Raw genomic sequence first — 71,120 nt, forward strand, 5'->3', positions numbered from 1 at the left:
AGTCGATTAAGTGTCCGACTTCAGCTCAGGTCATGAAGTAAAAAAGCAGTCTAATACTGTTTTTTCTTTTCTATTACAAAAGAAGACAAATACACCTTGAATTGAAGTGCTTCTAACTCCACAGTCTATTAGGGGAGGAACTCAGTTTCCCAATTCAGTGATATATCCTCCTCTGGCTGAGAAAAATGCCATGGACAAAATGTGGTTTGAAAAAAGTATTCAATTTTTTTTTATTACATTTCTTACAAGCAATAATTATCTCATGCCATTTACACTAAGTAACAAACTGGAATAGCAAAGCACTACAGAAATGAATATTGGAGAAGCCCTTGGGTGGTGCTAACCAAGACCTGGTCCTAATCAGTACTGGCCATAGTTGTTTCCACAGGAAGAAGCTTGCTCTCTGTGAATTCCAGTGGGAAAGCATGACTTAATGGGAATACCTTCCAATTGCCTATTCTATTAGATACTTTACACTTTCCGGAAAGCCAAATTTCTTTCTACCACAAGGAAAAGTGAAAATGATGCCTTGCATAATGCCTTACATTCATTCATTCATTCATTCATTCATTCATTTCCCTAGTAATGTGGGAATCAGGAATCTTGTCTTATTGGTGCAGGAACTGAGGCTCCAAAGGTATAAAGGCGATCTCTTAGTAATTACACGGGAAGCAAGTTGACCAGCGCTTTTCTTACCAAGAGGCAACGAAGAGGCATCGCTACCCAGTTAGCATGCCCTTTAGCCAGAAGGCTTTTCGGTTTTAAGAAAAATCAGAGCCTGACCAGGCAGCGCACAGTATTTAGATGAAAACAGGTGACAGTGTCTACAACATTTAATTATGGATCTACAAGCAAAAACTCCATCTTCTGGTGGCACCTACCGCGCAAAGGGCCAAAGAGGCTGCGATTACTAAGGCTGGTATTGAGCAAAGGACCCGGGTCAGCAGAACGCTCAGAGGGGACAGATTATGTTTGTGTGCGGGGTCGGGAAGAAGAGGCAACCGCAGCCACACTTGAGCAGTGCAGGGACACCGCTCCGCGCTCGGCTCTCGATTGCTAGCGCCTGGCGCGGCGGGCGGTGCAGCGGCTGCAGGGGCTCTGCGCTCGAGCGGTCGAGCCTGACCCGCAGCCTCCGAGTCGCGTTCGGTTGCGGCCCTGGGGCCCGGGGCGGGTAGGCGGAGGCCGCGGCGGCCGGCGCGGGGATGTCGAGGAGCTCGAAGGTGGTGCTGGGCCTGTCGGTGGTGCTGACGGCGGCCACCGTGGCCGGCGTGCATCTGAAGCAGCGGCAGGACCGGCAGGTCGGTGTCACGTGACCTCCTCTTCCGGGGCCCGCGAGGGCGACCTAAGGCCCAGTGGCCTCTCTCCGCGTGGTTCTCCGTTGCCCGTCGTCTCTCCCTCTTTCGTCGGCTCCGCGGCGGCGCGATCCTGCGTCCCACCCATTCCTCGATCACCCCGGTCACGCAACTGCGGCTCCCACGCCGTCCGCCCGGCCCGGGCGCGGCAGGCCCCGCGGCCGCGTGCACCGGGAGGCCCCGGCGACCCCGTCCTGTCGGCGCGGGGGAGCCCCTGCCCTCCGCGCCGCAGCCTCCTGGCTCCAGCTAAGGCAGGCCTGCAGGGTGGTGGGCGGCCCGGTTCCCAGGTCACCTCCAGCCTACAGTGACACGGACTTTTCAGCGTGTCGCTTGGGCCGCTGCAAAGTAGAGGCGGGAAAGGGTTTTCGTGGGGGTGCACTCAGCAAGTTGTCGGCCTCTCCCCAACCCCAGGCCCAAGGTTGAGGCTCAACCCTAATGTATCTCATTTCCAGTGTTAATGAGATTTTATCCTAGGATTAAGGAGGCTGCCCCGAATCCACTTTCTCTGCCTTTAGCCAAGGTAATTTAGTGGATGCTTTTCGTTTGTTTGTTTGTTTGTTTCTTTTAAGAAACAGTATGCTGTGGAAACAAGATTCTGGGAATTAGAGATACCAGCCTCCAATTTTTCTTTTTTCTGTACCTGTATTTCTAGAAATATCTGTAACTTACTGATCGGTTGACCGACCGCCCGTTCCGTGTGTGTCAGTTCATATTGTTTTTCCTCTAGTTGGCAAATGTTTAGTGATTGGTCTGTGTGTGCCAGGCACCACACTAGGCGCTTTGGGAAACAAAAGATAGGAAGGACAGGCGTTCCTGAGTTTGTAACTGCTTCACACCGGTGCTGAAAGTTGAGAACAGGCAACTAGGTCAGTGCGTTAGGGTTGGGCTTAGTTTTGCCAAGGGTGGAAGTAATGAACTGGATGAATCAATAGTAAATGGCCTTTTGTCGTACTGGGCTGTGCAGTGTGTTTGGTACACAGAGATGAAGCAGAAGAGGTCTTGTCCTTGTTCACAGTCTGGAAATCGGGAAGGTGTGATGGTATAAGAATTTGGAGGAGGGGCTATTGGGATGAGTAATGAGGACATAGAAGAGGTTAGAGATTGGGGAACAAAGTATGGGTTCTGAGGGCGGAGCTTTTGGAATAGAGGCAGGCAAGTTTCTCTTCTAAGAAGTGAAAGGAAAAGAGGGTGATCAAAAGAAATTTGAGGTGGAGTAGAGGATGGTCAGATGTAGTTCTGAGGTCAGTGGAGGCAGAGATTTTCAGACTATGGGATAGGGATGGATGAGAGCTTGGTTCTGAACTAACTCAGCATCTCTCATTTTTACAATGTCACCTACTCCAGACCTCTTAAATCAGAATCTCTTGGATATGGGGAATCTTGATCACGTATGTGTTAAAAGCCACCCAGGGGATTCTAACATGCAGCTGGGGTTGAGTATCTCTGTACTAGAGGGTAGAAAAACAAAGATTTAGGTATTTGGAAATTAGATGAAGAAAAGATTGACCGGAATAACCTGTGTTTATTTTGCATCCAGTCATTCAGTGGACTTTTTTTTTTACACTAGGAAGAAGACAAATGATTGACACATTGGGTATGTTGGAAGGTTCAAGGAAGCAAGAAATAAAATAATGACGGTTGTTTTCTAGCATTTCTTGACTGTTTACCACATGCCAGGCACTGACATTAATCCTCACTGGAACCCAGCAAAACGAGTTGTACTACATGAGTAATGGTGAAGAGGTCTTGGTGGTTAGTAAGAGAGGTGATTAGTAAGGTAGCTAAGTGCAAGTCGCACGCAGTTGGCATACACTGCAACTTGAAGGAAGGTAGCACTACAGTGATGGCAGGAAAGCAAGTTCCTAAGCCATATGCTGAAGTCTGAGGAAGGAAGATCAGGTATGGAAGATCCCAGAGGCAGGTATGGAAAGAATGATTCCAGTGGATGGTGTGGGCTTTGGGGGTGGGGTGGGGCGTGTGCATGGGTGTGTCATGGTACAGGAAGTACAGGACCCAAAGGACTGGGGAGGGAGGACCCAAATGTCTCTGGAGATCTGGCTAAGGAGCAAGGTCCAAAAAAGATGGTTTTCAATTGTGTTATCTGTTCTAGGACTCTTAAACTTCCCAGTTCCCCCCATAATAGTGAGTGAAACTCTAGGCCTGGAGGAGATCTGGCAAGTAGGTACTTGGCGAGTTCCTTTAAATAGGCATAATAGGGACACCTCAGTAGCTCAGTCGGTTGAGCATCTGACTCTTGATCTCAGCTCAGGTCTTGATCTCAGGGTTGTGAGTTTAAGTGCATTGTTGGGCTCTGTGCTGGGCATAGTGCCCGCTTAAAAATAATAACGATGATAGTAGTAAAATAAAATAGACCTAATGATTACCAACAAACAAAAAAACCCCAGGCCCTGGGCCCCACCCCCATTAATTCTACCTCACAAGGTTGCCGTTAAAAAAAAATTAGTATTTGGGGACCTAAAAACTAGAAAATGGCAGTTATTAGTAATGACTGGACTTAGGCTTTAAAAAGTCTCATCTTAGGTGCCAAGTCCATGTTCTGGAATTTTTGACCTGTCTTTAGTGCTTCTCAAAGTAACTACCACCTTTCTTTTTTCCTCCGGTAGTAGCATTGCATTTTTCCCGTCTCTCTCAGTCATGTAATTGATTAGTAATTCTGTACAATTTTTACTTCTTCTTATGCACTAGAAGAAGCTAAGATCTTTATTTTCTTGCATCCTGATAGTTTGTTTAAATTTCAGGAATCTTTTTTTTCTTTGATATTTATTATTCAGCTAGGATCATTGCTAATAGGAAAGTAGTTTGTAAAGTTACTGTAGTAATTCTCACCAGATCTTTTAAAGCATTGTGTATCAATTAAACTTTTAAAATTCACCTCAGGAACAGTTTTTTTTTAATTTCCCGTGAAGCTTCTATACTGAATGTTCAGGAATTTCTTAAAATATGGTTCAGTCATGTTAAGTAATAACACTGGTGGAGCACACAACCAAATTAATCTGATAGCTTGTTACATTGTACATTTATGCAGAAAGTTGAAATAGTAATTAGGTATTTGGAGTCTCAAAGTTTTCAGTGTCTTTTGGTAGTACTGTTACTCAGATCGAATGGCACAAGGAAGGGAACCACCTGTTTGGGTGTTACTGAAATCTGTTTCTTGCGTTTTTAGAGGCTTCACGATGGAGTGATCAGAGACATTGAGAGGCAGAATCGGAAAAAAGAAAACATTCGTCTCTTGGGAGAACAGATTATTTTGACTGAGCAACTTGAAGCAGAAAGAGAGAAGATGTTATTGGCAAAAGGATCTCAAAAAACATGACTTGAAATGGATGCCAAATATTGATGGGACAGTGTTGAGTGTGGGTGTGAGTGTGGATGGAGAATAGCTTTGTGAGGTGTTCACCTTTTTTCGGTCACTGTCCTTTCAAACTTGACCAAAGACAAGGACAGTGGATCACATATTCTAAATGATTGCTTAAAAGTCCCTTCTACCTGAGTAAAGAAGCGGGCAGACACTCTCATGAAGAGTTTCTGTCTGTCTGTGTGATCCTGGAAGAAGCCCCTTGAAGCCTGGTGTCCAGAGCTTAGGATTGTTCGTGAAAAGCACTTGAGAGCCTGGGAGAGGAAGGGATGGATAGTAACATCCACCTGAGTAGCTTGATAAGCCGGCATGATGATGAAGCCACGAGAACATCTACCTCAGAAGGGCTGGAGGAGGGAGAGGTGGAGGGGGAGACTCTCCTGATCGTTGAATCGGAGGACCAGGCATCAGTGGACTTATCTCATGATCAGAGTGGGGATTCCCTCAACAGTGACGAAGGAGATGTGTCCTGGATGGAGGAGCAGCTGTCCTACTTCTGTGACAAGTGCCAAAAATGGATACCGGCCAGTAAGGAGCTTCTCAATTCCTTTGATTTGTCAGTTCCAATGTGAAGGTTTGTTTTTCTCACCTGTGAACGAAACATGAATGTACAATGGACCTAAATAAAAAGATAATTATTATATTTATGATTAGTTTAGTTGGTTAATGACAGATTTATATAAAACGTAGACACATTTGTGCTAATAAAAATTACTGTCAACCTCTCACATTGTTAAGTTAACATTTTGGACGGCAACCCAATAAAAGAAAGTTGGAAATCCTGTGTTATTTAAAGAATTAGCCACATTGTTTAACAAGATCACGTTGTGGATTTAGGGCCCAATACTAGGCCCAGTATAGAATGAAAGTTCAAGTTACTCTATTAATGTTTAACTTCCGTGGAAAACTGCTGTTGTATGCTGAAGTAAGTCAGAATTAGCAGATTAAAAATATTTTATGCTTTTTTTCTGGGACCATTCTTGTTTTCTGCTTGCTGGCCTCCTAGATCTGCTGGTGACAAATATATATACACATGCTGCCCCGATACCCCACTCTTTCAACTAATCTTTTCATCTGCCAGTGTCCTGGCTCTCAAGGAGAGCTTTGGCAGCCATCACGAGTCTTACCAAAATTGGATTTTCCCATCCGGCAGAGACTAGGAAAGACATCGGTACCAGAGGAATTCTTTGTGTAATACTTTGTAACTAGGTCAGAGAAATTTCAGCTGAAACGGGTCAGTTTCTGGTATGTGGAAGTGTTTTTAAGATGGATTTAACTATTCAGATTAACAGTTACTATTAATAAATTAATAGTAACAGTTTCATAGGAAACAGTCTAGAACTTTCTATGCATTAGCTAGAGTTTGCTTCTGAGCTCTTGCTGCTTAGTGATTTAGCTCCCTGCCTGAGAAATCTCTGGCGTTCCACCTTGTCCTCTAAGGATACATTTTAAACTGTCCATCACGATAGGGTCCCTGCTAACTTCCTCAGCGTCTCTCCTCAGTATCCTGTCCCCACACAACCAGAACTTTGCAGTTAGGGTGAGCTTTTAATTCTCCACAAAAAAATTCTTATACCAAGGTCTCTGCACATTTTAATTTCCTCTCTGGAATATGTGTCTCTGTAGCCTCCGTGGGCTCCCGCCATTCACATAGGCACCCCTCTTCCCCTGGCCAATTCTAGTCATCCTTCAGGTCCCCTGTCAATGCCACTCTTTCTAGCTCTCCCATCTTCCTAGTATGGGTTGGGCCTCCCTTTTATGTACCCTCGCATTGCCCTGTGGCACACACCACGTTCCATTCCGGTGGTTGTCCCGTCTCCCAGAGCATTGGCATCACCTGGGGAACATTAGAAAATGGAGAGACCCAGACCCCCCCTTTTAGAGATTGATTCATTCTGTGTGAGTAGGCCCAGGCATCTTTTAAAAAAACAAAACCACTCCATGGGTGATTCCGATGTACAGTGAGGATGGAGAACCGTTGTGCTATTATGATTACCTATTTCCTTGTATGTCACCCTAAGAACTTATAAAATGCAGACAGCAGACTATCTTGGGCGCTGTGTTCCGGTTCCTAGGCCAGTGCCTGGCACGCAGTGGGAACTCAGATATTTCTTGAAAGTGTGTGTGGAGACCCATAGGAGTCAGGAATGTTAACAGTTGGAAAATCCAGTGAGAGCAATGACAACGTGATTTTCCAGCATCTTTCTCCTAAAAGCTAGGAAGCATACACTTAACAGGCATACACTTTTCTTCTGTGCTTTTCTTCTGTTTTCCCTATTCCCGTCCTGCTTTCATGGGTTAGCTGAAAAGGAGGAAGAACACATGGGAAGCGTGGAAAATCTGGTTGATACACTGATAAATGCTGCTCTAGATAAACCTATGATGTGCTTTTTTGTTTTTCTCCTAGGTCAGCTGAGGGAACAGCTCAGTTACCTTAAGGGTGATAATTTTTTTAGATTCACTTGTTCCGATTGCTCAGAAGATGGCAAGGAGCAGTATGAAAGGCTGAAACTGACATGGCAGCAAGTGAGTAAAAAGCTCTTCCCCTAGAATTTGCAGGGTCAATCCCCCAAGGAATTCATTGGAATGAATATTCAGAGAACAGGGAGCTTACACATAGGCTTTTGAGCTGTTTTGAGGGTCGCTCCGTACTTCACAATGAAAATGATAAATATAGGGCGAAAGGAGTTCTTTGTGAAAATACTCCCTGCTAATGTGGTGAATTAGGTTTGAGATTCTCGAAAACCTCACACACACAATTTCACATGGATATGATGCCAGACTCTGATTTTAATTGAATTCCCAATGAGGTTCATATTTTTCTGGCAGCCGTTTTCAGCACAATGTAAAGGTGACCACGTTGGAAATAGTTTGGGAAAGTATAACGTGGCTCATTGCAGAAGCCAACGTGATCTGGCTTTTCCGCGTTTGAACACGGATATGTTTGAATATTGTTGGGGGGATGAATAGCTACGTCCACCTTTTAGCCGTCTCTGGTACCAGCCCCCTCCTCCGAGCCAACTGTAGCCTGAACAATAGCTTTTTACTGATCGCCAGCTTGTCTTAATTTTTTTGGTTTGTTTTTATGTTACTAACTAGGTCTATTGCAAGGTACCAATGGCCATAGTCTGTATTCTAAAAATGAACGAATTACACATTACTTTGAGTTTTTATGTTTATTCATTTAACAAATATTGAGTGCCCATGATGAACCAGGTGTCATTCTAGGCCTGGAGACTGCTGTGATGAGGAAGACAGCTAGGCAGCTGACATTTTAGACATTTTAGACAATAAGCAGACAAATAAACAAGTTAATTACCCATAGCACTTTTTTGCTATGAAAGAAAGAAACAGGGTAAATGAGAAAGAGTTTGGATGAAATGATCTGAGCCACTAAGGTATTCCTTATAAACTGCAGTTGCTTTAGCAGCTTGGACTATTAATTATCAGTGCTTTACTAGGAGATGTGCTAATGAAATCTGTCAGTGGTGAATTTAGGGAGCCTTTTTTGACTTGGCTGAGAGTGTGCAAGTAGAAAATGAAGGGACGTTTGTACTGAGGATATAGTCTTATGCGTATTGTAATTGGGATGTTTTTCTCAACGTGTACCTGGGATATTGTGTCTAGGCAAGGTCAGATTAATATAATAGATTATTCTCATGTGTACACCCATCAGCAGATTTGCATTTGATCTGTAAGCGTCTCAAAAAGCTGTAAAGTGGAAGAAGAGCAAATATACGTAATTTATTGGCAAGAATATGAGTTTTTGCGGAGGTTCTTTTGAAGAGAACAACTGGCTTTTGGTTATATTGCTCAGAAGATACAATATTGGCTCAGTTTGCACATTTAATTAGGCTGACATCACTTGAAAATTATGTTTTCACTTCCAGAAGATGGATTGATGGTAGATAATACCTTGGTACAATGAAGTGATAGATCAGACACGTCTGGTTCTTGGTAAACTACTGACCAGTATTTCTAGTTGCCTCTAAGAAACCCAGCCTCAGGGTGCCTGGGTGGCTCAGTCGGTTGAGTGTCTGACTCTTGATTTTGGCTCAGGTCTTGATCCCAGGGTCATGGGATTGAGCACTGCGTCGGGCTTCTCACTGAATGCAGAGCCTGCTTAAGATTCTCTCTCTCTCTCTCTCTCTCTCTCTCTCTCTCTCTCTCTCTCTCTTTCTCTCTCTCTTTCTCTCTTTCTCTCTTTCTCTCTTTCTCTCTCTTTCTCTCTCCCTCTCCCTCTCCCCCCTTTCCTCACTTGTACCTGCTGTCTCCCTCTCTCTCAAATAAATAAAATGAAAATAATTTAAAAAAAAATTAAAAATAAAAACTCCAGCATCTCAAGAAAGAGCTAAATCAGATGGTGTTTTATAGATTCTATTGATGTCACCAAATACTATATTGGAATGTGAGGTTTCTGTCTTTTTAAATCTTAAACTTTATATTTGTTGATTTACCAAAGTAATAAGTAGAAATGCCTGTTTCACCACAAAATACCAACAGGACAGAGGGTCTGGTCTCCTGACCTTTCTTCCATGCTCTTTTTTGTGTTCTCTTCTCGTAGTGACTTGCGAACAGCAGTTTGAAATGCGGGAGAAACCATCATATGTTTGGGAAGGATAGGGTAGTGGTTATAGTCTCATCCTGGATGCTTATTCTTACATGGCAGGTGTAGCACGTACCGTGATCTGTGCTCATTATTTTTCTAGGTGTTTTTCAGCAGGTACTTGTGAAGTGCCTACTGTGGCTGAGCCAGCCCCAAGCTGGGCCCTGGGGATACTCTCACTGATAAGCTCTTGTGAGAGTGAAAAACTGAACTGGGATTCATTTTTTTTTAAGATTCCAGATTCCAGGGGAGGGGGAAAACCATGTCCTTCATAGATTTTGCAGTTTGCTTAATAAATATTAAGTGTTACAGAAAAAGTTATTTTCAAGTAAATGTGTGAATTTTAGCTTTTTAAAGTGGTGAAATAATTCAGACATACAAAAAAAGTACCAGAAATAAAGTAGCAGACAGTGTCTCTACTGCCGAGATTAACAGTGAATACGTGTGTCTGAAGTACTTGAGGGGTCTGGGAGTAGGCAAAAGAAGCTGATTTCAGACTTTCCTTAAAGTATTTCTTGAACAATAGCTTTTAAAATTGAGGTAAAATATACGTAACATGAAAGTTTACTATTTTAACCACCTTTAAGCATATAATTCAGCGGCATTCGGTACATTCACATTGTTTTGCAACCATCATCACTGTCCATCTCCAAACATATTTATCTTCCCAAACTGAAACTCCATATCCGTTGAATAGTAAGTCCTGATGGACAATAAGTTTTTAAGGAAGCTGTTGGTTAGTTGATGTAAACCTGTTGCAACAGTGAGTGAAAGGACTTGACAAATCCGTCGATGGGATTAATTGTTTGGTGGGGTTTCTGCAGGTTTCACAAGTGTAAGGAGCGGGGAGCTTGGTTAGTGGAAGTGTCGGTATTACTGGGCCCTTTGAGTTGGAGGTTTTCCCTTGGACCATTGAGGGTCTCGCGCTGTGAGCACGGGGGTTGGGGAGTCTGAACTGCAGTTTACTAGCCTCCTTACACTTTCAGGATGTTCCTTCTGGAAAGAATAATTAAGTTAGATTCCTTACATAGATTCTCTGTCCCTTTTTCAATTTCAGTGGCCCCAAATCAATCATTATTTTCATTAGGTTGAAAATGTAGTTTCAAATAGCTTGTATTGTTTTGTTCATTTACATGAAATTACATCATGACAAAATTGCATGTATATAGATGCAAGTAGAAATGCCTCAAAGGATAGTCATTGAACATGTTAAAAGTGATTGTTTCTTGATGGCAGATCTAGAGTGATTTTTACTTCCTTCTTTGCTTTTCTATTATGGAAGTCTTTTACAGTGAGCACATGTTACTTATATTTCTGGAAAACACTTCCCAATTCCGGGCTATGAATTAATCACCTGTAGACGAGCAAGGCTGGACCAGATGAGGAGTTTCCACTTGGAGCTCTGAGAGTAATGCTAATTTCATCAGAAGAAAGGTTTCCGCAGCTAAAAATGGCTAAACACCGAGTAGATGGTGACCAACATTTTCAGCTTTGAAATTCTGAGAGTCTTTGTTTTTGCTCTCTAAAAAACTTAGGAAAGTATATAGATAGGCAGGGGTGACTTTCAAAATAAAGGTTAGCACCATCATTCAGAAAATGTGGGCTGCAGCAGATACCTGGATGCCTGACAGCCAGTAGTTGTCATTATATCTAGTGCCATGTTGTATAAGATGGAAGGACATGGAGCGGGGTTGGGGGGGGGGGCAGCGGGACAGGTTGCTTGCATAGGACAGTCGTTGTTTATCATATCAGTTCAGCCACACATTAGCCCTGCATGTGCAACGTGTAAGGAACAACGGCAGATACTTAAGTGGATTAGTGATATTCATCTAATGGAAGCAAAACAGAAAATAAAACTCTATACTGAGAGTATTCCAAGATATCACCCTTTCCCCCTCTGTTCCCCACCATTCCTACTCAGAATAGAAAACAAACTTTTTCCCCCGAAGGTTAACATCCCTAATCGTGCTTGCCTCCCAGCCCTTGTTGCGTTTGTGTTCCAGGTCGTCATGCTGGCAATGTATAACTTGTCTCTGGAAGGAAGTGGACGGCAAGGTTATTTCCGATGGAAAGAAGATATCTGTGCTTTTATTGAGAAACATTGGACCTTTTTACTGGGGAATAGGTAACGTGATTTTTGGAAATCTTATACTTGCACAAAGAGGTGAAGAACAAAGTACATGAGATTTGAGATAGCCTAATGCAGCCCTTTAGGAATTAGAGTACCTGTGGCAATTACAAAGAATTTTTTAATTCAGAAGATGTTACTTTTTTAAGTTAAAACACGTGTTTGTGGAAAACCAAAGTGGAAGTATGTACTGTTTTTTGGATTTTTTTTAAATGTTGATTTGTTTTGAGAGTGAGCGCAAGCAGGAGGGGCAGAGACAGAGAATCCTAAGTAGGCTCCGTGCTGCCAGCACAGAGACCAGTGTGGGACTCGATCTCGCGAACCATGAGATCATGACCTGAGCCAAAATCAAGAGTCGGATGCTTAACCGACTGAGCCACTCAGGCACCCCGGAAGTATATACTATTAAAAAATGTAGGTTTCCGGACTTTTCTAGTCCTACCTTAGAGGACACTCTTGGTTTCTACTGAGCATGAAGAGATTTGAAGAGATTCTTAGAATGTTAAAAAATAGAGAGCTTAATTCCATGAGGCTGTTTAATAGTTGGATGAGTAACTAATTTGAGGATATAGGATCATTTTGTCCTTTTGAAATCAGTGTCTGATAGAAGGTCAGAGGAAGGAAGATAATGGCAATGGCTGACTTCACCTCTTTAAATTGCTCTTCATTAATAGACTCTTATCAGTATTTGTTTTTATGAACTGGAAAGTAAATACTGGTGATACGTTTTGGTATTATAGTGCTTAGCAAAGTCTAGGCACGTTAATACGCATATGGCTTGTTCATTCATTCCTCTGCATGATAACGCATTGATTTTACTGCTGAGCACGCCTCATTGGTGGCTGCTTTGGCTCATCACACTCAGATATGCCAGGGCACAGATCTTCAACGTTTATTTATTTTTGGGACAGAGAGAGACAGAGCATGAACGGGGGAGGGGCAGAGAGAGAGGGAGACACAGAATCGGAAACAGGCTCCAGGCTCTGAGCCATCAGCCCAGAGCCTGACGCGGGACTCGAACTCACGGACCACGAGATCGTGACCTGGCTGAAGTCGGACGCTTAACCGACTGCGCCACCCAGGCACCCCTACCAGGGCACAGATCTTAAAACCACATGCTTTAACTAAAGATCCATGCAGATCAACAAGATTTTTATTGCCGTTAGGGATTAGTGAGTTTCCAACTGCATTTGCAAATTGTATGAGATTCTGATTGTTAGTTGCCATCTTAAGTCCTGTGTGAGGCTCATATGTCTTGCTTAATTGGGTCAGGGTAGACGTGATACAGGCTCTGATCACATCAGGTCAGAACAGGAAGTTTGTACCTGTCCTTTCTCTGAATGCACTGCGGCCTCTGTTTCCTCGGGCGCCGAGAAGACACAGCTCTGCCAGCATCACTCGGAGCTCAGGGAGGGCAGTCGAAAGGAGAGGCGGCTTTCTGAAGGCTCGCTGTGAGGAGAAAATAGAAGAGATTCAGTACACTTTTACAAAAGGAGTTATTTTTGTTCTTGAGTTATTTAGTAGTACTAAGAAAAGAATTGACAGTATAACTGGTTCTTTTCTTAAAGAAAGGGAATCTGTTGTCTTAGTTTAATGATTTAGCACTATTTATGGAACTTAATATACCCCATTTATAAAGCACAAGAAAGGGAAAAAAACTGATAAAATTAGATCTTGGAATGTTTTCCTGATCTCTCAGTGCCATTCTGCTTAGTGGATTGTCTTCTAGAAGAAATTGGATTTAAATTGCCTGTTTTTAAGGATTTTGCTATATTTTAACATAAGTTGTTCAGTTGTTTCATTTGTTCATTTGTAGAGTATGTTTGGAGAGGAATCAGCCAAGGCTTTTTTTTTTTTCCTTTTTAATCCTTTACTGAAAGGCATTAATTACTCTCCAGTTTCTGTGTGGTTTTACCATTAAACTAGTGGTTTTTGGCCATGTTAGTGAATCACTAGAATTACCATTTACTTATTTGAATCAAGCCCCCCCCCTTTTTGTAAATACATTCATTTTGAAAAGAAACTTCACACCACTATGATAAGTGGAAAATTCGTATCATTTGCCATACATAGAATGAAACTATAAAAATAGGTGTGCTAAAAATAACAGAATGTTATTGAATTATAGCTGGATCTCATGGCCCATAAAGGCAATCAAAGCCCTCTTTCTTGATCAGAAAGGGAAGCAGTGTGTGCTTTAAGTTAGAACTTAAAGCAACCAACTTTCTTCTTGATCTAACCAGAAGGAATGAGAGATCATTAAAAATTACTCTGTGATTCCTTGTCGATTAGTTCCCTACGTCAACGTTGTCCTTTGCTTTTGGAACTCTGCTATAAGCGTCGGTGATTGGAAAAGCCACCGAAACCCCTTGCCCAAGGCAGTCAGCACGTGCTCAGACGGCTCTGTGTGTGAACATCCACAGAATCACTATGCCCCAGGGAAGCGGCCTGCAGAGAACATGTACAGTTAGACTTTTTTCATAGCTATTGAAGATTTTAATTCTGTTATCCATAGAACATTCTTTAAATTCCTAACAAGATAAGCATTTCTCATTTGCCATATGACCTAAGAGAATAGTGTGCTGTGTAATGAAGTGCGGGATTTGAATACATTTTCTTTTAGATGTTTACAGGTTTTTCATTCGTGTCTTTAATGTTTTCTTAAAGTTTAAATATGTAAAGGCTTACTTAAATGGCTTTATGTTATCTATTATGGAAATAAGTGTAAAAGTATTCAAAAGCCGGGGTGCCTGGGTGACTCATTTGGTGGAGCATCCGACTTCCACTCAGGGCATGATCTTGCAGTTTGTGAGTTTAAGCCCCACGTCAGGCTCTGTGCTGACATCTCGGAGCCTGGAGCCTGCTTCAGATTCTGTGTCGCCCGAGTCGCCCTCTCTCTCTGCCCCTCCCCCACTCACACTGTCTCTCTCTCAAAAAATGAATAAACATGTTTAAAAAAAAGTATTTAAAAGCTTTAATTAATTGCTGCAGTTTAATTGCCTTTGTATGTGTGATCATTTAATCTGCTTTTATAATCCTGACCTTGAATTTTTCCAGGATTAAAAAACATTTTTTATTAATTTTTTTTTTTAATTCCAGATTGTCTAGGTGGCTCGGTTGGTTAAGTGTCCAACTTCGGCTCAGATCATGATCTCACTGCTTGTGAGTCCCGCGTTGGGCTATGTGCTGTCAGCCCAGAGCCTGGAGCCTGCTTCAGATTCTGTCTCCATCTCTCTGTGCCCCTCCCCTGCTCACACACTGTCTCTCTCTCAAATATAATATACATTAAAAATTTGTTTTTAATTCAATATTTAAAAAAATTTTTTTTAAATTTTTTTAAATTTATTTTTGAGACAGAGAGAGACAGGGCATGAGCAGGGGAGGGGCAGAGAGAGAGCAAGACACAGAACCAGAAGCAGGCTCCAGGCTCTGAGCTGTCAGCACGCAGGGCTTGAACTCACGGAGTGTGAGATCATGACCTGAGCTGAAGTTGGATGCTTAACCGACTGAGCCACCCAGGTGCCCCTTTAATTTAATTTAATATTTTTTCATTCCAGTGTAGTTAACATACAGTGTTCTATTAATTTCAGGTATGGAGTATATAGGAGGTATAACTTTGAATAATGAAGAATACTTTGAATACTTTTTTCTATTACTGTACTTCATTGATTTCTAAGATGCACACTTTTTTTTTTAAGTTTATTTATTTATTTTAAGAGAGACAGAGACAGTGCAAATGGGAGAGGGGCAGAGGGAGAAGGAGACAGAGAATCCCAAGCAGGCTCTGCACTATCAGTGACGCGGAGCTCAAACCCATGAAACCGTGAGATCATGACCTGAGCCAAAACCAAGAATTGAACGCCTAACCAACTGAGCCACCCAGGCACCCCAAGATGCACATGTTTTAAAATTTTTGCATCTCTTTAAAAAAATTTTTTTTTTAAATTTCACATTTCTGACATCCGGATACATCTTATAAGGGATAGTATGTCATAACTGATGGCTAGTTTTCTTCTTTTGTTGTACATAAAATGGTATATCTTAAAGTCAGTGGGTCTTACATATGATGAAATATGATAAAGCACATTCATAGTATTTAAAATTTTTTATTTTATTATTTTTTTAATGTTTATTTTTTGAGAGGGAGAGAGACCAAGCATGAGCAGGGGAGGGGCAGAGAGAGAGGGAGACACAGCATCCGAAGCAGGCTCCAGGCTCTGAGCTGTCAGCACAGAGCCCGATGCGGGACTCAAACTCACAGGCTGTGAGATCATGACCTGAGCTGAAGTCAGACGCCCAACCAACTGAGCCACCCAGGAGCCCTCTTAGCACTTCTTGATTCTATACTTTTTTGTTTCTTATTGTGTATCTCCTTTATCAGGAATCAACTCAGTGAAGGCAGTGATTTTGACTTATTTTCCTCCCATTGTTCTATCCCCAGCTTCTTTTTTAAAAAATGTTTATATATTTTTGAGGGGGAGGAAGGGGCAGAGAGAGAGGGAGACACAGAATCTGAAGCAGGCTCCAGGCTTGGAGCTGTCAGCACAGAGGCCAACGTGGGGCTCGAACTCACAAGCCACGAGATCGAGACATGAGCTGAAGTCGGACACTAAACCAACTGAGCCACCCAGGCGCTCCTAAAATTTTTTAAACGGTATGACAAAGATTCCAGGAGGATGGCAGAGTAGGAAGCACCAGAAGTCTGTTCCCACCTAGACAACAAACAGTTGAAATGGCAGAATCTGTCTGATGTAACTATTTTGGATCTCTGGATCTATATTGAAGGCTTGTAACTTCCAAGAGGAGACTTGGAAGGTAAATGGCAGTTGAATTTGGTCAAATTCAGCTGTTAGTAACATTTACCCATTCCACACCCTTCAACCCTGTGTCAGGCAGCAACGCACTTGTTCCCCAAGCAGCTCACATGCAGCTTGTGGGAGCCAGGGTAGACAAAAAGGACCCTGTCCTCTAAATGTCAGGAATCTGTGCTCTGATTGCTGATTGCTGCTTCTCGTCACAGAAATGCAGATGAAGAGGTGGGTCGCACCTCCCCTGAATGGTTGCAAACCCTTCTCCCTCTGGTTGAAATGACTTGAAGGAGATTTAAAGGGCTGGCACTCCCCCCCCCCCACCATTTTATTTTTCTCTTTGTCCCCTTTGTGGAGCCAGACTTTAAAGATAAGACAATCAAAAGTAACCACATATACAGAGGAAATTAGGAAGTCACCATGCATGCCCAGGGAAAGGCACAGTCTCAGAAATGACCCGGGAAGACCTTAAGTTTATACCTCAGGTTGATCTTTGATACACAGACACCCTACAACAATAAAAACAACAACAACAACAACAGACACAAAAACCCGTAAATCTCAGAGGAGGAAGAGAATCTGATTTCCAGAGTTACTACATTATTAAATTCAAATATCCAATTTCAACAAAAAATTACAAGGAATACAAAGAAACAGGAAAATATGGCCAATTCAAAGGAAAAAACAATAAAACAACAGAAACTGTCCCTGAAAAAGACCTACTGGCGGATCTATAAGACAGACTTTACAACTGTCTTAAAGATGTCCTAAGAACTGATGTGGAGAAAGTCAAGAAAATGTTGTATAAACAAAATAGACGTGTCAGCAAAGAGATAAAAAACCTAAAAAGAAACCAAAAAGAAATTCTGCAGCTGAAAAATACAGTAGCTGAAATGAAAAATTCCCTTGGAGGGATTGAGAAGCAGCTTTGAGTGGGCAGAAGAAAGAGTAAGTGAGCCTGAGAGTAGGACAGTGGGAGTTTCTGGGTCTGAACAACAGAAAGAAGAAAGATGGAAGAGGGGCACCTGAGTAGCTCAGTTGTTTGAGTGGCTGACTTTGCCTCAGGTCACGATGTCACTACTCGAGGGTTTGAGCCCCATGTTGGGCTCTGTGCTGACAGCTCACAGATTCAGCCTGCTTCAGATTCTGTCTCTGTCTCTGCCCCTCCCCTGCTCAAGCTCTCTTTCTCAAATGTAAATAAACATTTAAAAAAATTTTTTTAAAAAGAAAAGTGGGCAGAGCCTGAGGACCTGGGGAGGCACCTTCAGCTGGTGTATGAAAGCAAGTGGAACCCCTCCCCTCCCATATCCTTTGGGCAAGAGGAGGGAGGCTTGGGTAGTTTAGAAAAAGATACAAATGTGGGAGAGGTGCTCTGGGACCAAAACACTGGGGAGGAAACTGAGGTGTTTTTGCCCCCATCTCAGAAAATGCTCATGCCTATTAAAGTTTATATTTGTGGGTTTTTTTTTCTTTGTTTTCTAGCAGATCTTTGTCCCTAAGAATGCTTTTTTCTTTTTGCCTCTTGAGCAGTATTTTCCAACTGTTAAGGCTGGCCTTCTTACGAAAGACTGTGTTATAGGATTTCTGGTACTTGTTTTTTAGAACAGTTGCCTTTAAAAGAATTTTCAACAGGAATCTGAATAGTTAGCATTTTACGTATCATTAAAAACTTTCAAGAGCACCTGGGTGGCTCAATTGGTTAAGCATCCAACTCTTGATGATAACTCAGGTCTTGATCTTGGGGCTGTGAGTTCAAGCCCTGCCTTGGGCTCAGTGCTGGTGTGAAGGCTTTTTATTATATACTTTTTTTTTTTTTTGGCCAAAGTTGGTTATTCCCCCAAAGTTCAACTCTATTTATGAAACACACTGTATAGTTTTATTTCACTTTAGTATTTGTACAGGCAAATAGGAGCAGACTGAGAGGTGCATCTGACTTCTGGGGTAAAATGAACTGTTTACCAGGGCCAATGATTCTCTTGCTTGCTTTCTTGAGAGCTGGTTTTAATTCACATATAAAAGCAACTTCATTTGGGGCACCTGGGTGGCTCAGTCGGTTGAGCATCTGACTCTTGGTTTCGGCTCAGGTCATGATCCCAGCGTCATGGGACCGAGCCCCATGTTGGGCTCTGAGCTGAGTGTGGAACCTGCTTGAGATATTACCTCTCTCTCTCTCCCCCTCTTTCTCTCCTCTCTGCACTGTCAGTGCAGAGCCCAACGTGGGGCTTGATCTCACAAACCCTGAGATCATGACCTGAGCTGAAATCAAGAGTCTGACACTTAACCAACTGAGCCCCCAGGCACCCAAGTGATAAGTGTTTTATGAGCTTTGTTTGAATTATTTTGTTTAATCCCCATAGCAACCTTTTGAGTTAAGTTGTTATCCTAATTTTAAAAAAGAGGAAACTGAGGCAGCCAGAAGGTGGTAGAGCCAGGATTTGAAGCCAGACAGGCTCCAGAGCCTCTCCCTTGACTCTTATGCTCTGTTCCTTCAAAGATTGGAGGTTCCATGGCATAACACAGGCTTGGAGTCCTAGAGTATCTGGAGAGTGTATTTTCCACATAATGCCAAAATTGAAAAGCCAATAATTTTTAAATTCTTGGACTCTCCAGGAAGAAGACTTCGACCTGGTGGAGCACAGTAGCAGGTTGCCTCAGTGTGGGAAGCCCCATGTTCTTCCGTTCAGGGGCTCAAGAGTTCGGAGAACCAGGATGGTGGAAGCTCGTTCACAACAAGCCACCAACAATGAAGCCTGAAGGAGAGAAGCTGTCTGCCTCTACCCTGAAAGTAAAAGGTACTCTTGTGAGAACACTATAGCACGTGCTGGCCAGGCCGGAGCCAAGCAAGCATGAGTTTATAAGACCTCCTGCTTGTAAGGCATAGGCCAGCTGCCTCTCTGGAGCTACTCTGCTTGGCAGGTGTATGACACATTTTGTGTATGCTGTAAATAAATACCATACAAAAAATATTTTAGCATTTCCTAATCAAGTTACCAGTTCTGGAAATGTCCTTTGGTATCTGCAAGGTTCTCTATTTTCTTTTTTCTTTAATGTTTATTTAAAAAACTTTTTTTTAATATTTATTTTTGAGAGAGAGAGAGACAGGGTGCGAGTGGGGGGTGGCCAGAGAGAGAGAGGGAGACACAGAATCCGAAGCAGGCTCTACGATCTGAGCTGTCAGCACAGAGCCCAACGCGGGGCTTGAACCCAGGAGCCTTGAGATCATGACCTGAACCAAAGTCGATGCTCCACTGACTGAGTCACCCAGGTGGCCCAAAAATGTTTATTTATTTTGAAAAGAGAGAGAGAGAGAGCGAGAGCGAGTGCACACGTTCAAGGAGGAGGGGCAGAGAAGGGGTAGGAGGAGGGGCAGAGAAGAAGGGCTGGACAGAGCATCTAAAGCGGACCTTGCACTATCAGAGTCAGATGCTTAATTGACTGGGTCACCCAGGTGCCCCAGGCTTCTCTATTTTCAATCTCATTTTGTTTTTACAGCTTTTTATGTGGAAATTTGTAAACACCCACCAATATGAAGAGAGTGGTGTAATGAGTCCCTATGTACCTTTCTCTTCACTTCAGCAGTTCATTGCTGGCCATCTCAGTTTAATTTGGCCACTGGGTGCTTTCCCCCAACCCTCCACCCATTCCACGCCTTGGATTATTCAGAAGCAAATCCCATCATCAACATCTCGTTCTTAAACATCTCAGTACTATCTTTAGGAGATAAGGATTCTTTTTCGTGGCCTAACCTGATGCCATTCTCCCACTTAAAGAAAACTCCTTACAATCACATATTGGTCTGGGGTTTTTTTAATCTAAAAAATTTTAGTGAGCTTTAAATTTTTAAAAATATATTTGAGAAAAAAATCAAATAGTGTTGAAAAGTATAAAGCCTGACAGTGTCCTCCTCCCCTACACCTGCCTGCAGTTTCACTCCCCAGAGTAACCACTGCTGTGTCCTGTGAATGCTTTTAGCATTTTTAATTGAAAAAATAAACTCATGCTGTAATACTTGTTCTCTATCCCTCTCCCCCACCTTACTAGGAGACCCTGGACATCTTTCCATAGTATTCCATGTAGATCTGCCTTATTTTCTTTTTTTCCAATTGTATCCCATTGAATGACCTTCATAGGATAATATAATAGGCCATTCCCACTACTGATGGATATTTTGGTCACTTCTGCCTTTTTGTTGTTGTTATTTTAAATAATACTATATGTGGGTAAATTATTTGTGATAAATTCCTGGAAACAGGTTGCCATATCAAGGGCATGTTTATTCCAAGTATTAGTGTTGCCAAATCACCCTCCAAAAAGTTGTAATAAAAATTCACACCTTACTCAAAAGGCATGAAAATACCCATTTCCCCATACTCTTGTTGAACATTACCGAACTTTTAAGACTTGCCAATTTCAACAGGCAAATACAGTATTTAATTATTTAAATTTGCATTGTAATCCCTTTTTTCTTGTCAGAAGCACCCCAAGTCCTAGTTTAGGACGTTCGTTGTTGAACATTTCTCTATTTTGAACATGGTAATAGGTTCACAATTAAATTAGCAAAAGAAACTAAAGTTGAGATACTTCTCTTTTGGCAGCCTCCAAACCAGCTTTGGATCCCATCATTACTGTGGAGGGCCTTCGAAAACGGGCAAGTCGTAATCCCGTGGAATCTGCCATGGAATTAAAAGAGAAAAGGTCTCGTACTCAGGAAGCAAAGGACATTAGGAGAGCCCAGAAGGAAGCAGCTGGCTTTCTGGACAGGAGTACTTCTTCGACCCCTGTGAAGTTTATAAGCCGCGGCCGCAGGCCAGACGTGGTTCTAGAAAAAGGGGAAGTGATTGACTTCTCGTCCTTGAGCTCCTCTGACCGCACCCCTCTGACAAGCCCGTCTCCTTCTCCGTCTCTGGATTTCTCTGCCCCTGGGACCCCCGCCTCTCACTCGGCCACACCCAGCTTGCTTTCAGAGGCAGATCTGATTCCAGATGTGATGCCACCACAAGCCTTGTTTCACGGTAAGACTTGCCTTTCTTGGGTCTTTTGTTTTTCGTGTGTGACAGAATGTGTGTATTTTCACTTTGTGGGCGGTGCACCCTGCATTTCTTCTTTCCCATGTCTTGATTACACTGTCTTGCACTCTGCGCAGACGATGACGAGATGGAAGGCGATGGAGTCATAGACCCAGGGATGGAGTATGTACCTCCGCCTGCTGGGGCAGCAGCTTCTGGGGCAGTGGTCGGGGGCAGAAAGAAGGTCAGAGCGCCTGAACAGATAAAGCAGGAGGTGGAGAGCGAGGAGGAAAAGCCTGACAGGATGGACATTGACAGCGAAGACACAGATTCCAACACATCTTTGCAAACGAGGACTCGAGAGAAGAGGAAGCCCCAGCTGGAGAAGGACAGGAAACCTAAAGGGCCCAAGTACACCCCCGTGAGCATCTACGAGGAGAAGCTACTCCTGAAGAGGCTGGAAGCTTGTCCCAGTGCCGTTGCCATGACGCCAGAAGCTCGCAGACTGAAGCGGAAATTGATTGTCAGACAAGCGAAAAGGGATAGGGGATTACCACTTTTTGACTTGGATCAAGTTGTTAATGCTGCTCTTCTGTTAGTTGATGGAATTTATGGAGCCAAAGAAGGGGGAGTTTCCAGGCTTCCAGCTGGACAAGCCACATACAGAACAACCTGTCAGGACTTCAGAATCCTTGACCGATACCAGGTAAGATTCCCGGGGGCAGCAGATGGGGGCGGGCAGGCGGCACTACAGAAGGAGGGGGCACAGCTGTGCTCGACTGGAAGTCCTGAGTGACTTCGGGGAAGAGAAGGAAACAGCAAGGGAGCAAAATAGAAAAATTTCTGGGCTTTGGTTTTTGAAACTATTCGGTATGAATACCCATGATTACAGCCGGGTTTGTTTGTTTCCTTTGGGCATTCAGGACAGAGCCTTGACACTTTCTTTGCCTCTCCTAGTCCCGGATGGGGACTGAGTTTGCACATGGTTTGTGTCATAGCCCTGAGTGGCAGGTTTGTTGAGGACATATGATGTAGCAGACCACGTGCTGAGCAGAATCGGAGGACGTGTAAACATCTGTGTAGTTAGGAGACAACGCGTAGAAATAGATGCGTGTGTGGCAGCATAGCTTGAGAATATTCAGGGGAATCCAAGTCTGTGAGTGCTCCTGGGAATGGTCAATTCCACTCAGAACTTCGAGAATGCGCCTTCCCAGAGCAGGAATGACAGGTCTGATTTCCCTGAGTCTTTGTTAGCACTTGCTCCTAAATAGCCTTTAACTAGTTTTGCTAATCTGATGGCTGTAAAGTGAAATCGCATCTTTTATTTATATGTTTCTGATTACATTCTTATATTTCTGCCTGTGAATTGCTAAATAGGATTAAATAATTGCCAAATAAGATTATTTGCACGTTTTCTGTCTTCTTTGGAAACTAGTGGGCTGATATTGCTGGTGTTGTGATCTTACTCTATGAGGTACTGTGTGTGGGGCTTTTTCTTCCACTGTGTTGGGCATGTGGTGTGTGGGCTCTTTCAATTTGAAACTCTCCTAGAGCTCTGGAACATCTTAATTTCCTATATTCTATTTTCTCTCTCTCTCTCTCTTAAATGTTTATTTATTTATTTTGATAGTGGGAGCAGGGGAGGGGAAGAGAGGGAGAGAGAGAATCTTAAGCAGGCCTCACTCTATCAGTACAGAGCCCAACATGGAGCTGGATCTCACAAACCGTGAGATCATTACCTGAGCCAAAATCAGGAGCCGGTCGCTCAACCAATTGAGTCACTCAAGCGTCCCATCTCTGTTCTGTCTTTTTGGAGCACACCTATTATTTGGATATTGAACCCTGTACACCAGGGGTTGGCAGGCCTTCTGTAAAGGGTCAGACAGTAAATGGTTTTGGCTTTGCAGGCCACACAGTCTGAGTTGCAACTACTCAACTCTGCTGTTGTGTGAAAGCAAGATATAATGGATGGGCATGGCTGTGTCCCAGTAACACACTATTTACTAAAACAGGCTGGATCTGGCCTGTGGGATATAGTTTGCTGACAACCCCTACTCTAGGTGGATCCCTTAATTTTCTTTTTTTTTTTTTTTTTTTTCCTATTTTGCATCTTGCCTTGGGGAGTAGTAACCTGCCTGCCTACACCCTAGAGGTGAATGGGTTGGTCCAGGAGCCTACCATTCAGCTGGAAAACTTCCCTGAGTCTCCCTGTTTTCAGTCCCATCTTGGCTTGGCCAGGTGCTCTGGTGTCCAGAGTGTTTCCCAAGCATCTCCAGACACTCTGGTCTTCTGCCCATGGAGGGAAAGATCATTTCTGGATGTGGGCATTGGGGGTGTAGTTGGAGGCTTTAACCTCTTAGGTAGAGAGACTCTCAGTCCGGAGTCTTCTTGCCCAGTCTCAGTGTTAGCAGGACCTGATCGATGCCTTGTTGCCTTTCCTGAGGCTCTGCATGTATATCATCCTGCCCTTGGCCTGTCTTCACTGCTGCCTTAAGTTCTGGCTCTCTCGTCTCAGGTGTTTGCCACTTACTCATGTGCTTGGACTGCAGTCACCTGTTCGCCTGTTTTTTCTTCCTGTGGGTTTGTCTTTTTAATCCCTATACTTAATTTTTTAAATTATGACATGTGTCCTGTAGCTACAGAAGAATACATAGGACATATTATAATTTATGGGTTAATTAAATAAATACTTTTGTATCTGTCTCTTGGGTTAAGAAAGAGAACATTAGCAAAAAAGAAAGAAAGAAAGAAAGAAAGAAAGAAAGAAAGAAAGAAAGAAAGAAAGAAAGAAAGAAAAAGAAAGAAACAAACTAACTGAGCATACAAGCACCTTGGAAGTTCTGTGTACTGCCTACTCCCTCCCCCTAAGAGGGAGCCGCTCTGAGTTTTTTATGTCACTTTTAGTTTTTAAAAAACTAAGTAGGAGGCACAAATCTAGCTGTGTAAGAAATTGCCACTATTAGATGAAGGCTTCCAGGAGAGAATAAGCTAAGCAATCTCTCTGGGTCATTGTTAAAGATTGAATTGTGTCCCCCAAAAGGATATATATTGAAGTTTTAACCCCTTGTACCCATGAATGTGAACTTGTTTGGAAATAGGGCCTTTGTAGATGTAATTAATTAAGATGAGGTCATACTGGAGCAGGGTAGGTACTTAACACAATATGACTGGTATCCTTAGAAGAAGAGAAGAGGCATAGAAACAGACACAGGGAGATCACCATGTGATGACTGAGGCAGAGCGATGTGTCCACAAGTAAGGGATACCAATGCATGCTGGCAACACCAGAAGATAAGAGAAAGTGTGGAACAGATTCTTCCCTAGAATATTCAGAGAGAGCATGGCCCTGCTAACACCTTGATTTCTGACTTCCAGCCTCTAGAACTGTGGAAGAATAAGTTTGTTATTTTAGCCATCTCGTTTGTGACAAGCCATTGATATGGCAGCCCCAGGAAACTCCCACAGTCACATTCTGGCTTCAGGTTCCATGACCCCTTTGTAGAGAAGTCAGTGTTCAAGGTCATTAGGCAGTTCTGGGGAGCGTAAGGCTTACCACAGTCTGAGCCTCAGGCAGGGCTGCAGTGTATAACACTCAGTGTGGCAGAAATCTGGGCAGGGACAGCGGGGCCCTCTGTTTCCTGCGTCTGGACTGATGTGGTTCCTTCCAGCTTGTAGGAAGTCCGAGCAGTTGTTTGTGGGGCATGTGTCCTCAACTGATCCATGGAGTGGGCATGGAGGTTGTAGAGGAGTCTCAGAGTACATGGTGAAGCCAAGCTGAGCACCAGTGAGATTCTGGGCTACAATTCCTTAGGTTTTATAGACGGTCCAGTGTACCCTACGATCCAGTAATCACATTGTTTGGTATTTACCCGGAAAATACAAATACATGAATTCAAAGGGATACATGCACCCCTGTGTTTATTGCAGCATTATTTATAATAGCCAAACTATGGAAGCAGCCCATGTCCATCGATAGATGAATGGATAAAGAAGATGGGGTGTGTGTGTATGTATATATATACATATATGTATATACACACAATGGAATATCAGCCATAAAAAAGAATGAAATCTTGCCATTTGCAACAATATGGATGGAACTAGAGTGTATTATGCTAAGCAAAATAAGTCAGTCAGAGAAAGACAAATACTATATGATTTTACTCATATGTGGGATTTAAGAAACAAACAAGTGAGGGGGAAAAAAGATAAAACCAACCAATAGACTCTTAACTATAGAGAACAAACTGATGGTTACCAGATGGGAGGTGGGTGGGGCAATGGGTGAAATAGGGGATGGGGATTAAAGAGTACACTTATTTTTTTAAAAGTTTATTTGTTTATTTTGAGAGAGAGAGAGAATCAGTATGAGTGGGGGAGGGACAGAGAGGGAGAGAGAGAATCCCAAGTGGGCTCCACACTGTCAGCGCCAACTGACAGGGCTCCAACTCAGGAGCCCAACTCAGGGCTCGAACTCATGAACCACGAGATCATGACCTGAGCTGAAATCAAGAGTTGGCCGCTTAATCCACTGAGCCACCATCTAAGTGCCCCTGAAGAGTACATTTATGGTGAAAAGAATAAAATAAACTGATAAAAATGAATAAATAAAAGATGGTGCAGTGCAGCAGGGACTTAAGATAGCCTCTGTAGCTGCCCCTTGAGTGACACCTGTCACCCAGTAGTGGTCCTGGGCTGTCCCTTCACTGGAGACTCCTTTGCCCTTCTTCTGTTTTGAATCTTACCGTTTCCTGTGCCTCATCTTTGCCATGTTGTAATTTTAGTCCCTTGTTTTAGTGGAGCATATTCTTAGTGACTTCCTGAGGAAAGCTGCCTGGGAAGTAAAATCGTAGACCTTACATGTCTGAAAGGCCTTGAACTTAAAGCCAAAATTCCAAGCTAGTGTTGGGACAGGCTGAGAGACAACTTCAATACCAGAAGCAGTGCTTTCCCTTTGTGAGGGAAAATGAGGCCGAACCTGAGATTCTGTGTACAGACCCATTATCTAGGAGCATCCTTTGACAAGGACCCCCCAACATCTCTTCCTTGAGGTCTTTCCCCCTGGCTAGTCAGTCTCCCAGTCTCAGAACCCTGGTTACCACGTAGAGGTAGAGGGACCTTAGCCTTCAACTTGTACTCCCACCTTCACGCTAGATGAGCTGTCCCTCCAGAGCGCTGGTTACGCCTTCTCTAGAGATGGGACCTCCAGACTTCTGTGGGGAGGCAGCCACCTGGCAGCAGGGGATTGAGGATTTGGGAATCGAACTGCTGTGCACACAACTTTTACCTGCTCCTTCTTCTAAGTACCCCATTTATTCCCAGCTCCAGAGGAGTCTGGTGCTGCCACTGGGTTTTACGAGGGTACTGTGGTACAGATTGGGCTGGTTCACACCTAACCCAAAGCCAGCTTGGGAGTTTGGGCTTTAAAGCAGTTAGTATTTATCCATCTGCTTCCCAGATGTTTTTTTCCCCTGATCTTCCTATTTTTGTATGCTTCTCTCCCTTTTTTAGAAGCCTGATTCTGTAGGTTTAGTGGGTTTGGGGAGGGAGTAAAATTGTGCATTTAATCCCCCATCTTAACCTGGAACTTTAGTACCGTTTTAATGCAGCTACACAAGGAGCAGCTCTAAATGCATTTGTTCAGTCCCTACTCTTTCTTGTTTTCTGATAAATGTAGTCATAGCTATAAGTATCCCTACAATACTGCTTTAGCTGTGACTCATGAAGTGATGGGAGTTTATTATCAATCAGTACTAAGCATTTTGTAATTTTTCTCATTATTTCCTCTGTAACACAACAGTTTGTTTCTTGGTTTGTTTACTTTTTACATATATAGAAATTTTTAAGGTATCTTTTAGTAATTGATTTAATTTCTAATCAAATATGTGTTGTCAGAGAAAGTATATTATGTTGATTCTTCGCTATAAAGAAAGTTATATGCTCAATTTTTATTCTTTTTGTAGGTTCTAATTTAGGACATCTATTTTTTCTCTTAATTTTTTAATATTATCATGTGGTCTTCCCTTCAAACAGAATATTTGTGTGTGCTCTTATCTGTCTTTTTTCTTTTGTGTTGTTTAGACAACAGTAAACCTCACTAAATTATTTATTCACCCTTACTTCCTATCATTTCTTCCTAGGTTAATTTCTTGCTAGACTACTTCCTGTAACAGTTTTTAAAAATCTGGTCTTTTTGAGTTTAATTTTGAATACCTGTATGCCTAAGAATATCTTCATTTCACTCTTGAATTTAAATGATAGTGTAGCTGGATATAAAATTTTAATTTTGTTATTTCTTTCAACATTTTGAAATTATTACTCCTGAGAGCCTCACTGTTTGTCTCATTCTTCTTTCTTTGTAGGTGATCTCCTGTTTTATTCTCTCATACCTTGGAAGCTTTCAGAATTTTGTCTTTGTTTCTGATCTTTAATTTTATTTGCGCATTTAAAGTATTTTTTTTTTAATCTCATTTATCGTGTACTTCTCCTTCAGTCACAGGTGTCTTATATGCTAATATGCTGTCAAAAACCAGTAACCTCTGCTTCAGAGCCCAGTACAACACAAGACAACACAAGAGTTTGGGATAAAAAGAAACAGTAGGATTTATTGCCTTGCCAGGCAAAGGAGGTTACAGCAGGCTAAAGCCTTCAAAACTGCAAGCCTGCCAGGAGGAAGGGTCTGGGGGTTCTATAGGGAAATACAGGATCTAGCCTGTTTTGTCAGGAATTGTGTCTGTGCTGCCAGCCTTGTTTGTCATGTCTTCAGCGTGGTACTGGGTTCCCAAAACAAAAGGCTAAGAAGGGAGGAGAGGAGGTTTCCAAAGAGAGTGAAAAGGTTACTTAAAAAAAAAATTTTTTTTTAATGTTTTATTTATTTTCAAGAGAAACAGAGCACAAGTGAGGGAGGAGCAGAGAGAGGGAGACACAGAATCTGAAGCAGGCTCCAGGCTCTTGAGTTGTCAGCACATGGCCCGATGCCGGGCTCGAACTCATGAACTGCAAAATTATGACCTGAGCTGAAGTCAGATGCTTAACTGACTGAGCCACCCAGGTGCCCCAAACAGATTACTTTAAAGTGGAGCTTCACTGGAGTGCCTGGATCGCTCAGTTGGTTGAGACTCCAACTCTTGATTTTGGCTCAGGTCATGATCCCAGCCTGGTGGGATTGAGCCCTGTGTCTTACTCTGTGCTGAGAGTGGAGCCTGTTTAAGGTTCTTTCTCCCTCTGCCCCTCTCTCTCTCTCACTTGCACGTACCCTCTCTCTAAAATTAAAAAAAGAAAATTGAGCTTCACTGAAGCATTAGTGCGAGCATTTAGATTTTTGTTCAACTTTATGCTTTTAAGCAGTTTGATCTTGACATTTATCCTCCTCTTGTTCTCTGAGCTTCCTGGATTTGTGCTTTTTGGTGTGGTGTCTTGATTAATTTGGGAAATTCTCAGTCATTATTGCTTCAAATATTTCTTCTGTTCCTTTCTCTCTTTTCTTTCTGGTATTCCTATTATGTGTATTTTACACCTTTTGTCCTTGTAACACAGTTTTGGATGTTCTGTTCTGGGTGTTTTAGTCTTCTTTTATCTTTATTTTTCAATTTTGGAAGTTCCTCTTGACATATTCTTGAGCTCAGAAGTTCTTTCTTCAGCCATGTCCAGTCTACTAAAGAGCCCACAAAGGTGATTCTTTATTTCTCTTACAACATTTTTGGTCCCTAGCATTTCTTCTTGATTCTTTTTAGAATTTCCATCTCTCTGCTTAAATTGTCTGTCTGTTCTTATGTGTTGTCTGCTTTGTCTATTAGAGCCCTTAACATACTAATCATAGTTGTTTTAAATTACCAGTCTAATAATTCCAACATGTCTGCCTTGTCTGAGTGGTTCTGATGCTTTCTCTGTCTCTTTTAGACTGTGTTTTTGGATGTTTGTTTTTTTTTTTTTAATGTTTATTTATTGAGAGAGAGTGTGTGCGCACAAATGTGCAAACTGGGTAGGGGCAGAGAGAGAGGGAGAGAGAATCCCAAGCAGGCTCTGCACTGTCAGCACAGAGCCCTTCACAGCTCAGTCCCACAAACTGCGAGATTGTGGCCTGAACCAAAATCAGGAGTCAGACACTCAACCAATTGAGCCAACCAGGTGTCCCCAGAATGTGGGGTTTTTTTTTGCCTTTTAATATGCCTTGTAATTTTTAGTTGAAAGCCACATATGACCTACTGGGGAAAAGGAACTGTGGAAAGTAGGCCTTTGGTGGTATGGTGGTGAGCCTTCTGTGGTCCTAAGATTAGTTCTCAGTCTGTTAGTGAACACGTGCCTCTGGGCTGTGACCAACACAGGCTGCATGGGATAACTGGCGGGAGCTGGAGATGGACAATTCCCTTTCCACAAGTTGGTTAGGCTCTGATGAAACCCAGTAGGTTAGGCTCTGGTAAAATACTTTCTCTTGAGTGCAGGCCTTGTTAAGAAGACAAAGTACTCTAAAGTATTTTCAGAACAGCTGCTTTTTCCCTGCCCAAAGCCTGAGGGGATTTTTCTTTGATCCCTACCACGAGAACCTGGTAGAGCTCCTGGAGGTAAAAGTCACAAAAATGTGCATCCCCCAGCCAGAGTTTTGTCTCTCAGAGGTTTCCACATTGTGTCTCCAGCAATTTGCTTGTTGCTCACTAAATTTTCCTACTGGACACTGGTTCCTGGAGGTTTCTATTCTGCTAAGTTATGATTCTCTGTATGCATGTGTTTGTCTTTCCAGTTTTGGCGGGAGTAGTGTGCCCTGTGATCTCAATTCTCTGATGGATCCAAGAAGAGTTGTCGATTTTCAGTTTGTTTAACCTCTTGTTAGAATGTATTGACAGCTTCCATTCTCCTTTTATGCTGGACAGGAAACCAGAAGTCTTCTTACATGATTCTTTAATCTGGGAAATTCTGATTTTTTTAAAAGTAGGCTCCATGCCCAGCGTGGGGCTTGAACTCATGACCCTGAGATCAAGAGTCAAATGCTCTGCCAACTGAGCCAGCAAGGTGCCCCCCATCTGGGAAAGTCCTTATCATTGTGATTGTGTCTTGTGTGTTTTTTTTTTTAATGTCTATTTATTTATTTTGAAAGAGAGAGAGAGAATGCACGCACGAGTGGGAGAGGGGCAGAGGGGGAGAGAGAGAGAGAGAAAGAAAATCTTAAGCAGGCTGCACACCCATTGTGGAGCCCTTTGTGGGGCTTGATCTCACAAACTGTGAGATCATGACCTGAGCTGCAATCAAGAGTTGGATGGTTAACTGACTGAGCCACCCAGGTGCCTCTGTCATTGCTTCTTTAAATATATTCCTCCTTTTCTGGACTCCTAATATGGATGTTGACACATTAATTCTTTCCTTTCTCTCTTCCTTTGCCTTTGTGAAGAGATCCTCAATCTGTCCCTTACTCATTCACTGAGTGCTTTGTTTCAGTGGTCATGCATTTAATGTCCAGTAAGGAGTAAGAGATCCATCATAACTACACTCATTCCTGTTTCTAGGTTTGTTACCCTGGAGTCCATTTATTATGTTGTTTTTTTTTAAACGACCTTATTGAGATACAATTCATATACCATACAATCCCATTTAAAGTGTACAATTTGGTGGTTTCTGCTATATTCACAGAGTTGGATAACCATCATCATAATTAATTTTAGAGCATTTTCATCAGTATTACTGCCCCCCCCCCCCAGCTCCCAGCTTCTGTAGATTTACTTATTTTGGACATTTCGCATAAATGGAACCCCATAATACATAGTCTTTTCTGACTGCATTCTTTCACAGCATGTTTTTAAGATTTGTCCATGTTGTAGTATAGATTAGCATGTCATTCCCTTTTATGGCTACTTAATACCCTATTGTATAGGCGTACCACATTTTGTTTATCCACTCATCAGTTGATGGACACTTGGGTTGTTTCCACCTGTTGTTTTTTGGATTTTTTGTTTTGAGTTTATTTTATTCATTTTGAGAGAGAGAGAGCTGGGGAGGGGCAGAGAGAGGGAGAGGGAGAGAATCCCAAGCCGGCTCCGCATTGTCAGCACAGGACCCAACGTGGATCTGAACTCATCAGCCACGAGATCATGACCCGAGCTGAAATCAAGAATTGGACACTTAGTCAGCTAAGCCACTGAGGCACCCCTGTTTCCACCTTTTGGCTGTTGTGAATAATGCCGCTTGAACATTGGTGTAGATGTCTTTATGTGGACATAGGATTTTATTTCTCTTGGGTATATATCCAGGAGTCGGAATGCCCAGTTAAATGGTAACATTTTGTTTAACATGTTGAAGGACTGCTAGACTGTCTTCCAAAATCACCAGCACTTCATAAAGATCCTGATTTCTCCACACCATCCTTAACAATGCTTGTTACTCCTTTTGATTGTAGCCATCTTTGTGGAAGTCAAGTGGTATCTCGTTGTAGTTTGGGTTTGCATTTCCCTGATGACTGTTTATTTGCTTTTTGAAAATTCTTGGCTGTCTGGTAAATTAATTCTGCTGTTTCCAGTGCAGTTGGTTTACTTTGCTTTCTTTTCATTTACACTCTTTGTTGACATATCTTGTTTTTTTTTCCCCCTGTGAAAGAATATTCTCATGGTGTCACCAGATGCCTTTGCTGGTATAAACACCTGAAGGGAAGAGCAAAAGCCTGGTTCCTGGCTTGACACCCTGTTAGCAAGTTTGAGGCTCCAGCAGTGTCCTGATGTGACCTCTCCAGCTGACACTTGCTGGCAAAGTTGATTGGCCGAGGTCCACCCAGAGCAGACCTTGCAAGAGGAAGTGGCCTAACTCGGAAGCTCCCCCTCCCCACCTGTGGTGCGGAGCCTTTCTCTGCTCGGGGCTGGCCTTTGCCGCCTCACGTGGACCCGGCCACCTTTGGTCCCTCCCTGGGGCTTCTCACAGCCTTTGTGTTCCGTCCTCCCTCTCACTTTTGTGGCATCTTTCAAGACAGATGGGAAGGAACACAGCAGCCCATCTAGTGCTCCTTTTATTTAGAACTAGAAGTTTGACGAAACTCATTTAACATTTTCCAAACTTATTTGACTTTGGCATGCTTCTTTCCCCACCATTTTGTCATTCAGCAAACCTAAGTTGAATACTTCATGTGTGCCAAGCACTCTTCCAGCTGGGGACACCGCAGCAAATTAGGGCAGAAGGTGCCCACCCTATGGAGTGGGGAGATGACAGGACTAACTCACTAAACGGGATCATTTCCTGCAAGGCGGGTGTTGCGGTGGAGGGGAAGAGCAGAAGGCAGTGGTAGCACGTTGGATGGGTGCTTAAGGACAGTCTTGTGGTGGAAGTAGCACTTGGCCCAGTCCTGGTCCACAAGGAGGAGGCAGGCTGAAGGGGGTTCAGGGCAGAAGGCCCAGGGGCAGGCCCCCAGGCAGCAGGTGGTTTGGTGTGGTGGGCTGGAACCTAGTGATGGCAGAGGAAGTGGGTGGGAGGTGAGGTTGCCGAGGTAACAGGACAGATCCTGTAAGTCCCAGGTAAGAACTTTGAATTGCCAGGGAAGGCCAAATAGGAATTTTGACCAAGGGAAGTGAATTTACTCGTTTTTAAAAGAAGCTCCTGGCTCTGTGTGGAACGTGGGTGATAAAGGCTGAGAGTGGCAGCAGAGAAACCAATAGGAAGCAGCGGTAGTGATCCAGGCAGAAGTTGAAGGTGGTCTAGACTAGGGTGAAAGCAGAGATGGCAAGAAGTTGGGGTACTGGGTAACATCTGTGGAGTTCCGCAAAACTGACCCCGAAACATTAACCAGATCGTCTCTCATGGGCCAGTGGTTCGGTGACTGGTATTTCAGTCATCTGTTGCTGCACAGCAAGTCATTCCAAGGTTAGAGGCTTTAAACAATATTTAATATTTCTTCTGATTCTCTGGGTTGACTGGGCTCAACTGGGTGGTGGTTCTACCCTGTGTGCTGAAGGCTGAGGTCACTCACGTGGCTGCCTTCAACAGGAAGCTGGATCAAGTTTGGAATGACCAGGATGGCTTTCCTCCGGGCTGGTCTCCATGTGGCCTCTATGCATTCAGTGGTCCAGCCTGGACACCATGGCTGCTGGACGCAAAGAGAGAGAAAGTAGAAGCTTCCTGTCCTCTTAGGGCCTGGGCTCAGGGTCGCAAAATGTTACTTCTGCACTTGGTAATTGGTCAAGGCCTGTCACAGGCCCACCCTCATTCAAGGGGAGGGAACAGACTCTGCTGTTTGACATGAGGAGCCACAGCACCCCACAGGTACAGGAGGAAGTGTTGAGGCCGTGTTTGGACACTACATGCCATAGCTCTGAATTGCCCTCCCAGACTTACTTGAAAGTGCTGGAAGAATTTCAAAGTCATCCTTTCAAAGTTTTAGTGTCCAGTTTGGGATAGTAATAAGAGAAATTATAAAGAAGAAATTCTTGCTCTCCTTCCAAGAAAGTTATTTTCTAAGCTAAAGAGCAAACTGACTCTCCAAAAACAACTCGGGTTTCTAAACTTCGTCCAGCCCTTGGCAAACCACTTTATAAGTGTGCCTTTTCATCTTCCATCTGGGCTCTTTGCTGTAAAACCCTAATTGCACATGTTCTGTTACTACACGACTGAGGGCCCTGGGGCAGCACTCCCGGAAACAGACATCTCCAGTCGGGCTCCCAGTGTGAAACCCACCTGTTCTGTTAGGACACTCACCTAAGAAACACAGACCACCTTCTCATTCAACCCCTGGCGGGGCTTCTCTGCTGTCTTGATTTATCTTAGGAATGCTAATCTACATCAGTCTTACCCTTATCAAATTTACTCATTGGAATAGAGGCATATTTAATTTATCTACTTCTTAATTTTTTTTTTTAATGTTTATTTTTGAGAGACAGAGTGTGAGTAGGGGAGCGACAGAAAGGGGGGGGGAGATGCAGAATTGGAAGCAGGCTCCAGGCTTTGAGCTGTCAGCACAGAGCCCAACGTGGGGCTCTAACTCATAAACCATGAGACCATGACCTGAGCCGAAGTCAGACGCTCAGCTGACTGAGCCACCCAGCGTCCCGAGTCATCTTTTAATGAGTCCATACACAGGGGCAGCAGTAATTGGCCCCTACCACTCTGTGGATAACAGACTGCTCCTACAGTGTGACCCACGTGTCTGTTACCCAGTTGACGCTAGTGCAGGTTAGTATCTGATGACTGGGTTGGTTGTGTTATCAGGTGAAATGAAACTTGCGGAAGCCGTAAATCCAGTGCTCAGTCCTGCATTTCACTCACTTAAATGACTTAAAATTTTTTTTTTAAGTGACTTAAAATTTTGTTAATTATTTAGATTTTAAACTGTTACAAACGGCCCTAGTTTTTCATATCTAATTTTATGCAAAGGTACCTATGAGGTTTGTACTGAAACTTGAGCTCTCCAAAGAAGTAATACAAAAAGACCTACTTTCTAACACAAAGCAATGTCCTAAGTACTAATTATCTGATAAGTTAAACCAGTCTTTTGAGTGGCTATTTTTACATCACTGGGGTTCCTTTCTCCTAGACTGCCTTGCCATCCAGGAAAGGGTTTCGGCACCAGACCACTAAGTTTCTGTATCGTTTGGTGGGATCAGAAAATATGGCTGTGGACCAGAGTATCGTCAGCCCTTACACCTCTCGGATCTTGAAACCTTACATCAGGTACGCGGGGAAGAGCTGTGATGTCGAGTGTGTTGTGAGGAATGGCATTTGTGGCTTTTCCGCCCTGGTCCCCTGTTAGAGTGAGTCAAGACCAACCCTGTAAGCAGGCGTCGGCACGGACTCTGCGTGCAGTCTGATCCTTGCCTTATTTGAACTGTATGTTTTTTTGCAGAAAGAATGGTCGTTTGACAGAAGGGTAAAAAGCATGAACAAGTTAACACTGTTCGATTGTATTTCATTGTGTTTCTTTTAAATTTTAAAGTTGTGTATATTTAGTAGTCTGTAAAATGAGAACATGGGAGAGATGCCTCACTTGGGCTTGTATCTGGGGCGATGATGAGTCTTCTTGTCTAGGCAGTGCTGTGGAAGCCGAGCTGGCTAGGGCCCCCCAGTGCTGTCTTGAGAAAGTGTGTTGTCTTGATCGCCACAATGGCCCCAGAGTCCCAGGATCCTCCTTGCCCAGCACCGCCATCCCAGACCGGCCCCGTGAGAAGCAGTGTGAGAGCCTGCCCCAGCGGCCCTGGCAGAGCTGGACCATCCCTCCCTGGGCTGTGTCCTGGGCTGGAGCTCTCAGGGTTGAGTCAGGCTGCTGTTTGTTTCCTCACTCTGTTTGTTCAGGCTCCAGCACAAGCAGGCTTCCTGGTCGGTACAGAGGGGTTTGGTCTGATATATGTTAACAGAGCAAATTTTAAATTTCATGCCAGAAAAGTATCGTAGCTCTTATCAAGCCCTCTGCCATATAAAGTAGCAGATTGAAGAGTTTATGTGAATCAGTTGGCTAGGAATAATACTGGGTATTTTTCTTGACTTGCATTTGTTCTTTTCTTGAATCTTGTTCTTCTCTTCTTGGAGGCGTGATTATGAAACAAAGCCACCCAAACTGCAGCTCCTGTCACAGATTCGCTCCCACCTGCATAGGAGTGACCCTCATTGGACCCCGGAAGCTGACGCACCTCTTGATTACTGCTACGTCCGGCCAAATCACATCCCAACAATAAACTCTATGTGTCAGGAGTTTTTCTGGCCTGGTATGTTCCCCCTCCCAAACCAGGCAGATCAGTTTTCTGTCTAGTTCACGTTAGTAATTTTTCTTAAATTAGTGCATGCTGTGTGACTCTAAAACCTTTACTCACAATTTGATTTAGTTTGTCTCTACTCTCATGGAAAGAGTAAAATATGAACACCTCTTTCTTCCTAAGTTCAAGAAGGAGCCAGCAATTAAAGTAATAAACAGTGTTTTTGTATGTTTCTCAGTGCTGCCAGAGTAAAAGATTCATCCTATTTTGTTTCTACATATGTTTAGATACCAGGTAATGTCTACCCATGGTATACAGACTGGTAGTTTGGACATGTTTGGACATTTTTTATTTTTTGCTTAATAATTCTGTAATTTTGTTTACTTAGCTGTTACTTGGAGAGTGTTAGTACAGCCAAAAGGGTTTTTTTTTTTGTTTGGTTTTTTTGTTTTTCCTTGAGTTTATTTATTTTGAGAGAGGAAAACATGAGCGGGACTGGGAGAGAGAGCTAGAATCCCAAGCAGGCTCACGCTGTCAGCACAGAGCCTGATGTGGGGCTCGAACCCACAAACTGAGATCATGACCTGAGCCGAAGTCAGACGCTTAGCCAGCCGAGCCACCTAGGCTCCCCGAAAAGGTATTTTTAAAAAGCCAAATACCCCAATTGCAGACTTTGAAAATAAGAGTAAACCCAATACGATTTGTCATTTTATCAGTCTTAATATATTGTCTTTCTGAAAACCGAAGCCATCAATTAAAGGAGCACATTTTCATTGTGAAATATAAGCCTATTCTTTGTGGATCTGCCTTACTGCACTGCTTTGAAAGTAAAGGAAAATTACATGTCCTCCAGAGGTTAGATAAGATTTCCTCGGGATTAGAGCTGTGTCTTCTTTGTTGTGTGGTAATCGTGTAACAGTGCACGTGGTGGCAGACTTGTGCTCGTTCTTTTAGGAGCGGTATGGAGGCCGAAAGCATTCTGGGAGCATCTACTATTTCTTGACCTTATGCTGGGTTGCCTTCCATACATGATGCATGGAATCATTTTTTGTTTAAACCCCTTTATTGTCCAATGTAGCATTTGTACAAAAGAGCTTATAAATTATACTTGTATGAGGTGAGAAACACAATAATGTGAGTTCTCTGGACCTCTGCTCCCACCCTATGAGGTCTAAGTGTGCAGACACTGAGGCCCACACATTTGGAAAGGCGTCAGCTGACACACGTTGTAGAAGTGGCTAAGTTCAAAGCCAGAGAGATGTATCCTATTCTAAACCTGGGTGCTCTCTGCTACCCACCCTATCCTGCCTACTTCTTTTAACATGTGTACTTGGAAAAGATGCTGTTAATTTTGATATTTTCTAAAATTCACTTTTGTTTTTATGATCTGAATGTATGATGTCTGTGCTAATATCTTTGTCTTCAGTTTTTTGTTTTTTGGGTTTTTTTAGCATGCAGGTGTAGACCAAACAGTTTGTCATGTGTTAATTCCAAAAGGCACATGGTTTTAATATCAAATTAACTCTTCTCCGTAGGCATTGACCTGTCTGAGTGCCTGCAGTATCCAGACTTCAGTGTGGTTGTCCTTTATAAAAAAGTTATCATTGCCTTTGGCTTCATGGTTCCTGACGTGAAGTACAATGAAGCTTACATTTCATTTCTGTTTGTCCATCCTGAGTGGAGAAGAGCAGGGATCGCAACTTTCATGATTTATCATCTGATTCAGGTAAGACGTCTGGGCTCCCCTGGAAGACTTGAGGAGGGATGGGGCTGAGCTGGGCCTTCCTAGCACGGCCCAACAGAATGGGTGGTCTCACAAACCCAGTAAAAGAATGACAGTGACCATCACACAGATAAGAATCTTTGGCTCTCTAAAATAAGATCGCTGTTGGGGCGCCTGGGTGGCTCAGTTGGTTGAGCAGCCAACTTCAGCTCAGGTCATGATCTCACAGTTCATGAGTTTGAGCCCTGCATCGGGCTCACTGCTGTCAGTGCAGAGCCTGCTTCAGATCTTCTGTCTCTCTCTTTGCCTCTCTCTCTTTGCCTCTCTCTCTTTCTCTCTCTCTCTCTCTCTCTTTCTCTCTCTCTCTCTCTCTTTCTCTCTCTCTCTCTCAAAAAAAAGAAAAGAAAAGAAAACCCTTGACCCTCTAAAATAAGATCACTATTCAGGCCCAGGTTTTAAAGAAACCAGTTTGAGGGGCACCTGGGTGATTCAGTTGATTAAGCATCTGACTCTTGATTTCGACTCATGTCGTGATGCCAGGCTCGTTAGGCTGAATGTGGAGCCTGCTTGAGATTCTTTCTCTCCCTCTCCGTCTGCCCCTGACTTGGTGCACATGTGCACTCCCTTTCTCTCTTTCAGTAAAATAATCTTCAAAGAAACCAGTTTGTAAACACATTATAGTAGATAAAATGAGAAAATACCAAAAGTGAGAATCCAAAGCCCTTGTACAATGACCCATATTGGTAACTGCTGCTGCTCTTAGAAGCACCATCGCCACGACTCTGAGAATGGAAGTGGAGCTGTGATTTTTAGGGGTTTTCTCCTTATGGCGGCATAAACGTACAGAACACACTCACTTCAGCCATACAGCGTAATGATCTGATAGATACTTGTCTATATTGCGAAACATTCCCCACAGTAAGTCTAGTTACCACCCGTCAATACACGCAGTTACAGACGTTTTTCCTCTTGGATGAGAACTTTTAAGATCTACTCTCTTAGCAACTTGCAAATATGCAGTACAGTATTGTAAACTATGGTCTCCATGACATCCCCAGGACTTACTTGTGTTGTAAACTGGGTATCTTTTGACCCCCTTCATCTAGTTCACCCACCCTGTAGCCCTACCTCTGGCAGTCACCAGTCTGTTGTCTGCGTCTGTGAGTTCAGCTTTTTATTGTTTGTTTTTTAGATTCCATATATAAGTGAGATCATACAGTGTTTGTCTTTCCCTGTCTGACTTGTTTCATTGAGCATAATGCCACCTAAGCTGTTGTAAAAATTATCAAGTATTTTTAAACACTTTAGCAAAACTCTATCAATGAGTAGTACATAGTCTATTATTGCTGATTATTCTTAATTTTACTATCACTGTAGAAGCTGGTATCAACCTTTTAAAATTTTATTGTAATATCAAATTATAATTCATCCTTTGATATATCCATAACACTGTTGAAGAAAATATACCATATATTTATATACTAACATCAGAAAAACACGTAAGGGATTTTTCACCCCCAGAATCTTATTTAGAAACCATTTGGCATGAAGGATTGTGTGTTATGTGGGCAAGATTCCCTTTAAATAGAGGAAGGAGAAGATAAAATGTTGTTTTTCCAATCTTTTTAAGTTTATTTATTTATGGGGAGAGAGAAGGAGAGACAGCATGAGTAGGGTAAAGGCAGAGAGAGAGAGAGAGAGAGAGCGGTGGAGGCAGAGAGGGGTGGGGGAGACAGAGAATCCCAAGCAGGCTTCACGCTGTCAGCACAGAGCCTGATGCAGGGCTCAGACTCACAAACCATGAGATCATGACCTGGGCTGAAATTAAGTCAGACACTTAAACGACTGAGCCACCCAGGTGCCCCCAATTTTTCCAACTCTTAACGAAACTTGCTCAATACTTCCCAAATGTCGGCAGAAACCTAGAACCATTTTGTAGAAGTTGCTTTCTTCTCTCTTCACTTGGCAGTTAACATGTGCTCCCTTGTGTTGTGTTCAGCTGAGACTCTCAGTTTTTCATACCACACCCCACAGCCTACCCCACTCACAGCCACGACCTCCACCCTGTTCACCCTTCCATCCTCAGCCGCTGCACCACTGCCTTTCCCGTCACCAGCAGGAGCGGCCTTCCCGAGTGTGTGCCTGGCGGGGGGCCTGGCACAGAGTCAGTCCTGACTGAGCGCTCACTGGGCAGGTGAGGAGTATTCATCCTTTCATGCGGGTCCTGGCCCTCAGCCAGACCGTGAGTCCCGGGCCCAGGCAGCACTGCTCAGTCGGGCAGTAGTACTCGATGCTGTGGTGACACTGTGCATGTGTGCACGAAAGTCACTCCACGAAATTCATCTTACACACTCACTGTAACACCACAGGGCACAGAACGTGAATCAAGCAGAGAGAAGACGGCAGCTGTCTACCTGAGAGGCCTCTTAAATCTAGGCCTCGGGAACCATGGCTTACAAAACCTCAAGGACCCTGTCAGCCTCAGTATTTCGGTGCTTTCCTCATTAGAAAGCACATTCTTAGTTCATATGACTTTTGGTACTTTCTTCTGTGTAGCTAATTAAAGAATCTTAAGAACTTGCCTCGTATTAGTAGAATGATGATTACTCTTTCCCCCTAGGATTAGGCCAATGCTGAATAGGGAAATCACAGTTCTGAGAAGCTAATTCCATCGGTTTGTGAGGGATGGAGGGGGACTGTGGGATTCTGAACATCTGTACAGGGTTTTCAGGTCTCATAACTAAATGAAAGTCTTAATACCTCATATCTAGCCTCATAATGTAGCATCCTTTATAGTAAGTGTAGGAACGGAAGGAATTTTTACAAGTTTGAGTACAGGATAACATCCAGTTTTTTTAAACAATTTGTTTTTTCAACGTTTATTTATTTTTGGGACAGAGAGAGACAGAGCATGAACGGGGGAGGGGCAGAGAGAGAGGGAGACACAGAATCGGAAACAGGCTCCAGGCTCCGAGCCATCAGCCCAGAGCCCGACGCGGGGCTCGAACTCCCAGACCGCGAGATCGTGACCTGGCTGAAGTCGGACGCTTAACCGACTGCGCCACCCAGGCGCCCCTAACATCCAGTTTTTAAAAGCAGAACTTCTTGGAGCACCTGGATGGCTCAGTCTTTTGAGCGTCCGACTCTTGGTTTCTGCTCAGGTCATGATCCCAGGGTTGTGGGAGTCCACGCTGGGCTCCGTGCCGAGCGTGGAGCCTGTTTAAAATTGTCTTTCTCTCTCCCCCACTCACTGTTCCTCTCTCTAAAATTAAAAAAAATAATAAAAAGCAGAACTTCTTGTCTTACTATTTCCTCGAGATTGTCAGAGCGCCTGCTATTGATAAGTGTGATATGTTTAAGTGTACTTGAATTCTAAATAAAATAATCCAGTTGACAATGAACTTTCCCCCAGGCCCTTGGCTTCAGAGAGCAGAAACAGCCAGCATGCCACCCGTTCCCTTGGTCTCATAGTTTCAGTCGGGCTACCAGCTGTTGTGGCGTGTTGCAGTGCCTCAGCTGAGGTCCCTGCTGTCCCCAGTTGCCATGACTACCTACCTACACTTCACAGCCTTTCCTCACCTACTCATTTTCCCTCAGGCGCTTTCATTCTCATCCCGTACTTTTCCACTCTTTTGGCAGACCTGCATGGGCAAGGATGTGACCCTTCACGTCTCGGCAAGCAACCCTGCTATGCTGCTCTACCAGAAGTTTGGATTCAAGACTGAAGAGTACGTCTTAGATTTCTATGATAAATATTACCCGTTGGAGAGTACGGAGTGTAAACACGCGTTCTTCCTGAGGCTCCGGCGCTGAAGTGAGCACAGCGCTTCACAGAGAGACGCGTGTGCTGTCAGAGGTGGGTCCTCACGTAGGCCCGAAGGCAGGTGTTCACGTCCCCGTGGGCCCTCATCTCTGCGATCAGACGTCCCTTCAGACCTCTCGCTGGAGGCTACACAGGCGGTGGGCAGAGGAATTGAATAGTGCATAGCCCGTCAGCAGAACCGCTGTCCTGTCCTGTCCTGTCCTGCACAGGCCTGGGCCCACATCTTGGGACTCCACAGTTAACTGGAACCGAGCGGTGCTGCTGTCCTTCCGCCAAACAGCTTCAGCAATAAAGGATTCTCGGGGAGAGAGAATCTGTTCTAATTTAAAGGATGAGGAAGGGTGGCAGTCATTAACGAGGGGTGCTGTGTCATCGGGACAACGGGAGATTACGAGGTGATCACACAAAGGGCCGGCACTTCCCCAGCCGTCGATGAGCCATCATTGAACCCAGAGGACCTTCAGGGCACTGAGGTTCTGCTGTCTCCCTGACTTTGGCCACAGTCAAAATAAACATGGTGTTTGTGTCCACACGTCCCATCACCTGGTCTGCTGTTAGTACCTCCTGCTGGGGGCTTTGGCCTAGGAGTGGACACCTCTCCCTGCGCCTGCGAAGTTGCTTTGGGGTCGCGTTGTCTGAGCAGCCTGTCAGTTAGACTGTGCTGGCGGGGAGGTGCGGGTGGTGGAAGCAGAGCCAGCTGAGGACGGGCCCGTGTGTCTCCAGGACCACTCTTGTCGTAGGGGGTGTTGGAGAGGGACTGTCCGTCAGGGTGTTTTGGATCCAGTAGGAGCTTTTCCAAAAATATTAGATGTTCCCAAATAAAAATCTTTCCTTATGACGATCAATGGCAAGAGCTCCATCGAGCGGTGGCTCTTAACTTCTGGGGACATGGATCCCTCCCTGTGAGAATCCAAAGAAGGCTGAATATTCTCTAGAAAACTGTGCATGCACATTTAAAATCTTGATCGGAGATCTGTGGACCACAGTCAAGAGCCTCTGCTTTAGGGGCTACGCTTGCAGCCAGCTCGAATCCCTTTCCTCAGAGGAACGCACTGCACCTCGCGCGAAGCCTGGAAGTTCTGTCCTTGGAGAGCAGCCCAGGCTCCACTCCGCTGCCTGAGGCCCAAGAGTGGCATTACCTCCTTTCTTCCTTTCCTTTTCTTTTCATCCCTCCCTCCTTCCTTCCTTCCCTTCTTTCTGAGAGCTTTCTACCTTTTAAGGATTTGAGGACTAGGACCCCAAGAAGTAAAATTGAAGAAGTGACATTTTCTGAACCTGCAGTCCAGCTTGTGATTGTTGTATGTGAATGTCAAACGTTTGCTGCAAAAGGTGGCCGAAGCAAGTGTCTCCCATCGCTTCAAGGAACTGGGGAATTCTGTGATTACATTAATCAGTTCTTTGTTTTACATTTCGATCGATTGATTGATTTTATTTTCAAGTAATTGCCATACCCAACATGGGGCTCCAACTTACAACCATGAGATCAAGAGTCGCACGCTCCACTGACTGAGCCAGCCAGGTGCCCCACATTTTTAAATTACGATACAACAACCCCCTCCCCCGTATTCAGTAATTATCAAGATTTTTGCCCCATTTGCTTCATCTGTCTTTTGCTGAATATTTTAAGGCAAATCCCAGATATCCTATACTTTCACACCTACTTCAGTAGGTATTTCTTAAAAAATAGGGATATTTTCTCACATAACCTCAATACCTAGTACCACTCACAACAAGGTGAGCCCATTTCTGGAATTAGCTCTAGTAGTCAGTGTATCACATCCTGTGGATGGTCTCAGAAGTGCCTTTATGCTTGGTTTGTCTGGATCAGCATCTGAGTGGGGTTCACACGGGTGGCTGACGGCCCTGTCTCCACAGTCTGTCCATGGAGATGTGCCCTGCCGCACCATAGTCTGGCTCCAGTGTTGGGCAAGATGGGTCTGGTGGCCCCAGTACAGCAGACAGCTGCTGGTTTTGATCTGCCTTTGGCCTTACAGCTGACACTGTAAGAAACCTCTGTCCACCCTCCAAAAGTGATACTTAACAATGCATACAGATGGGGCCCAAGGTGCCAAGAGCGTTCTCAAATTACCACGTTCTGGTGGACTTTCAGGTATAATTTATTTTGAGATTTCAAAATTCCAAGTAAGAGGAGGGCTTGTTTCTTTCTTCCACAGAAGTGGGTGTTAGCTTTAAAAAGCTGAGGAACCCCATCTCCAGCTGTGTGTTCCTGGGAGTCTAGATTGTCCTTGACCTGAATCCAGGCCTTCCTGGCCCTGGGAGGTGGCTCGTGGTAGCCAAGTGGGCCTTCAGGGTCCAGGTTGGAGTGAGACCAGAATTAACTGTGTCTTTATTTACCCAGAGTCTTTCTAGGGAGATTGAGCTCTTTGCAGCAGGATGTTTGAGAACCAAAACCATACTTTTGAATTTTCCAGATTTAGTTAACATGCTTTATGCAAAATGCTCATCACCTAAAAGCCTTCCCTGGAACGGTCTTCTGCAAGTGGGCTCAGTGTTCCCACTAAGCCCTAGGGGGGGCCTCCCAGGTCCACTCCACAAGGGCTGGGGTGTGTGGCACACTTTGGTTAAGGATGTGCTTCTGATATCTACTAGCAGGAGGTTGGGATAAAAAGCTGTATCTCAGTACTGGGGTATGGCCATGGAGTGGTTTTAAGACTCTTCATCGGTACACACTTAACTCACATACTTGTGTGGTCAAGCATGGGCTTGACTCTGAGAAACATGCTAAGTTAACAAACTTAGACAATGTCATACCTCAGCTTGCTCCCTTGTACGATGGGGTTGATGACACCTACGTGGCAGGTTTGCAGCAATAGGCACAACAAGGCTAAGAAAAATCACTAATGGAGGACCCTGAACTCAAAGGCAGGTAGTCTGGTGTCAGCCCACAGCCTTCCCCATCCAGGCCCTGCCCAGGATCGGGAGTGGCCAGGGGCACGTAGGTAGGAGTTCTGGGAGGGATCAGTGTGAGCTTGGCTCCCGACTATCCCCAGTGCCTAGAACTGCCTGGTGCAGAACCAGTACCCTCTAAGCCTTGGGTAAGTGAGGGGAAAATGAAGCATCTTACTGTGTGCATCTGGGCTCGGTGGGGGGACAGACCTCAGTAAGTGGCTTCCCCGCCCCCCCCCCCACACACTTTCCAAATCTCATATGCACAGCGTCTTTCTGTTTATCACAAATTAAAGTTTTCTCACTTGGAGTCTGCATGAACACTGGCCCCTTCTCTCTGGATGGGAAAAGGCGGCTCCTACCTTTTAGAACCTTACAACACTCTACACAGGTTCCATTAGGCCGGGAGAATCCTACCCAAGTAAACAGAGACTGTAATCATTTGGATTCGATGAGCTAATGGAGAAGACTGAAGGTTAACTCAGGTAAGAGCTGGAGGGGGCCCATGGCTGTACTGCCGTGGGTGGTATGGCTTCAGTCAAGTCCACGTGTGCAGAGGGCAGCTCAGCCTCCCCCTCTAGCTTCACTAGATGGTTTCCTACTGTGGGTGACATTATAGCATGTGTCAGTGTCAAGAAGGCCACTGCTCTAAACCCTCAGCCCTCAGGGCAGCTGGAGCCCCTAGGTGTTTTTCCCCAGTGGCATGCAGCCAGGGGTGTGCTGATCAATATTTGACCACTGATGGTGGGTGAGGTTCAGGGAGAGAGGAGCAGTAAGTCAAGGCCCCAGGTGCAGCATTTGCTGATTTCCATGGCATAAATATTCACACCACGGCGGATCTCAAGCCACCAATGTGCTGTCACTGAACCCAGAGTTGGAAAGACATGCAAGTAGCACACCGTGACACAGCACTGCCATCACATACATACGATGGATGGATATCACCTCGAGAGCATAGGTAACGGTCGTGTGGTCTAATTATCAGCCTGTGGTGAGTTTTGAGAATTTATTACCTTTATTTTTAACATGATTCATGTAATTATAAGTTCATGTAATTCAGCATTTAATAACGGCTCACAAAATCCCCGGAAATGTCACCATCAGCTCCCGCATGCAGCGGGCACACGGCAACATGAGCCCAGGTGAAGGTGAACCTGTGCGGCTGGGCCGGGGAGGCCTGGGTCCCAGCCCTATGTCCACCGGCGGCTGTTGTGGCCTCTGAGCTGGCCACAGGGAGACCTCGCGGGAGCTTCCCCAACACTTGAAAAGATCACTTGAAGATAAGGCCTTTGGGTTCAAATTCCATTCACTTTCACAATTATCAACATTACTTGTGTCCACGAGAGAAACAGAATGGGCTGCTAGACTATCATTTCAGCTCTTCGAAATTTTTCAATTAAAAAAGGTTGAATATCACCTCCTGTCAACTACTTTTCTCATGGGTGACAGTCAAAAGCTAGAAGAGAATTAGTGAACATTCCTGATCGAGAATTGTGTGTAATAATTTCACTTATTTTTTTTAATGTTTATTTTTGAGAGAGACCAAGAACACGAGCGGGAGAGGGGCAGAGAGAGCAGGAGTCACAGAATCCAAAGCAGGCTCCAGGCTCCATGCTATCAGCACAGAGTCCTACGCGGGGCTCAAACCCATGAACTACAAGATTGTGACCTGAGCCGAAGTTGGACGCTCAACCGAGTCACCCAGATGCCCTGTGTGTAATAATTTAAAACCTAATATCTAATATTTAAAAAAAAATGTTCCCGTAAGCCAGACGAAGTTTCTCATGAAAACATCTGAAGAGGTTTTGGGGGTAAAGAGCATACAAATTCAGTATTTAGTGTCATAATTACTTTACCTTTCTCCTATTGATATAAACATTATCTCCTTCACTAAGCCCTGGGTAGAGGTGGCCCATCCCTGCATTGCACCCAGCATGCTGTACGTGTGTTCTTTGGGTTGTGTGACATGACATGAGGCGAGCTGTGCGGGGGCTCCCCGTCTTCCCCACACACACAGAACATTCTCAGAACCTGTGGTGTCAGCCAGCCGGCCACACAGGGCTAGTGGTTAGAGAGTGACCAGGGCTTGGCAACAGCCGCAGAGGGAACAGTCTGTTCTGTGCAGTTTATGGCCATTACGAGCTATTTGTTTTTAGCATATCTCTCTTTAAAAATAGAAACAGCAGGGGCGCCTGGGTGGCTTGGTCGGTTAAGCGTCCGACTTCGGCTCAGGTCATGATCTCATGGTCCGTGAGTTCGAGCCCCGCATCGGGCTCTGTGCTGACTGCTCAGAGCCTGGAGCCTGTTTCAGATTCTGTGTCTCCCTCTCTCTCTGCCCCTCCCCGTTCATGCTCTGTCTCTCTCTGTCTCAAAAATAAATAAACATTGGGGCACCTGGGTGGCTCAGTCGGTTAAGCGTACGACTTCAGGTTAGGTCACGATCTCGCAGTCCGTGAGTTCGAGCCCCGCGTCAGGCTCTGGGCTGATGGCTCAGAGCCTGGAGCCTGTTTCCGATTCTGTGTCTCCCTCTCTCTCTGACCCTCCCCTGTTCATGCTCTGTCTCTCTCTGTCTCAAAAATAAATAAACGTCAAAAAAAAAATAAATAAATAAATAAACATTAAAAAAATTAAAAAATAAAATAAAAAAATAAAATAAAAATAGAAACAGGGGTGCCTGGGTGGCTCAGTTAAGCGTCCAACTCTTGATCTCAGCATGGGTCGTGATCTCAGAGTTTGTGAGTTCGAGCGCCATGTCCAGCTCTGCTGACAGCACGAAACCTGCTTGGGATTCTCTCCCTCCCTCTCTCTCTCTGCCCCTCTCCCCTTTCTCTCCTCCTCTCTCTCAAAATAAAATAAACTTAAAAAATTAAATGAAAATGGAAACAACTTGATCAAATTAAATAACAGAATTTTGAAACCACTGAAATTGAATGTTAGGGGAAAAAGTGAACGTAAGGAACTATGGGAGAGGCCGTTTGCGGGTGTCTCCCCACGTTATATTTCACTTGGGAAACATGAACAGGCCTTTGCTTGGTAAAATGCTAGCTCACATCAGTGCCCATGTGGGCGCTGTGGTCTCTATCAACCAGGTTTGCACTCCCTGGGAGCAGAGGCCATGTAACATGTTTGTCCTCCCCAGTACTTGGCGCAGGGCTGGACGCATACAGTTGCTCAGCTGCCAGGTTCCCCGAAGCTTACCTCCAGAACACGAGTCCTCTGGCTCTTAATCGCCTTCCTCCCCTTCCCAGGGAACTACACCAGTACTTCCTAGCCTGGCCCTGCATGGACCCCAACAGAGCGGTGGGGGGTGGGGTGGGGGGGAAGCCAAGCCATAACCTGACATGCACTCATGTCCTTTAAGATTTATGTGTCTAAAGTTACAGCTACTTTATTAATTTTTAATGTTTTATTTAGTTTTGAGAGACAGCAGGTGGGGGAGGGGCAGAGAGAGAGGGAGACAGGATCTGAAGCGGGCTCCGTGCTGACAGCAGAGAGCCCAATGCAGGGCTAGAATTCATGAACCGCAAGATCATGACCCGAGCTGAAGTCAGATGCTCAACTGACTGAGCCACCCAGGTGCTCCTCAAATTACAGGAATTTTAAATTTTGTTTTTAATCTTTATTTATTTTTGAGAGAGAGAGAGACAGAGCATGAGCGGGGGAGGGGCAGAGAGAGAGGGAGACACAGAATCTGAAGCAGTCTCCAGGCTGTGAGCTGTCAGCACAGAGCCCGATGCGGGGCTCGAACTCACGAACCGTGAGATCATGACCTGAGCCGAAGTCAGACGCTCAGCTGACCCAGGTGGCCCTCAAATTACAGGGATTTTATGTTCTCTTTAAGTGTGTCTGTTTTAATGTTAAAATGATGGGTTTTTTTCACCCAAAGCTCCAGGGTGAGTCGGCGGTCTAGGCAGATGGGCAGTTTGAGGGTGTGTGCAGAATGCCCGCGGGGTGTGTGCCTGTGCAGCACAGCTCTGCAATCCTGTCCTTTTCCTCCGCAGTGAACGCTCCAGGGGCTCAAGACAGCCCTGTCTGCCCTTTGAATGACACCGTATAATTCACGTCATTTTGAGAGAGAGTTTCGAGGCGAAGATGGGCAGCTGTTGAAAAGCAAACATGCTGCTGGTATGCTTACATTTGGCCAAAGTGTCTAGCTCTCTAGTTAAGCTGAATTTGGCTGAAGGCTAAACTAAATGAAAAAGTATGTCCAACAGAAGGCATTAGGCTCCAGGTGGGATGAACAGCAAGGGTCTGAGCTCAGAGGCCCTTGGGAAAACAAGAATTGTGGGCAACTCGGGCCTCTGGGGCTTGGGGCTCGGGCGGTGGGCTCGTGTCTGAGCAGTTTGTCGCTGAGCAGTGAAGCAGCGCGCTCACCGTTTCCAGGGCGACAGAGGTAGAAATGGCAAGGTCCGTAAGGCATTGATCGCGCACACATTCCCACGGCTCCGTAATGGCCGTGCTGGAATTGCCTCTGTTCTGTGGAAGAGAAAACTGAGTCTTGAGGGCTTGAGTAACTCAGTGCCGAGGGCACGCCCATAGGAAGCAGAGGACAGCAACCCGGGTCCCTGTTGGAACTGCCACTGCGCCTGCCCCTCTGTGTCTGCAGAGGGGTGAGAAATGGAGGAGGGGCTCTCGCTCAGGCCACTCTTGGACCTTAACCGGCGTCCTGTGGTTGAGAGCCACACCATTCACCTCCCACACTCACTCTGCTGCTTGCGCCTCCTTAGACTTTTGTGCGTGTGGATATTTCTTTATGGGTCTCCCAGGCCGGGGAGTAGAACCGGAGGTGGTGGTGTGCAAAGGCAGGTGTATGTGAGTGTGTTGAGTATGAGTGTTTTTCTGGAGAGGGGCCTGAGGCTCATCAGATGTTCACAGGGATGTGTGAGCCAAAAAGAAGTAACAAGCCCTCTTCAGACTGGAGGAAGGAACTTTCTAGAGCCGGCTGGGAGGTTGGGACAAAATTTCAAAAGAAATGACACACCAAACAATTCCTTCAACGTGTTTTATTTTTACTTTTGACATAATTCCAGGCTTGACGTACAGTTGCAAAAGAGAACAAATGTTAATGTTTTACACACTTGCTGCCCCCGACACATACACATACACGTACCCGTGTGCACAGACACTTTTTTCTGAACCATTTAAAATTAAGTCAGAGGGTATTAAGGAGGGCACTTGTTATGATGAGCACTGGGAATATGGTATGTAACTGACGAATCACTGAAGTCTGCTCCTGAAACCCAATATTACACTGTGTGTTAACTAACTAGAATTTAAATAAAATTTTGGAGAAAAGAAATAATTAAAAAAGTAAGTTGTAGGGACATCTGGCTGGCTCAGTCGGTAGAGCATGCAACTCTTGGTCCTGGGGTTGTGAGTTTGAGGCTCACATAGAGTGTAGAGATTAACTAAAAATAAGATTTTAAGGGCACCTGGGTGGCTCAGTCAGTTGAGTGACTGACTCTTGATTTCGGCTCAGGTTGGTGAGATCAAGGCCCGTGTTGGGCTCAGTGCTGAGCACAGAGCCTGCTTGGGATTCTCTGTCTCCTTCCCTCTTTGCCCCTCCTCACTCATGCATGCTCTCTCTCTCTCTGTCTCTCAAAAATAAATAAATGTTTTTTTAAAAAAAGCCTTTTAAAAAAATTTTTTTACATTTATTTATTTTTGAGAGACAGAGAGCACAAGTGGGGGAGGGGCAGACAGAGAATGAGACACAGAATCCGAAGCAGGCTCCAGGCTCCGAGCTGTCAGCACAGAGCCCGACGCGGGGTTTGAACCCACAAACTGTGAGATCATGACCTGAGCCAAAGTCAGACGCTTAACCGACTAAGCCACCCAAGTGCCCCCCCAAAATAAAGTCTTAAAAAAATAAAAGTAAGTTGCAGATACCATGCTCGTTTTAACATTACAATGTGCATTTCTAAAAGCAAGGAATGTTCTCACCTAACCACAGTATGATGACCAAATCAGGGAAGTTAACACTGACACCATGCTGTTACCTGATCTACAGACCTAACTCAGGTTTCACTAATTGTGAAACTGCCCTTAAAAGCAGAAGAAAATCCAGACCAAGAGTGCATTCAGTTGTCAAGTTTCTTTGGTCTCACAGGAACCGCCCCCAAGTCTTTTGTTAAGTGGACCCTTTTGAAGGGTAGCGGCCAGTTGATTTGCAGAATGTCCCTGAGGCCGGGCTGTCTGCTGTGTCCTCCTGTTCAGAGTCCTGTGGGGCCCTTTGGCAGGAACACCCTGCATGTGCACCACTTAGCAAGTCCCTGCTGCCCCTTAAGTCCCATTTCTGGCAAAGTGAACTCTGTCCTTCACTCTGTTTGCAAATAAGGCTTCGAGGGGAGATTGAGAAGATGCAAATATCCTGCCTCTCCTCAAGTTCTGCACCACCCGTCTTAGCATGCAAACGATGTCCTTTTGGCCTTCTAGATGTGCATCCCCTTAAGGAAGCAGCATTGAGAACTCGGCACTGCCCTGCACTTTCACATCGCAGCACAGTGAGCACCCAGCCTAAATGAGAGCCTGAGTGCAGGAAGTAGCTCTTGGACCCCTGCCCCCCTTCGGTAAAATGCCAGCCACCACTGCAGGAACAGCAGAGTGTTGTGGGAAGGTGGAGACGCCTCAGCCTGGGGGCCAGTTACTCAGTGCGTTAGAGGTTGTGCGTCTCAACATTTACCAGAACTTTTCTGATGACAGAGAAGATAAAGGATGTCTTACTTACTGCTGTATAAGAAGCCACCACAGAATCTAGTGGCTTGAAACCATAGCAATGAGTTTTCTGGGCGGTGCTCTTCCCATGGTGCTGACCAGGGCACCGGGGCAGCTACTGGCATCTGGGAACTCAGCCGGGGCCGCTGGCCAGTGGTCTCAGTTCTCCAGTCCACGTGGGCCTCTGCACATATTTGCTTGGACTGCGTCATGCCACGGTGGCTGCATTCCAAGAAGCAACATTCTTCCAGCACTCCAGGGGGACAAACCCCAGCTGGAAATGCTTCCCAAGCCTCTACCTGCAACATGCTTCCTGCTGCCCCATTGCCCAGAGCCAGCGACACGGCCAAGCGCCTACACCACGTGGGAAGGCTTCACAAGGGACAAATACCAGGATATGTGGTCCGTGAGGGGGGCCACCAAAATATAGTCAACACAACAAGCTTTTATAGAAGTTCTAACACCTTGATGTGGCCGCCCCACTTGGAGTAGTTCCGCTTTGGGGCAACTGGGTGGGCCAGAGCTGGTGGGCACCTCGTCCACACTAGGAATGATAGGGCAGCACGACTAGTGGCCAGAGTGCAGGAGCCCTGGATGGCCACGTCTGTTAAAAAAAAAAAAAAAAAAAAAAAGAAGGGTAAGACAGTCCCAGACAGACTTGAGGTGAGGGGCTTCTCCCTGAGGCCTGGCTGTGTGAGGCCCATCCCAACCCCCATTTAAATTACCCCCTACCCCCCACCCACTTAAGTTTTATTAAGGTATAATGTACATACTGTAAAATTTGCCAATTTTCAGGACACAATTTAGTGATTTTTAGTAAAATTATAGAGTTATGCAACCATCACCAGCCCAGTTTTAGAACATAGGTCCAAATTGCTCTCTGGAGCTCCTCTGTGGCCAACCCCCACTCCTACCCCTAGTGCCAGGCAACCACTAATTGGTTTTGTCTCTAGAAACTTACCTTTTCTAGACATTACTTGTCAAAGGACCCTTTTTTGCATTTCCTAAGAGTTGGCTTCTCTGACCCAGTAGTGCCAATCACCTTAGAAATTTTAGTATAAATCTTCCAAAGCCTTTTCTTTCGCTTACATAGATATGCCCTTGCAATACCATTTGGTTTTTTCATATACTACTTTTTAAAACAAACTGTGGTCAAATTGTATACCTTGTTCTATAAGGCATTTAAATTTTTTCTATTTTTTTCTGTAGGTGATCAGAAATAACATTCCAAGTTATCAAACATTGTTTTAAAAATGTCATGTATGGGGGCGCCTGGGTGGCGCAGTTGGTTAAGCGTCCGACTTCAGCCAGGTCACGATCTCGTGGTCTGTGAGTTCGAGCCCCGCGTCAGGCTCTGGGCTGATGGCTCGGAGCCTGGAGCCTGTTTCCGATTCTGTGTCTCCCTCTCTCTCTGCCCCTCCCCCGTTCATGCTCTATCTCTCTGTGTCCCAAAAATAAATAAACGTTGAAAAAAAAAATTAAAATAAATAAATAAATAAAAATGTCATGTATGGGGGCGCCTGGGTGGCTCAGTTGGATGAGTGTCAGACTCTTCATTTCAGCTCAGGTCATGATCTCAGGATCGTGGAATCGAGCCCACGTAGGGCTCTGAGTGTGGAGCCTGCTTGGGATTCTGTCTCTCCCTCTGCCCCTCCCCTGTCCATGTTGGCTCACTCTCAAAGAAGCCAAACAAACAAAAACACATCATGTATGATAGAATTGTATTTCATTATAGGAGTGTAACATAAGTTAACAAATGCTCCTTGTTTCCAATTTCTCTATTGTAAACAATACTGCATTAAACACTCCTGAAGCTAGATCTGGAGGCACATGCACGGATGTTTCCTTAGAATACATTCCTAGAGGGGCACCTGAGTGGCTCAGTCGGTTAAGCGTCCAACTTCGGCTCAGGTCATGATCTCACAGTTTGTGAGTTCGAGCCCCGCGTCGGGCTCTGTGCTGACAGCTCACAGCCTGGAGCCTGCTTCAGATTCTGTCTCCCTCTGTCTGCCCCTCAGCCCCTTGCACTCTGTCTCTTGCATTGTCTCAAAAACAAATACACATTAAAAAAAAAAAAAGAATACATTCCTAGAAGTGGAATTGCTGGATAAAAGGAGACACAGTGTCTTGAAATACAATCAGTAGAAATCATAATCATGCCTATCATTTACTGAGTGTTTCTGATGTGCAAGCACCATTCTAGGAGCCTTGAACAACTTGGAAACTTATTTAAATCACCATAGTTCGCTGAGGTACACACTATCATGATTCTCGTTTTTCTCAAGGGAGAAAAATACTGAGGCACAGAGAAGTTATTCACTTGCCCCAAATCTCACAGCCTGGCAGAGCCTGGCAGTCTGACTTCAGAACCTTTACTTTTAATCACACAAATAATTTTTTTTAACTTATAATTCAATCCACTGTATTATAACTACAATCCTTTCTCTTGTTACTGTTGAATAGACAACTTGTAAGATTCAAGAAGAAATTCCAGAGCAAAGTTGGAAAACTTGTAACTCTCATTTTCAAAGCTTGCTATAAAGTCACAGTGATCAAGACAGTGGGGTGATAGCAAAAGGGCAAACAATATTGAACAATCGAATAGAAATGAGAGCCCAGAAATAAACCTTATATTTATAATCAACTGACCAATGGGAAAGGAATGATCTTTTTAGTAAATGGTGCTGGGACAACTGGATATTCACATGCAGAAAACTAAATTTGAACCCCTACCTCACACCATACAAGAATTAACTCAAAATATATCAGACACCTAAATGTGAGAACTAAAACTAATAAGTTCCTAGAAAGAAATATAGAAGTAAATCTTCACAATCTTGAGCTTGGCAATGGTTTTTCTGAGATACAAAAACCAAAAGTACAATTGATAGAAGAAAAAATGGATAAAATTTGACTTAATAAAAATGAAAAACATTTACACTTCAAAAGACACCATCTAGAAAGTAAAAATACAACCCACAGACTAGGGGAAAATACTTGGGAATCATGTATCTAATAAGATACTTCTATATAGAATGTATACAGATCTCTTAATACTCAACAATAAAAGAACAAACAACTGCCCACATGGGTTCACTGGTAAATCCCGCGAAGTGTTTAGGGAAGAAATGATACCAATTTTCTACAGTCTCTTCCAGAAGATAGAAGCAGAAGGAATACTTCCTAACGCTTCCATGAAGCCAGCATTACCCTAAAACTAAAACCAAAGACATTTGCAAGAAAACTACTGACCAGTTTGATCTCTCATGAACATTGATGCAAAAACCCTCAATAAAATACTTACAAATTAAATTCAACAATTTGTAAACAGAATTATACACCATGACAAAACGGGATTTATTCCAGGTGTACTAGATTTGTTCAACATTAGATCATCAACTAATATAATCCATCAGATCAGCAGGCTAAAGAATAAAAATCACATGACCATGTCACAAGATACAGAAAACACACTTGACAAAAGCCAACGTGCAGTCATTACAAAAGCCCTCAGAAAACAAAAACAAAAACCAACTCTCAGGAAAGTAGTAAAAGAAAGAAACTTCCTCAACTTGATAAATTACTTCTACAAAAAGCCTACACCTAAGCACCATACTTAATGGTGAGAAACTAGAAGATGTCTAGCTAAGATCAGGAATAAGGCAAGGATATCCTCTCCTACCACTCCTTTGAACATTGTACTGGAATCCTAGCTAATGCAATGAGACAAGAAAATGAAATAACAGATACACAGATTGGGAAGGAAGATGTAAAACTCTGCAGATGACATGATTGTCTCTACAGAAAATCTGAAAGAACTGACCCAAAAAATTAGAACTAATAAGCAAATAGCAAGATTACAGGATACAAAGTCAGTCACAAAAGTCAGTCGCTTTCCTATATGCCAACAATGAACTAGTGGAATTTGGAATTAAAAACACAATGCCATTTACATTAGCATCCAAAAAACTTGAAATACATAGGTATAAACCTAACAAAATATGTACAAGATCTATACGAGGAAAGCTACAAAACTCTGATGAAGGAAATCAAAGAACCAGTAAATGGAGAGATATTTCATGTTTGTGAATATGAAAACTTAATATTGTCAAGAGGTCATTTCTTTCAAAATTGATGTATAGTTCAAGGCAATTTCAATCAAAATCCTAGCAATTATTCTGTGGATATTGACAAACTGATTCTAACGTTTATAGCCAAAAGACTTAGAATAGCCAATACAATATTGAAAGAAAAGAACAAAGTTGAAGGACTGACACTAGCCAACTTCAAGACCTACTATAAAGCTACAGTAATCAGGACAACGTGGTATTGGTGACAGACAGACAAATAGATAAATGGAACAGCATAAGGAGCTCAGAAATAGACCACTGATCTTTCACAAAGAAGCAAAGGCAATACAGCGGAGAAAACACAGCCTTTACAACAGTGATGAAATAGCTAGATAGATGTCCACATGCAAAAAAAAAAAAAAAAAGAATGTAGAACTTAGGCCTTTCACAAAAATTAACGCAAAATGGATCATAGACCTAAATGTAAAACACAGAACTATAAAAGGAACTATAAAAGCCCTAGGAGAAAATCTAGATGACATTGGGTATATAACTTATTTATTTATTTATTTATTTATTTATTTATTTATTTATTATTCAAATGGGAGTATTTATTTATGTAACATTTAAAATTCAATTTTAATTTCTTTGTTTTTAATATGAAATTTATTGTCAAATTGGTTTTCATACAACACCCAGTGTTCATCCCAACAGATGCCCTCCTCAGTGCTCATCTCCCACCCCCCACCTACCCTCAGTTTATTCTCAGTTTTTAAGAGTCTCTTATGGTTTGGCTTGCTCTCTCTCTCTTAACTTTTTTTTTTCCTTCCCCTCCCCCATGGTCTTCTGTTAAGTTTCTCAGGATCCACATAAGAGTGAAAACATATGGTATCTGTCTTTCTCTGTGTGACTTATTTCACTTAATATAACACTCTCCAGTTCCATCCATGTTGCTACAAAAGGCCATATTTCATTCTTTCTCATTGCCATGTAGTATTCCATATTATTTTTAACATTTATTTATTTTTGAGAGAGAGAGAGAGAGAGAGAGAGAGAGAGAGAGAGACGGAGTGTGAACAGGGGAGGGGCAGAGAGAGAGGGAGACACAAAATCCAACGCAGGCTCCAGGCTCCAATCTGTCAGCACAGAACACAACATGGGGCTCACGAACTGTGAGATCATGACCTGAGCTGAAGTCGGATGTTTAACTGACAGAGCCACCCAGAGACCCCATGATAACTTTTTAAATACCACACCGTCACCATCCATGAACGAAAGATTTGATAAGCTGGACTTTGTTAAAACTAAAAACTTCTGCTCTATGAAAGATACTGCCAAGAAACTGAAAAGACAAATGGCAGAATGAGAGGAAATCTTAGCAAAACACGCATCTGATAAAAGGACTGTTAGCCAAGATATACAGAGAACAGTTAAAATTCTACGATAAGAAAATGAACAATTGGATTAAAAAATGGTGGGAGATATGGACCCCTCACTAAGGAAGATAGACAAAGAGCAAATAAACACATGAAAAGATGTTCCACATCATGACGTCAAGGAAATGCAAATGAAACAACAATGAAATACCAATACACATCTATTAAAAAGGCTCAAATCCAGAACACTGACAACACCCAGTGCTGGCGTGGATGTGGAACCACAGGAACTCTCTCTCACTGCTGGTGGGAATGCAAAATTGTACAGCCACTTTGGAAGACAGTTTGGCAGTTTCTTACCAAGCCAGACATAGTCTTACCATATAATCCAGCAATCATACTCCTTCATATTACCCAAATTGAGGTGACAATTTATATCCACATAAAACTTTATCCATATTTGCCAAAACTTGGAAGCAACCAAGGTGTCTGTCCTTCAGTAGTAAATGGAAAAAAAACTGTGGTACATCCAGATAATGAAATATTTTTCAGCACTAGAGAGACATGATTATCAAGCATGAAAAGACATGGAGGAAACATAAATACATACTTAGTAAGTGAAATAAGCCAATTGGAAAAAGCTAGATACTGTGTGATTCCAGCTATGTGACATTCTGGAAAATAGCAAAACTGTGGAAACAGCACAAGGATCGGTGGTTTCTGGGGGTTAGTGAGAGAGGGAGAAATTATTAAGCAGAGCATAGAGGATCTTTAGGGTAGTGAAAAGACTCTGTATGATAGTACAATGATGGATATAAGTCATTATACATTTGTCCAAATCCACAGAATGCACTTCAAGAGTGAGCCCTCATGTAAACTATGGACTTTGGAGGATAATATGTCAATATAAGTTTCCTGTAACAGATGTACCACTCTGATGTGGGATGTTGATCATGGAGAGAGGGCTGTGATATGGGGGCAGGGGTCTATGGGAAGCTCTGTACCTCCTGCTTAATTCTGCATGAGCCTGGAACTGCTCTAAAAAATCAAACCTATTGTTGTTATTTTTTAAATATTTATTTGAAAGAGAGAGAGGGAGAATGAGGGAGGGGCAGAGAGAGAGGGAGACACAGAATCTGAAGCAGGCTCCAGGCTCTGAGCTGTCAGCACAGAGCCGGTCGCAGGGCTCGAACCCACGAACCGCGAGATCATGACCCAAGTCAAAGCTGGCCGCTTAACTGACTGAGCCATCCAGGCACCCCAAACCTATTTTTATTTTTAAAAAATGTTTATTTGTTTAATTTTCGAGAGAGAGCATGTGTGCAAGTGGGGGAGGGACAGAGAGAGAGGGAGAGAGAGATAATCCCAAGTAGGCTCCATGCTGTCAGCATAGAGCCCAAAGCCGGGCTTGATCTCATGAACCGTAAGATCATGACCTGAGCCAAGATCAGGAGTTGAACACCCAACTGACTGAGCCACCCATGCGCCCCTTGAATTATTCTTACAAAGACAAACAACCCAATTTAAAAATGGGCAAAGGATTTGAAGAGACAGTTCTCTGAAGAAGATATACAAATGGCCAATAAGCTCATGAAAAATGCTCAGCATCATTAGCCATTAGGGAAATTCAAATGATCCTCACCAGCATGGCTTTAATCAAAGAGACATAATCAGTGTTGGCAAGGCTGTGCAGAAATTTGAGCCCTCGTACAATGCTGGTGAGAACGTAAAATGGTGCAGTCACGTTGGAAAACTGTTTGGCAGTTTTTCAAAATGTTAAACATGGAATTGCCATATGACTCAGCAATCTTCTCCAGAGAAATGCAAACATATGTCCACACAAAGATTTGTACACGAAGGTTAATTCCAGCATTATTCAGAATAGCCCCCAAATGGAAACAACCCAGTGTCCATCAACTGATAGATGGACGAACAAATACAGTATATGCATACGATGGAATACGACCCAGCAATAAAAAGGAGCGAAGCACTGATAAATGTTCCAACCTGGATGAAACCGCCTGCATGAAAGCGTTTCAAAACATTATGTTCACTGAAAGAAGCCACACACAAAAGAATACATACTGCATGATTCCTTTTATAGGAAATTTCTAGAGAAGGCAAATCTATGGAGACAGAAACATTAGGGGTTACTCAGAAGGGCCACAGGAATGGGAAGTAGCTGTAAATGGGCACAACGTTTCTTTTTGGAAACGTTTTAGAATGGGATCCTGGTGTGGTTGCACAACTTTGAAAATAGGCTACAAAATCATTGACTCCTATACAAAAATGGGTCAATGGTAAGCTATGTAAACCACACCACAACAAGGCTGGGTTTTTGTTCTTGTTTTTGTTTTAAGGAGAAGAGAGAGAAAAGGAGGAGCAGAAGGAAGAGACCCCGGGTCCCTTTGCTGACAGTCCACTCCCCTTGCTGTGTTTTCCATCCAAGAGCAGCACCACTGCTCAGTGCATTGCCCAAACTAAAACCTTGAGCCTCAGTTTACCCCACCCTGCTTCCTTTTCGGCCAGTCAGGACCAAATTCTGCCAGTCAGCTTTCTAAATATCTCTCTACTCTGGCCCACCCTCTTCTCTCCGCTTTCTGTCACCTTCTCTTGGCATCCCTTCCCGAGGTGCTGTGTGAGCCTTCTCGATGCTTCATACTACCCGTCCACCTTTCATCCTGCTATCAGGGGGTGGTGCTTCTTTTCAAAAAAATTGGGGCGTGCCTGGTTAAGTGCCGGTTAAGTGCCGGACTTCAGCTCAGGTCATGATCTCGCGGTTTGTGGGTTCGAGCCCCACATCGGGCTCTGTGCTGACAGCTCAGAGCCTGGAGCCTGCTTCGGATTCTGTGCCTCCCTCTCTCTCTGCCCCTACCTCACTTGCACTTTGTCTCTCTGTCTCTCTCTCTCAAAAACAAATAATTTTAAAAAATAATAAAAATGTAATTTAATTTAAAAATTGGATGCTTTGTATGTAAATTATAAGCATAATAGAGAACTTTTTTTTTTAATTTTTTTTTCAACGTTTATTTATTTTTGGGACAGAGAGACAGAGCATGAACGGGGGAGGGGCAGAGAGAGAGGGAGACACAGAATCGGAAACAGGCTCCAGGCTCTGAGCCATCAGCCCAGAGCCTGACGCGGGGCTCGAACTCACGGACCGCGAGATCGTGACCTGGCTGAAGTCGGACGCTTAACCGACTGCGCCACCCAGGCGCCCCGAGAACATTTTTTAAAGAAAGGAAAAACAATTTTACGCTCTAAAATTGCCTTCATTCGGGGGGTCCATTTATTTTTTAAGCACAGTATAATGCTGGTACACATGAATTCCGTGTCCTGAGCATATCACTTACTGTTTTATATCCTCATGATTTTTCCCACTTGCTAAATCGTTTTCACGCCCAATTTCCAGTGGCTCTATTTTCCTAGTTATTCTTTATTTTTCCTCATTAAGAGGTCCGCTTTTGTAAATAACACTCCAGGGACATATTTGTGCTTAAGGCTTTTTGCCACGGATTGGATTTGTTTAACTTCTGGATACAGCAGTGGTTTTCTCAAGTCAAAGGACGTGACCATATTCATGGCCACTTTCTCCTCATCAGTATGGTCGTTAATGTACCAAGGCAGCAGTCTCGCCCCAAAACTACCAAGATTGGGTTTTATCACTTAAAGACATTTGGCTAATTTTTACATAAGCAATAATTTGTCACTTAAATTATTAGTGTGTTTGAACATTGTCCATTGTTTCCGAGTAGCACTTCTTTTGTAAACTTTCTGTTAATCTCAAGGGAATAGGGGAGTCTTGGTGCTTCTCCTTATTTATTTATAACCATTCTTTCTACAATCAAAGTAGTGATTTTTCTGAGTCTAACCTGGCTGGCCCCATCTTGGGAATTTGCAGAGAGGGTCTCTTGAAAGTTTTTTTCGAAGGAAAGAGGGAAGCAGTAGGGGGTGGGGGAGGGAGTGAGGGCAAGAGCAGGGAGAGACCAAAGCAAAAACAAAACAACCCTAAGGCAGGTCTTGGGGCATTTTTTTTCCAGGTCCTCAGCTGGTCCTCAACCAAGCACACTCCATTTCGGAGTCCTGGGAGCAAAGGCTGTCAGGAAAAACTGGGCTTAGCCTGATTCCCTTCTCCATCTGCTCCCATTGGGCTTTGAGGGCCTGGCCACCCCCAGGAACCTGGCTTCCTTCTCCAGGCTCCGTCCAGGCAGCCACAGTGGACTGTTCATTCTGCCCACCCAGGCCGGGACCTGTTTTGAACCTCATGGAAATTTCTGTCTTATGTCCTAATTCTCAGGTCGTTTGAATCACAGAGGTATGTGTGCGACTGTAAAAAGCTTGGCCTCTGGACTGTTTGGGCTTGACTCCAGCACCTGCTGCTTGCTAGCTCTGCCTCGGTTTCCCTATTTGTTAAAAACATGTTATTTGTGGTGGGGATCACCTGTGATACCATGTGCGGCATCTGGCATGCAGCCTGGTAGCTGGTGGGCACATAATAATGGTTATTACCCCCAAGGGAGCGGAGAAATCCCTAGTTAAAACGGGACTGTGTGGGGGCGCCTGGGTGGCGCAGTCGGTTAAGCGTCCGACTTCAGCCAGGTCACGATCTCGTGGTCCGTGAGTTCGAGCCCCGTGTCAGGCTCTGGGCTGATGGCTCAGAGCCTGGAGCCTGTTTCCGATTCTGTGTCTCCCTCTCTCTCTGCCCCTCCCCCGTTCATGCTCTGTCTCTCTCTGTCCCAAAAATAAATAAACGTTGAAAAAAAAAATTAAAAAAAAAAAAAAACAGGACTGTGTGTATACCCCAACCTTGCCCACAAAAACCCCAGGGCCTGGGGCCTATCCCCGGAGAACTTGATGTAATGGGTTTGGGGCATGGCCAGGGAACAGGGATTGTTAAAAGCTTCTCAGCGTGGGGCACCTCGGTGGCTCGGTGTCTGACTCTTGATTTCGGCCCAGGTCATGATCTCACAGTTCGTGAGCGCAGAGCCTGCTTGGGATTCTCTCTCTCCCTCTCTCTCTGCCCCTCCTCGCCTTGTGTGTACGCGGCATGCTTGGGCACACTCTCTCTCTCTCTCTCAAAATAAATAAAGTTAAAAAAAATTTTTTTAATGTTTATTTATTTCTGAGACAGAGAGAGACAAAGCATGAGTCAGGGAGGGGCAGAGAGAGAGGGAGACACAGAATCAGAAGCAGGCTCCAGGCTCTGAGCTGTCAGCACAGAGCCCGACGCAGGGCTCGAACTCACGAACCGTGAGATCATGACCTGAGCCGAAGTTGGTCGCTCAACCAATTGAGCCACCCAGGCACCCCAATAAATAAATAAACTTAAAAAAGGAAGAAAAGCTTCCCAGCTCTGGTAGTGATTCTAATGTATGGCCAAGGTTGAGAACCACAGGCCGGGGGGAATAACCAAGGATGGAAATCTGTGCACCTGATCTCACACCCTCTGCACACTCACAGTTCCATGCCCTTGCTCTGAGCCTGGCCCTCAAAGGGTTCCCAGGCACGAGATTCCTCATCTCTCCTTTTGAAATGCGTTCCTTCTCCAGGCCTGACGATCTGAGTGTTCATAACTAACCTGCTCTGAAAGAAGCCAGAGAAGGACCCACTTCTCTTCTTTAGGTAGAAGCTGACTCTGTTCAATTTCATCTTGTGCCCACAACCCCTTGTCTTTAGTCTCAAAGTGGTGTTCGTTCTTGCCCTCCCTGCCCGTCTGTAGACAGGAAACTAGACTCGCTGGCTTCTGTGCTCCAAAGGTCTAAACGCTTGGAGCACCTTGGAGGATACCAAGTGTAAATTAATGTTCGGGGAAAGCAATGCCTCCTCCCCAAGGTCATCAGGGATTTTCTAGGGCTGGAGAAGATGAGGCCAGGAGGTGAGGCAGGGAGAAGGGTTGTGCAGGTGGCTGAGGCAAGACGTGTTAGGCTGCAAGTAAGATAAGCCTCAACTCAAAAGTGGCTCAAACAACCACCACCACCAATTATTGTCACTCAACTAGAAGTCCAGAAGCAATATGTCCCATGGTCACATAACCTATTATCTTACTAACTAGGTGACCTTGAGCAAGTTACGTAAACTAGTTTCCTTATCTGTGAAAAAGGATTGTTGTTGGTATAATGACTTAACATAAGTAAAGATCTTACAAAGATCCCTAAATCGTTGTTTAAATATTAGCTACTGTATTGGCCAGTCATTGCTGTATAACAAACAAATGCAAAACTCTCAGTGGTCTTCTGCAACAAGTATTTATGTCTCCTGTGTCTACAGGTTGGTAGGGGTTGGCTGAGCCATTCCAGATCTATTTGTGTGTGCAGCTGGGTTAGGCTCAGGTCTGCCCCACACCTGTTCCTTCTGGGTCCCAGAGCAACACTGAATCAGGTGCCAGAGGCAAGCTCTTCTCAACACAATGGCAGAGGTCCAAGATACTGGAAACACACAAGGCCTTGGTCAGGAACCAGCACGTTCTCACTCTGGCCCCTTTCATGTGGCCAAAGCAAGTCACATGTCCCAGCCCAATATCAGCAGGGAAGGGAAGTAACCACCCATTCCAGTGAGTGGGTATATAAAGTCACATGGCAAAGATCAGGAATTATAAACAATCTGTAAAGGAAACATAGGGGCACCTGGGTGGATGGTTCAATCAGTTAAGTGTCTGATTTCGGCTCAGGTCATGATCTCACAGTTCATGGGTTTGAGCCCTGTATCTGGCTCCATGCTGTCAACTTCAGATCCTTTGTACCCCCACTCACTCTGCCCCTCCCCCATTCTCTCTCTCAAAAATAAATAAACATTACCAAAAAAAAAGTAAACGTGAATCTGTAGCTTAGATGGGAGTATTCTTCTTTAACATTGTTAGATTCAAAATATATTCTCATGTCTCCATGACTGCCTCTTTGACCCATGAGTTGCTTAGAAGTGAATCATTTAATTTCCGTATCTTGTGGAAAATTTCCATATATCCTTCTGTTACTGATTTCTAGTTTAATTCTCTTGTGATCAGAGAACATAATTAGCATCAATGTTAAATTTCTGAAGATCATGACCACCCTGTGGTCCTATTCTTAGGACCACAAAAACACATCAAAGAATTTAGGGGTAAATTTCCATGATATATGTAACTTACTCTCTAATGGATTAGGAAAAAAATTCTGTGTGTGTGTGTGTGTGTGTGTGTGTGTGTGTGTGTGTAGAGATCCCAAGCAAGAGAGAGAGAGGGAGAAAGTGAGGGATGCAGATGAGAACATACATGAATCATTTAATAAATAAAAAATAAAGTGAAAAAAGAGGGTATAAGCTAACAAGCTGCCCCCCCTCCAGGTGTGTATCCTTCTCTACCTTCTCTATACCACACACAAGCTCATACTAATATTTATTCGCTTAGATGGGATTTTGTTGTTTTATAAAAATGCGATCCTTCTCTGTGCATTAATTATTGTGTAGCTTGATCTTCTCCTTTAACAATACAGCATAGAGATTCCCTCCAGGTCAAAAGACATGGGTTTAAAAACAGCTGCATAATATTCCATAGGTGTAAAACTATCACAATCTTTTCAACCGCCTCCCTAACGATGGATATTCCTACAGTGTCCAGGTTTTTTGCTGCTACAAACAAGGAAGCAAAAAACCATCCTTGTGCATCTAAACCATTGTATTGGTGCCGAAGCTGGGACTCACTTCTGAAATGAGAATTCAAGCACCACAAGTTCTCGGTGATCCACTAAAGCTCAAAGCTGTTCAGCAGTGGGAGGAAGGCACGCCGCCAGGGGCCATCTGCTCGGGTCCAGTCGTATGCAATCCCAGCTTTTCCCAGAGGAAGGCCCGAACGTCCTCCAGGAAGCTGGGCACGGACAGTTGAAACCTGTCTGCTGGCTCGCAGCAGGTGCCCAAAATTTGCACGGCAGGTGAGTCCAGCATCACATGTCCACCAGACTTCACACGTCCCTTCTCAGCTAGTTCATCGGTGTCTGTTAATGATATAACCGTAAAAAGGTTTGGCTAGAAATTTTAGGCAGAGCCCAGGCTTCTGTGGGCGGGGCCACATACGGGTCCACGAGTGGCCTTTTCAGTGCTCAGGTGGAGTCAACTTCCAGCGTAATTAATTCGGCCGAGATTGTGGGTTTGATCTCCTTGTCCAGAGTAACAGTTAGTATTCGTGGAATGTGGCCTCGCGCCAGCCACCGAATTACACTTTTACATAGACCCCCTCCTTTCGTTCCCTCCAGAGCCTGTGAGGTGCGTGAGGCACATAATCCTGTTACAGTGCTTTCCTGTGCTGCAATGGTTTTGCAGGAAACCACCTCAAAACGTAGCCATTTAAAACAACCACTAATCATGTGCTTGTGATTTCGTGAGTGAATAATTTCGGTTGGGCAGTCCTCCTGGCTTGTCCTGGGTGGTTCCATCGTATGTCAGCTATGGGTCAGCTAGGAGGCTCAGCTTCTGGGGGTCGGATGGCTGTTGGCTGCAGCCATGGGGGGTTTGGGTCCACGTGGCTCCTCACCCTCCACCAGGGTAGCGTGGGCTTGTTTCCACGGTGGGGGCAGGATTGAGAGGGGAGACGGGTGGAGGAGAAGAGGGAGAAGGAGAAAGGGGGAGCGAAGGCCTGTAAGGTCTAGCTTGGAATCGGCACAATGTCACTTTTGCCACATTCTGTTGTCCAAAGCAAGTCACAAAGTTGGCCCGGATTCGAGGGGTCGGAAAATAGGCTCAACCTCTCCAGGGGAAGCTGAGAAGTCACTTGGCAAGGGGTGTGGGTACAAGGCGGAGTGGAGGTTCGTGGGCATTTTGGTGATTTCCCTCACTGGCTTTTGCAAGTCAGAAGAGTGAGGAACAGAGAGGTTTCTTAAAATTGCCCAGGCTCGCAAAGCCAATGAGCGGTGGGTGTGAACCTGAGTAATCAGACACCAGTGACTCGTTCAACCTCCCTCCCATCTCTCTGTGTCTGTGAAGGCTTCCTGACTATGAGGACAGCCCTCAAGGATGTCATCCTCTCTGAAAATCCCCAAGACACGCAATCAACCTCAAGAAGGAAATCACCTCCAAAGACCCTCGGCTCCTCACGTGAGGGACAGAAGTTGGAGGTGACAGGCCGGCGGGTTGGTGGATCAGTGGCTCCGTAGATGGTCGGGGGCCTCAGTGGACATGGCGGTGGATGGCTGAGTGGATAGGTTGTTGGCAAGAACATGACGTGATGGGCTGAGAACCGCCCTAACCTCATCTCTGCGTGGGTTCTACTAAAGTTGAAGAACAGGAAATAAAGGAATCGCAGACGTCAGGAGGCCTTTCCTAGAACCTCCAGCTGAGGGCCTGAGGTCTGAGGTCTACACTGGGATGAAACAGCCATACCATCAGGGAGACATGAACAACTTTGGTCCTCTGAGCTGGGGACAGTGAGTGCAGAGTCTGCCTTTCTTCGGAGGAGGCAGTGCTCAGTCAATTTTTGAACGTATTCTTTCAGTCCCAAGGCTTGGGCTGATCATTTTCCCTGTCTCTTTAAAGATTTCCTTTTAGGAGAGCCTGGGTGGTTCAGTCGGTTAAGCATCCAACTTCGGCTCAGGTCATGATCTCATGGCTTGTGAGTTCGAGCCCCACGTAGGGCTCTGTGCTGACAGCTCAGAGACTGGAACCTTCTTTGGACTCTGTGTCTCCCTCTCTCTCTCTGCCCCTCCCCTTCTGGTGCTCTCTCTCTCAAAAATAAACTTAAAAAGATTTCCTTTTAAGTATGTATATTTTATTGAGTCAGCTTGATGATTTTTTTTTTTTAACCTAGGTATACCAGACACCTAGATCAAGGACACTGTGGAAAGTAACTTGTGCCTCCCCTACTTGGTATGCTCCAAGATCACCATTTTTCTTTCTCTCTTTTTTTTAAGTTTATTTACTTATTTTGAGAGAGAGGGGGAGAGAGAGAGAGAGAGAGGGAGAGAGAAAGAGAGAGAGCAGGAGAGGGGCGGGGGGGGGGGGGAAGAGAGCGAGAAGCCCAAGCAGGCTCTGCACTATCAGCACAGAGCCCGATGCAGGGCTCAAAGTCACAAACTGTGAGTCATGACCTGAGCCGAAGAGTCGGACGCTTAACCAGCTGAGCCACCCAGGCATCCGCATGGTCAATTTTCTGACCTTTATCCCATAGGTGAGTTTTGCTTGTTCTTGACTGTCATAGAAACGGAATCCTCCTGAAGCCTATGCTTTCCTGTATTCACATTCATTAATTTGCAGGGCTGGAGCTCCTCGAGGTGAGAATAGGTCTTAATCACCCATGGCCCATTCCCTTCTCCCCGAGGCTGATGCAGAGCAGGTGCACAGTGGATGTTCCTTCCATGAAGGCCAGTCTGCCTCTCACGGCACACACTGATGGGTAAGAACACAAATCTGACATTCACTTACCACTGTGTGACCTGGGGCAGGTGACCTAACCTCTCTGTGCCAAACCAGGGAGAAAAATAGCACTTGTTTTATAGGGTTATTGTGATAATTAAGTGCATCAATATTTATAAAGTTCTTCCAAATGTCTGGAACATAATGAGGCTATTTAAGTGTTTGTTAAATGAAGACATGAAAATACTTACATATTTCCCACCTCAGCAGCTAAAGGCAGGGCTCTGCCTCTTTTTTAACCACCATCTCCTGAGTCACAGGTCAGCAAGATTTTGTAAATAAAGTTTTATTGGCATACATACAGCAACACCCAGTGGTTTGTGTTTTTTTTTTTTTAAGTTTATGTATTTATTTTGAGAGAGACAGAGAGAGCACGAGCAGGGTAGGGGCAGAGAGGGAGGGGGAATTCCAAGCAGGCTCTGTGTGGTCAGCACAGAGCCTGATGCAGGGCTCAAACTCACGAAACTGTGGGATTTTGACCTGAGCTAAAATCAAGAGTTGGATGCTTAACCAACTGAGCCACCCAGGCACCCAATTTGTCTTCTTTCACATGTACGACAGAACTGAGTGGTTGCAGCAGACCATATGGTCCAACAAAGCCTAAAACATTTATTATCTGGCCTTTTCCAGAATAAGTTTACCACCCCCGTTCTAGGTTTTCTAAACCCTTGACCACCAAAGCTATGCTGTAGCCTTAACGCAAACTGCTTTGACCCGCGGGGGGAAATGGTTTCTGTGGATGTGGTAGCACGTTTAAATGCCTTATTCTCTCTGTGTGAAAGCCCCTTGACTCTCAGGGGTTTCCTTGGCCTTCCTCCTGGTCTTTGGTGGGTTTGAACTTGTAATCTCTAAGAGTGGGGACAGGTGAGGAGAGAGTAGACATGCCCTCTGGGAATGAAAGGCCCACCCAGAGAGACAGCGGGCTCCCTCTCTGCCACAAGGGGCACAGTCACAAAACAGTCCCTTTTGAAGTAAATTATTAAGGGTTGGCCTCGGGGCTGAGCTCTGGCAAGTCTGCCATTTCTTCTAGCACTTTCCACCAAGCTTGTGTTGGAGATTACTCAGGAAGGCGCCAGAGAGAAGATAATGAGATGCAATTTATTATATAAATCTGGGGCTCGTTTTAGCAGGCCAGCAGAGTTTGCTGGGGCTTCACCCAAGGCCTTGTAGAGAGTTGCTGTGATGTTATTTCTGGCAACACACCCACCCACAGTTCCTAAGATCACTTAACAGACCGCTGCCTTCACAGACTTACTCATGAATTTGCCCTGTTTCCTGGGTCCGACTGCCAACTGGAAAACAAAACAAAACAAAGTGGCAAGAAGGCAAAACTTACTTGAGGGGAGGCATGCAGGGAGGAAAAAATAGAAGACCTTAGCATTTCTACAGGAAAAATCCAGTCACGTGTCACTGCAGGGGTAGGAGCGTGTATCAGAACGATCTTTCTGGAAAGCAAATTGGCAATGTGGGTCAAGAACTTTAAAATAGTGATAGCCTTTGACTAAGTCTGTCCAATTATGCTAATGAAAAGATCCCTCTATTAGTCAGCTATCACCGCAATTCTGCTGTGTAACAAACCATCCCCAAACTCAGTGATTTGCAATAATAAACAGTTTTCTTGTACATGGGTGTCCAGAACTGGGAAGGGTCAGAGGTTTCATCCTATGCCCAAGTTAGTAAGTTAGCCCTGGACTGGCCTTGTGGGCAATGATGAGGCAGGATGTAGGCATTGTCCTCAAGAATTCATCCTCAGGAATCAGAGGTGTCACAGAAGGATTTTGATGAGCTCACCTTCGTATTAAATCTAATACGTCTTCACTTCAAATGCTGGTTGCTGGAAGACTGAAGGAAGCAGTCTAGAACACAGGAGACATTACTTTTAGTATGTTTCTGCCACTGGATCTCAGGGGTAATGGGGGACTACCATTCCCATCTTTGTAAAGTGGAAATAATACTTACGCTGTTCCACGCTCCCTGGGAAGCCATGAAGATGACATGGGTCAAGCAAGGACTCTGAGCCTCTCAGAAGAAGATGCCAGTCCAGGCTCTGTGTCCCCCCTCGCTCCAGGGCAAATGGCTTGGAACAAGGCACTTTAATCAGTACACTCCCAGGAGGGGAAAAGGGGACCAGGAAGTAATGGAATCTACAAGAATGTCTCCCATGAGGAGGGCTTAGTTTCTTTTGTTTGTGTTATGCACTGTACCTAAAACTGTGCATGGTGTATAGTGTGCTCAAAAACAATTGTTGAGTGGCGCCTGGGTGGCTCAGTCGGTTAAGTGTCCAATTTCGGCTCTGATCATGATCTGGCAGTTCGTGAGTTCAGTCAGTCTCTGCCCTGACAGTGCAGCAGGGATTCTCTCTCTCCCTATCTCTCTACCCCTCCCTCCCTGCTCATGCTCTCTCTCTCTCTCAAAATGAATAAATAAACTTAAAAAAAGAACTGTAGGTTTATCTTTAAAAAAAAACTATTGTTGATTCAGTGAATAATTTCTTTTTTTTTAATTTTTTATTTTAATGCTTATTTTTGACGGAGAGAGATTGAGAAAGAGGGAGAGAGAGAAAGACAGAGCACAAGCAGGGGCGGGGTAGAGAGATAGAGCAAGACACAGAATCCAAAGCAGCTCCAGGCTCCTAGCTGTTAGCACAGACCCCGATGTGGGGCTCGAACTCAGGAACTGTGAGATCGCGACCTGAGTCGAAGTTGGATGCTTAACCAACAGAGCCACGCAGGCACCCCATAATAATTTGTGATATGTATCCCCAAGTTGTAAATGAGGAGATGAAGACACAGAGCTTCTCTTCCTCTTTTTCTCCTGAGTCCCTCCCCCACCCTCAGTCTATCCTGTGCACCTGATTCCCTGGCTCAGGCTCTGGTCCAGGTAATCCAACCAAAAGTAGCATTTACCCCATCGATAGTTTTCAAGGAGCTTTTGTGGCAACCTCCCTGTGACAGTTCATTGATCTATCCCCATATTAAATATCCCAGCGCCTTGCTGGGAACATAGTCAGGACTCAGTAAATGTTAATTTTATGAATTCATCTTTGTATATTCTAACTTTTTGTTCAGTGAAACTAAAGCTGCAAATATCATTCCATTAATGTTTGTTAGACACTTATGGACTTTCTGGCAATACCTCAGCCATCATGTAAGAGGGCAAATCAAGGGAGAAATAGCCACAAAGTTGGATTTGTTTTATTTAAGTCGAGTAAGTCAAAGAAATATCAGCAAACATTTTTGCTAGTCATTTCCAAAACCAGATGTGTTAGATACTTGCAATTTGATTTTGGGGAACACTAATAAACCCCCCAAAATATAGTGCCAACAGGGTAGATGATAATTGCTGTTCATTTTTTTTTAAGTTTGTTTTTCTTTTGTTTTGTTTTTAAGTTTATGTTGAAAGAGAGAGCAAGGCTGGGGCCAGAGCATCCCAAGCAGGCTTTGCACCGTCAGTGCAGAGCCCGATGTGGAGCTTGAACCCACGAACTTCGAGATCATGACCAGAGCCGAAGTAGGACTCTCAACCAACTGAGCCACCCAGGTGCCCCGATAATTGCTGTTCCTGCTTAATTTTTTTTCTTGCCTGCAAGCTGGCTTCTCTCAGCTGGTTCTTTTTTATCTTAAACTACATAACTTCTCAATGTTTTATCTTCGACTATACAACTTCTCCTTTATATGGATCATATGGAAGTATTTCTATACAGTAATAACTCACGAATTACTGTTTCAGTCAGCTCCCAAATGAATAACTTTTGAAGAGTTCACTTCCCTTGTTTGAGACTTGAATATAATCCAGCCTGATGTTGACTTCCTAAACATTGTCATGAATGGTAAAGAAAACATGCTGTTACAAAGAATTAGAGTTCTCAACCCTGGGTTTGGGGCTCGCTGACCTGAGCAATTGTCTGAGCCCTGACAGGGTCTGCTACACTTACTAATATCTATTAGGCTGAAGAGACATTGGATTCTCATCCAACACCAGCTCACCTGCTAGAAGGAAGGGTTTTGTTTCACGTTTATTAGGAAAGGAGCCAACATCTACTGAAAGGCCACCCAATAGATCATTTCAAAAACATTGTCTCCTTTAATCTTGAAGCTGCCCTAGAAAGATGGTTTCACTAGCCTCATTTTGAGAGTCAAGGAAGTGCTTCAGAGAGATTTAGGAGCTTGCCCAGGGTCATGCAGCTAATAAATTGGGCAGCTGCGA

At 44.3% G+C, this 71,120-nt stretch overlaps 2 protein-coding genes across 3 annotated transcripts; both read left to right on the forward strand.

Annotated features, from left to right (window-relative positions):
• The first annotated feature begins 1,101 nt into the window (after window positions 1-1,101).
• Window positions 1,102-4,688, forward strand: PET117 (PET117 cytochrome c oxidase chaperone). Of its 2 annotated transcripts, none has more exons than XM_003983806.5 (2): window positions 1,102-1,298; window positions 4,537-4,688. In XM_003983806.5, exons 1-2 carry the CDS (start codon window positions 1,203-1,205, stop codon window positions 4,684-4,686), a joined length of 246 nt encoding a protein of 81 aa, XP_003983855.2. In that variant the 5' UTR covers window positions 1,102-1,202; the 3' UTR covers window positions 4,687-4,688. The 2 variants fall into 2 exon arrangements, 1 of the variants encoding a protein (XP_003983855.2); XR_006595397.1 differs by lacking the exon at window positions 1,102-1,298 and adding an exon at window positions 1,305-1,872 and having other exon boundaries at window positions 4,537-4,673.
• A 309-nt stretch (window positions 4,689-4,997) lies between these two features.
• Window positions 4,998-42,005, forward strand: KAT14 (lysine acetyltransferase 14). Its single transcript, XM_023251495.2, has 10 exons — window positions 4,998-5,256; window positions 7,136-7,254; window positions 11,338-11,459; window positions 18,881-19,062; window positions 20,866-21,282; window positions 21,414-21,982; window positions 34,775-34,911; window positions 35,764-35,939; window positions 37,463-37,653; window positions 41,290-42,005. Exons 1-10 carry the CDS (start codon window positions 4,998-5,000, stop codon window positions 41,461-41,463), a joined length of 2,346 nt encoding a protein of 781 aa, XP_023107263.2. The 3' UTR covers window positions 41,464-42,005.
• The last annotated feature ends 29,115 nt before the right edge of the window (window positions 42,006-71,120 follow it).

This window comes from Felis catus, chromosome A3, assembly GCF_018350175.1.
Source record: "Felis catus isolate Fca126 chromosome A3, F.catus_Fca126_mat1.0, whole genome shotgun sequence".
NCBI classification, from domain to species: domain Eukaryota; kingdom Metazoa; phylum Chordata; class Mammalia; order Carnivora; family Felidae; genus Felis; species Felis catus.

Bases quoted from the DNA above. Each gene is read 5' to 3' on its own strand.
- PET117 (XM_003983806.5), top strand. From the start codon at position 1,203: ATGTCGAGGAGCTCGAAGGTGGTGCTGGGCCTGTCGGTGGTGCTGACG. The intron at 1,299-4,536 runs GTCGGTGTCACG...TTGCGTTTTTAG, and splicing joins AGCAGCGGCAGGACCGGCAG to AGGCTTCACGATGGAGTGAT.
- KAT14 (XM_023251495.2), top strand. From the start codon at position 4,998: ATGGATAGTAACATCCACCTGAGTAGCTTGATAAGCCGGCATGATGAT. The intron at 19,063-20,865 runs GTACTCTTGTGA...CTCTTTTGGCAG, and splicing joins CTCTACCCTGAAAGTAAAAG to CCTCCAAACCAGCTTTGGAT. The intron at 35,940-37,462 runs GTATGTTCCCCC...TCTTCTCCGTAG, and splicing joins TCAGGAGTTTTTCTGGCCTG to GCATTGACCTGTCTGAGTGC.